The 72089-nt window shown below is 42.4% G+C and overlaps 1 protein-coding gene across 1 annotated transcript; it reads left to right on the forward strand.

Moving 5' to 3' along the window:
* Nucleotides 1-10803: 10803 nt before the first annotated feature.
* Nucleotides 10804-48077, forward strand: LOC126455494 (glutathione S-transferase 1-1-like). Its single transcript, XM_050091245.1, has 6 exons — nt 10804-10869; nt 37975-38123; nt 38491-38549; nt 43736-43874; nt 47099-47260; nt 47850-48077. Exons 2-6 carry the CDS (start codon nt 37983-37985, stop codon nt 47997-47999), a joined length of 651 nt encoding a protein of 216 aa, XP_049947202.1. The 5' UTR covers nt 10804-10869; nt 37975-37982; the 3' UTR covers nt 48000-48077.
* The last annotated feature ends 24012 nt before the right edge of the window (nt 48078-72089 follow it).

The following is a 72089-nucleotide window of genomic DNA, read 5'->3' on the forward strand; positions in this document are numbered from 1 at the left end:
CTCGACGAGAAAAAACGGCTAATTCTACGATTCAGTTAACATAATCAGTGAAAAACAGGTAGAATGAAGCTTTCTTCCCCACTTATACGATTCAGTTCTACAATTCCTTCAGTTTCATGGGATAGTATCTTTTACATGAAAGAAGATAGAAACTGTAGGAAACTACGAAACATATATCTGTAGGAATTCATTGCCTTGTTTTCAAAAGGACAGTCCGATTTTATAAGACTTTACTGTGTATTTCAAAAACAGAGGGAGTAACTTTAGGTCTCTTTTACCAATATGCAGACAATAAAAACAGTTCGTTACAATATTTCTCCAAACGCACGGCACACAAATCTGTAGCAGTACATAGTTTTTGTTTTTCGAAAGACAATCCGATTTTACAAGATTGTGCAGTGTATTTCAAAGATTGGGGACATAATTTCAGGTATGCATTCCCCATGTGTAGCCAATGACCATAGTTCATTACAACACGCGTCGAAGTTACAGTTTTCAGAATGGTGATATTCCCCAAACGCATTCCTTCGCACATGTAGATGCCGTGACAGAAGATATTGAACCGACAGTTCCTTTCGAGGCTACGTGTTTGAGATTCGACATGAACTCAAGATGGCAGAAGTGTGCTTTCTGTAAGGCAAGGAAGACGAAATTTCTCCGCTGGCTCGTAGTCTATACCTGGAGAGGACTCGCACCAAAGATGTCCAGACATCGTCGTCTGCGCGCTCGTGAGAAGTTTATATCTCCTGATTTCCAGAGGGGTCGACAAAGGTCTATAGTCCCAACAGTAGGTGAATAGATCGTGGATTTTGTGCATGCGACGCCTTCTGTTGGCACTCGAAATATGGTATTGCAAGTGAATACTATTCCAACGACGGTATGGAGATAGTTGCAGTAGCAACAATGGTATTAAGTATGTAGAGGGACTCTGGTTCTTGCAGCGGTATGCTACAAATTCCAACTTTCGTGCCTTAGTATTATTCACAGATAAAGCACAATTCAAACGAGATGACATTATAAATTTCGACAATCAACATATATATATATATATATATATATATATATATATATATATATATATATATATGAATATGAAAACCCACAAGCAACTGTTTCATCTCATCACTAAGTGCGGTGCTCCCTCAAAATGTGGGCCGACATCTACATCTATACAGATACTTCGCAAGGCACTGTACGGTGCGTGTCGGAGGGTACCCTGTACTACTACTAACCACTTCCTGTTACAGTCACAAAAAGACTGAGGGGAAAACGATTGTCTATATGCCTCCACATGATCCCTAAATTCTCGTATCTTATCATGGTGGTCTTTACGAGCAATTTATGTTGCTGGTGGTAGAATCCTTCGGTATTCGACTTTAAATTCCGGTTCTCTATATTTTCTCGATAGAATTTCTCGAAAAGAACGTCACCTTCCCTCCACATATTCCCATTTGAATTCTCGAACCACCTCAGTAACACTTACGTGTTGTTCGAACCTACAGGTAACAAATTAACAGCCCGCCTCTGAATTGCTTCAGTTAGTGACTGGTTAGTGGGACCTCATACACCTGTAAACATACTTAAGGGCAGTCTGTATAGGATGGGCTAAGGATGGATTTTTTGTGGACTCTAGGATAGTTAAGTTCTAAAGTGAGTACCGCAGAGATCTACAAAAGTGTTTCGAGGTTTATTCCATTCCAAAGGGGTACGGACAGCGTACCTAAGGTAGCCGCCATCCATCTGGAGGTGGGCGAAGTCCCGAATAGAACACGGGAGACTAGGAGAGGGAGTTGTTAGCGGATCGGACGGCACCAGCCAAGAGAGCGAGGAGTCTATTTTGTAGCTATCCCAAGCAACACCCGAGCTAGAGGAGCCGAAATGGAGCTGGGTACCATTAGGCTTGAGTAAATATATATCTTTTACAGTGTCAGTCATTAATACGCGCAGTAGCGCGATCCATACTGATCTGTCAGTTTCCATGAGCAATGAGTTCGCCAGCTGACCGTAGCAAACCCTTGTCGATAAGGTATAGTAGCACTGACCAATTGTCTTGAGAGTGTACCTCCAAAGGTATCTCTCTTAAATATAAAAGAAAAGTCTAAGTTTATACTGAAATGATATTTCAGGCGCTCTGACGACTTAGAAGTAGGTGTGATGTTATCACAGTGGGAACTATTAAACAGTAAACTGCTACCGATTAAAGTAACGCCGCAGGTTTCAGGAACAAGCGCTTCAACATAACAAATTAGAGTAACAGTCGACGGTACAGACACAGAATACAATCGGCTGCTGTCAACAGGGATAAGAGTAGCACTTGCAGCCTATGTCCTTTCTCATTTGTTGGGTGTATTCCAACCTCTGTCTTCCTTTACAGATTTTACTCTCTACAGCTCCCTCTAGTACCATGGAAGTTACTCCCTGATGTCTTAACACAGGAAAATTTGGAAATTTGTGGTAAGGTCTTATAGGAACAAATTGCTGATGTCATCGGTCCCTACACTACTTAATCTAACTTCAACTAACTTACGCTATGGACAACACGCACGCCCATGCCAGAGGGAGGACTCGAACCTCCTACGGAGAAACGCGCACAGAACGATACAAGGCGCCTCAGACCACGCGGACCCCTCGCGACTCTTAAGACAGGTCCTATCATCCTGTCCCTTCTTCTTGTCAGTGTTTTCAATGTATTCCTTTCGTTTCCGATTCTGAACAGAACTTCCTCACTCCTTTCATTACTTTCATATTTCTTCAGATTACTCCAATACATATTCTGAACTCATTAGAATGTTCATTCCATTCAACAGACCGTATAATTCTTCTTCACTTTTACTGAGGATAGCAACGTCATCAGCGAATCTTAACATTGGCGTCTAACCGCCTTGAATTTTAATCCTACTCTTGAACCTTTGTTTTATTTCCGTCATTGCTTGTTCGACGTATGGATTGAATAGCAGAGGTTACAGACTACTTCCCTGTCTTACACGCTTCATTTCTTCATGCACTTCTTTCTTAGTTTTCCACTTTTGTTGTTCCCTCTTGGTTCTTGTACACTGAAGCGCCAAAGAAACTTGTTCACCTGATTAATGTCGTGTAGGGCCCCAGTGAACACGCAGAATTGCCGCAACACGACGTGGCATGGACTCGACTAATGTCTGAAATAGTGCTGGAGGCAACTGACTATCCTTAAATCCGTAAGAGTACCAGGGGTGGAGATCTCGCTGAACAGCACGTTGCAAGGCATCCCAGATATGCTCAACAATGTTCATGTCTGGGTAGTTTGGTGGCCAGCGGAAGTGTTTCAGCTCAGAAGAGTGTTCCTGAAGCCAATCTGTAGCAATTTTGGACGTGTGGAGTGTCGCATTGTCCTGCTGGAATTGCTCATGTCCGTCGGAATGCACAATGGACATGAGTGGACGCAGGTCATCAGACAGGATGTTTACGTACGCGTCACCTGTCACAGTCGTATCTAGACATATCGGGGGTCCCATATCACTCCAACTGCACACGCCCTACATCATCACAGAGCATTAACCAGCTTGAACAGTCCCCAGCTGATACGCAGGGCCCATGGATTCATAAGGTTGTCTTCATACCCATACACATTCACCTACTCGATACAATTTGAAACGATACTCGTCCGGCCAGGCAACATGTTTCCAGCCATCAACAATCCAGTGTCGGTGTCGATGGGCCCAGGAGAAGCCTAAAGTCGTATAGTCATCATGGGTATACGAATGGACCTCCGGCTCCGAAAGCCCATATCGATGATGTTTCCTTGAATGGTCACACGTTGGCACTTGTTGATGGCCCAGCATCGAAAACTGCAGCAATTTACGGAAGAATTGTACTTCTGTCACGCTCAACGATTTGGTTCAGTCATAGTTGGTCTCGTTCTTGCAGGATCTTTTTCCGGCCGCAGCCATCTCGGAGATCTGATGATTCGCCGAATTCCTGATATTCACGGTTCAAAATGGTTCAAATAGCTCTAAGCACTATGGGACTTAACATCTGAGGTCATCAGTCCCCAAGAACTGAGAACTGCTTAAACCTAACTAACCTAAGGACATCACACACATCCATGCTCGAGGCAGGATTCGAACCTGCGACCGTAGCGGTCGCGCGGTTCCAGACTGAAGCGCCTAGAACCGCTCGGCCGCATTGGCCGGCGACTTTTCAAGGTTAACTCGTGAAATGGCAGTACGAGAAAATCACACTTCATCGCTACCTCGGAGATTCTGTGTCCCATCGTTCGTGCGCCGACTGTAACACCACGATGAAACTCACTTAACTCTTGATAACCTGCAATTGTAGCAGCAGTAACCAATCTAACAACTGCGCCAGATACTAGCCGTCTTATACGTATAGGCATTGCCGACTGCAGCGCCGTATTCTGCCTGTTTACATATGTCTGTATTTGGATACGCATGCCAGTACCAGTTTCTTTTGCGCTTCAGTGTACATATTGTATATTACGCGCCCTTCACTATAGTTTTTCTCGGGATATCGAACATCTTTTAACATTCTCGAACGATTTTTCCAGGTCGACAAACCCTACGAGCGTGTTTTAATTTTCCTTCAATCCTGCTTCCATCATCAAACGCAACGTCAGAACTGCGTTTCTGGTGCGTTTACACTTCCTAAAGCCAAACTGATCGTGATTTAACACAACAATTTTCTATTCCATTCTTCTGTATATTAGTCTTGTCAGGAACTTTGATGAAAGAGTTGTTAAGATGATTGTGCAATAATTCTCGCACTTGTTGGCTGTTGCAGTCCTGAGAAATGTATGTATGATGTTGTTCCGAAAGTTTGATGATGTTTCGTCAGTCTCGTACATTCTACCGAACAACGTGAATAATCGCTTTATTGCCACTTCCCCCAAAGATTTAAGAAATTCCTTTCCATCCCTTCTGCCTTATTTGATTTTAAATCGTTCAAAGCTCTTCTGATTCTAATACGGGATCTCCTATTTCTTCCCTGTCGATTCCTGTTTCTTCTTCTATCACGTCATAAAATGGTTCAAATGGCTCTTAGCACAATGGGACTTAACATCTGAGGTCATCAGTCCCCTAGACTTAGAACTACTTAAACATAACCAACCTAACGACGTCACACACATCCATGCCCGAGGCAGGATTCGAACCTGCGACCGTAGCAGCAGCGCGATTCCGGACTGAAGCGCCTAGAACCACTCGGCCACAGCGGCCGGCTTATCACGTCATAAGACAATTCCTCCCCCTCATAGAGGCCCTCAGTGCACTCCTATCTATACCCTCTATCCTCTGTATTTAACAGTGGAAATACTATTGCACTCTAAATGTTACCGCACTTGCTTTTAATTTCACCGGAGGTTGTTATAACTTTTCTGTATGCTGAGTCAGTCCTTTCGACAGTCATTTCTTTTACGATTTTTTCAAATTTTCATGTAGCCGTTTCGCCTTAGCTTCCCTATACTTCCAGTTAATTTCATTCCTAAGTGACCTGTATGTCTGTATTCTTGAATCTCCCTGAACGTTTTTGTACTTCCTTCTTTCGTCGATCAACTAAATCATTTTTTCTGTTTCCCATGGTTTCTTCTTCGTTACCTTCTTTGTACCTATGTTTCTTTCTCCAACTTTCGTGATTGCTCTTTTTAGAGATGTCCATTTCTCTTCAAAAGAACTGCCTACTGAACTATTCCTTATTGCAATGTCTATATTCTTAGAGAACTTCATTCCTTAGTACTTCCATATCCCACATCTTTGCGGACTGATTCTTCTTCACTAGTCTCACAAAGTTTAGCCAACCTTTCGTCTCTACTAAATTGTGATCTGCGTCCGTATGTGCTCCTGGGAACGTCTACAATCCAGTATCTAACATGGGAATCTTGCTCTGACCGTGATGTAATCTAACTGAAATCTTCCCGTGTCTCCCGGCCTTTTTCAAGTATACCATTTCCTCTTGTGCTTGTTGGACAGACTATTCGCTATCAGTACCTCAAAATTTTTGCAGACTTGAAATGGCTCTGAGCACTATGGGACTTAACTTCTAAGGTCATCAGTCCCCTAGAACTTAGAACTACTTAAACCTAACTAACCTAAGGACATCACACACATCCATGCCCGATGCAGGATCCGAACCTGCGACCGTAGCGGTCACGCGGTTCCAGACTGTAGCGCCTAGAAACGCACGGCCACCCCGGCCGGCTTTTGCAGAATTCAGTTAGTCTTTATCTTCTTTTATTCCAATTACCAATCCCGTATTCTTCCGTAACCCTTTATTCTGTTCCTTCCTCTACAACAGCATTCGAGTCCCCCATGTCTATTAGATTTTCATCTTACACGTTCAGTATCTTCTACTCCCTCTATCTCTTCATTTTATGCTCGCAACGTCCGCATGTGTACCTGAACCATGATTGTCGATGTTGGTTTGCTGTCGATGAGAACAACTCGATCACTGAATTGTTCACAGTAACTCACTCTGTCCTACCTTCCTATTCATAACGAATCCTACCCCCGCTACATCTTTTTCTGCTGCTGCGGATATTACCCTACACTCATCTGACCAAAAATCCTTGTCTTCTTTCTACTTCTCTTCACTGACCTCCACTACATCTAGACTGAGCTTTCGCATTTCCCTTTTCAGATTTTTTAGTTGCCCTAGCACGCAGAAACTTCTGACATTCCACGCCCCGACTCGTAGAACGTTATCCTTTCGTTGGTTACTCAATCTTTTTCTCATGGTCATCTCCCCACTGGCAGTCCCCTCCCGGAGATCCGAATGGGGGATTAGTCCGGATTTTTTTGCCAAAGAAGAGGTCATCATGACACTTTTTCAATTACAGGCCACATGTGTCTTTAATGCAGTGGTTTCCATTGCCCTTTGCATCCTTCTGCTTACTGCCCCATGGGGAAGAGAGTGCCCTGAACCTCCGTCCACTCCTGCGCCGCCTTTGACAAGGCCGTAGGCCTCATGCTGGCAGTTTCGGTCGCCAATGCTGATAACTTTTATTCAAAATTTAAGTATCGGCCATGTTCGAACCCGGGACCGAGGACATTTTGATCACTAACCAAGCACGCTACCCCTTGTCTTTGGTTGGGAACTCCACATTCCCTATTAAACCATCAGTTTCGAGGCTCCATCCACCTACGACGAAGTTCACCAATGACAGCTCATATCTGGCGTCTCCACTCACATAGAAATCGAACAGGACGTCATAGGGGTACTACTGTTTTCATCCAGCTTTTCAAGTCACCCATTCTGAAGACCGAATCCGACAACCTAAATCACCCTTGGTAAGATATTGTAACTTTAGGGTTTTGTAATGGTACGATTAATGTGTGACGAAAACTCCCGTTACGGGCGGTATGGTTGATCAAAGTTCCCTGTGAGACGCGGCGAGTTCTGCGCTTTGGACTCTCAATGAAATATCCCATAACAGTGGTTGCTCTTCATTCTTAGACGTTTCCGATCGTCCAGCTTTCAGTTTTACGGAACTTCGCGAGAAGTATTATCACCCAATCACCCCTTTCCAATTGTACATTCCGATTTGCATCCAAGATGGTGGCTTCCAAATCCAAAATGGCCTCCGTGTTGATAACGTAGCCTCAATGATTTTTTCCATCACCTTTCTCTTACGACTTGGCTTTAAATTTGCGTTTATACATTTATTTTTGTGTTAGAAGCGTGGTTCCACACCTCTGAACCAACCTGTGTAATGTGCTACGACCGTTTTTGCAGCGGCCTACTATTTACCGACTTCCAGTGGTCTTATTCTAATAATTCCTAACAGTAGCTAACACCTAAGAGAAGTGATTTATTTGGGCGTTCAGTTTAGTTCTTTTTAATCTAGTAGCTTCTCACGTTCTTCTAGCCCGCCGTTAAATATAGAATCGAATTCATGGGAAGACCTAAGGATAGTCTTCGTTCTTCATCGACATTTGTTACCTGCGACCCGTCTGAAAACCACTGTCCATCATTGTCTTGACACTAGAGATTATCCAGAGTTGTAAACAGTTTATAAATATAGATCAAGGATTGCAAAACAGTTTCTGCTTCGACATAAAAGTTTTCTGGGTTTGGTACCTCGTCATAATGTAAAAACTGCTGCTGCTATAGAAAAACCAACGTTTCGGCCACGATTGCAGCGGCCTTCTTCTGGGTCTAATGGTCCGTTCTAGCTATGCAGTGTCCTTTATATTTTGTTGTTAGTGTTCACTGCGCATGTCATACGTCATAATTTTAAGAAGGCAGTTAGTTTCATTGGTCACTTAAGGAAGAAGGAGAGGGAACTTTATTTCAATAGGTTATTGCGGTGGAGAGAGAACGTGACCTCTGTTGTCCATTGGCTCTTGTGTTATGTACCATGATTGGTGGCCACCGTCGAGTGAGAAGTTTGCTGCTGTTTAACAACTGCTGGACGTCGGCCGCAGGGCGGCAGTTACTCGCCGGTAGTGCTCGTGCCTCGTGTTGACAGTGCGGTCTGTTGGGCTCTCATTGCTGGCAGCCAAGATGCGGCAAGCCTGAGTCCATCCTCCCTGTTCACGTTGTTAGGGCGTTTAAGTATTTCGATGGCCCCTATGATTTTTCGTTTCGTCATAATCGGCTGCCTGGCCAACACACAGGCTTCGGTGAATTTTATTTCTTTTCCGCAGTCATGGTGATGTTCTGCCACTGCGGATTTGTTGTGTTGCCCTAGACGAATATAACGCTCGTGCTCCCGAATTTGCGTTGCTATTGGCCTACCAGTCTCGCCGATGAATGCCTCTCTACATTCGCATTCCACCTTGTAAACGTCTACAGTGTGTAATGCATCCACCTTGTCCTTAGTGGAGCCTAGCACGTCCTGGATCCTACGACCACTATAGAAGACAGGTTGCGCTCCAACGCGGCGAAGGTGTTTGCCTATTCCGTCAGTAACGTTTTTCACATAGGGTAAGCGCACTGTTGGCTGCAGTTTGTCTGTTTCCTGCTTATCTTTCTTGCTTGTGTTCGTCGACAGGGCTGTGTTTATCGACTTATGGCTGTAGCCACTGGCTAGACACGTTGTGCGTAACCAGTCTCTCCTAGAATTTGTGGTGTTCCAAAGCCTGTGGCTTTCCCAAGTTACTAAGTACTCATAAGTATGTAATCTCGAGTATGTAATTTACTGCGTAATCACTCAAATTATTTAAATGAGTTTGTTTCTTTGAAATTACGTTCAAATTTTCAGTATCGAACTGCTTCTACGTTTCATATCGAAGAAATGGGCACGTATATTGATATTATATAACACAAAAAATTTATGGCAGTAGACAAACACTTCCAGATAAGACACACATTTACGTTTATATTAGTTCCTGCCCTTGTACCAATCTGTATTTTACTCATATTTCCTCTTCGCTTCTGCCTACATCAATTATTTTGCTACCGGAACTGCAAAACTCATCTACTACTTTCACTGTCACAGTTGCAAATCTATGTCCCTCAGCGTCACCTGATTTAATTCGACTTGTTTACATCATCCAAGTGCAGCTCTTTTCGAGGTTCTAATACAAGAAGCAAATATGATAATTTGATACATGGTTTCACGGAACCGTGTTAACAATGTATACAGAGCAAGTAAGAAAAAATAGGCATGGAAAGAGGTCAACGGAAAACCTCAGCTATAAGAATGGGCAGTTTAATAAGATACATGATTTGACATTCAGGTATAATTATTTTGTCAATGGAAGCAGCGACAGAAGCGAAAAATTGTAGGGTAACCAAGGATAAGAACTATATGAAACAGATTGTAAGAAACATTTAATATCCTTTGTGTACACCAACTACATGATTAACTCAAGACAATGAGTGCTGCTGACTGGCATTAAACCAACAGAGTTACATCTTTACTGTATCTCATGAATGGAATACAGATTATTCCGAACAATAAAATCCTGCTCTTGGTAAGTTTTTATTTCTATTGATATTTCTTACTCTTTGGGCCTCTTCTTATATCTTTTTTTTCCTATTAAAATTGGATTTGAGTCTATGAAACTTTTGTTCTTAGGTTACATCATCTTCACGGTTTGGCTCTGGCTAATTAGATGTTATTCTAAGATATTAATTAGACACCAAACGAAAATGTACGTATTCGCCGTACCTTTGATGTACAACTTATGTACACGAGCTTCAAAAACTTATTTCCACTAGCTCTGAAGTCCATAAGAAAATACATATGGCATCCAAGTTTATACATTAATTTTAAAGCAGTGCGCGCGTCGGACGGAAAGTACTGGATCATCCTCTCTATAGGTCATACTTGGCACTCAGTTATATCTTTAATGATGGATAGAGCTTAGATGCTTTTTTCAAGTCCTGCAGGGCTATCAGTGGCCTTGCTACTAGCGTTATGTTTCAGTATCCAGCAACTGCAGCAATTTCCTTGCCTTTTAATAAGCGCACATTATGGATGCTACGACAAGTATAAGAGCCACAGAGCCAGTCTCGTGGCTGTGAATCCGTGAGTGAAAATGTGGGTAAACGTGTAAAAGTAAAGTCCTCACTCAATGAATTTCTGTGTTTCGCAGGTGTAATCTTAAACCTAAAAAAAGAGCCACGAAAGTTTCAAGCAAGAGAGTACAGGAAGTGAGTAGTAACATTTTGAAGAGCAGGTTGGAATATACAAGTCATGGGCTATTCGGCCACAGAGGAAATGTTGCGGGTTGTAAGATGAGTTACGGGCTTTCCACAGAGCAGAACAAGCCGGCATGATAAGCAAGTTTGGAGCGCGCCTTATCACCGCCGCTGTGGGCGCGCGCTGAGTGACCTTGACGCTGCTTCCACATAAAACCAGTAGCAGCCGACAAGTCCGCTACAGACGCAACTTGCCTCCACAGGCAGTTAGTGCTACGCTGACCTCGTCTGGTAAGTAACGTATCAAATGTCATTCTGTACGCACCAAAGCTGTATGGCAGTGAAATGGCTGGTCTCTTCGCCTACAGCGTGTTGTAAAATCTGTCTCGAGGAAGAGAAATAATTCTGCACGTGTCGTAAGAGAAGTCACTGCAATATTTGCGTATCAGTAAAACTGCTGGAATACTCAGAATTTTTTTTTTCGATATTACCGTTTCACTCAGTATTACTAGGCATTTGTCTTTCTAAAGTAACCAAAGATGAAAACGACATCAATGATAGTTGTTTACATTTGATACCAGCTACCTGGAGTAGTGAGTACATTGCAACTCTGCTCCACATACCATCTTTCGGTATTTGGCGGAACGTACTTCTTGTACCACAATAATTTCTGCTTGGTTCCGGTTGTTCGAGAAGGTTGCCCGGGAAAACGACCGTGAAAAAGAACGGCCTAGTGCATTAAGCCACATCAAACATTCAGTTTTGGTCTGTCCCCTATCTGCTGCATCGCAATATCTGTACGTTCTCCGGACCCCGTATATGCACATTGTGCCTGTTTACATTCCCGGAGATGTGAAAAGTCGCTTCATTGTCTGCATAGATTCCTTCCAGCATTTTCCTAGCAAGCTCAGAACTTCTAGACCTATCATCTGGCTGCAAGTTTTCAGGAGTTGGCACCTTGTATCCACGTAAATGCAACCGTTTGTGTAAAATCTTCATCACTGCGCTCTGAGGTATGGCTGTTTCTCGGGAAACACGAGGCCTCGATTTTCGTGGATTGCGTTAAAAAGCTGTACGCACGGTATCAACAGTGTCGTCACTCACCCCAAGTCTGCCGCCACTTGCTTTGTCACTCAGTCTGCCGGTCTCTCTAATCTTCTCGTGCCATCCTTTCATGCCCTTCACATCTGACAGATCTTGACCACAGGCACTTCAGAACCGTCGCTGACCGTGTTTCATGAAACCAGAAAACACGTTGGGTTCTCTCCTAAAAAAATGGTTCAAATGGCTCTGAGCACTATGGGACTTAACAATTGAGGTCATCAGTCCCCTAGAACTTAGAACTACTTAAACCTAACTAACCTAAGGACATCACACACATCCATGCCCGAGGCAAGATTCGAACCTGCGACCGTAGCGGTAGCGGTCGCACGGCTCCAGACTGTAGCGCCTAGAACCACTCGGCCACTCCGGCTCCCTCCTACATAGAGGCCACAGTATAACTCCTGAATTATGTTACCTACAACAAATAGAAAAAATGAATCAGATGCTGCCAGAGCACATGCAGAATAGCATCCATGAACTAAGCTACCATTTGCAGAAAAACCGGAAACATGTGTGGAAGTGTATTCGTAAAATAGCTTTATGCATTGCGCTACCATTTGCAACGAGCCACATAGCTGTATGTAGCATATTTCTTTAGAAACAAATATTTTTAACCAAAGAAAGACTTAACGCTCATTCTGTATATATTATGACTTATGCTAGGACGTATGTTCAAGGATATTTATCAGTATACTACTCTTCGCACCTGGTAAGGAGATGCGATACTCAAGAATCGGCAGGAAGAGGGCTAATATACTGATCAGCAAGAACATTATGACCATCTACTTGATAGCCGGTATTTCCACATTTGACACGGATAAAAGCGGCGACGCGTCGTGGCATGGAACCAGTGAGGCTTGCTAGGTCGGTCGAGGGAGCTGGCAACATTTCTGCACGCACAAGTCACCTACTTCCCGTAAATTCAGCGGAGGGGTCAGTAAGCTCTGTCGCCACGTTCAACCACATCCCAGACGTCTTTGACCGCGTTCGGATCTGGCGCGTTGAGTGGCCAGCGCATCAATTGGAATTCACCGCTATGTTCCTCGAACCACTCCATCACGCTCCTGGCCTTGTCATATGGGGCATTTTGTTACTGAAGAATGTCACTATCGACAGGAAACGTGATCGTCATAAAGGGGTACACGTGGTCTGCAACCACTGTACGACACTTCTTGGTGGTCATGGTGCCTTGTAAGAGCTCCGCCAGTCGAGGTGGTCGAGCGGTTCTAGGCGCTTCAGTCTGGAACCGCGCGACCGCTACGGTCGCAGGTTCGAATCCTGCCTCGGGCATGGATGTGTGTGCTGTCCTTAGGTTGGTTAGGTTTAAGTAGTTCTAAGTTCTAGGGGACTGATGACCTTAGAAGTTAAGTCCCATAGTGCTCAGAGCCATTTTTGTAAGAGCTCCTCCGGACCCATGGATGGCCAAGCGAATGTTTCCCAAAACATAATGGAGCCGCCGCCAGTTTGTCTCCGTCTGTCAGTATAGGCGTCAAGGGGCTGTTCCCTTGGAAGACGGCAGATTCGCGCTTTTCCACCGACATGAAGAAGAAGGTATCGTTATTCATCAGACCGTGCAATGGTCTGCCACTGTGCGAGCGTTCAGTGCCGATGATCATATGCCCATTTCAGTAGTAGTTGAATATGTCGTGCTGTCAACATTGACAAATGCATGGGTCGTCGTCTGAGGAAGCCCATTGTTAGGAGTGTTAAGTGCGTTGCGTGTTCTGACACACTTATAACCTGGCCAGCATTAAAGTCTGATGTTAGTTCCACGACACTTCGCCGCCTGTCCTGTTTTACAAGTCTGCGCAGCCCACGACCTGTGACGTTTGTAATGAGGGTTGCCGCAGAATCCCACGAAGTAAGGATGTAGTTTCACCTTGGTTTCGTCACGTGTTGAAGACTCCTACCACAGTACTCCTCGAACACCCCAAAAGTCGTGCAGTTTCCGAAATGTTCGTATCGAGGCTCCGGCCATCACAATCTGCCCTCGGTCAAACTCAGACAGATCGCGTCCTTTGCCCAGTTTTCACAAGGACAGCACCCTCCCTGATGCTACGTGCGCCGTGCGCGTGTCTGAGGCAGTCATTCCTCGCCAGGTGACGCTGCTGTCTCCTGGGTGGACATATATCGATAGTAGATGTTATGGTTGATCACTGTATGCTAAGGCTTTCGTGGGTAAATTTGTGATAGTCTTAACACATACTTTTCCTAGAACTGGTTTTATGTGACCGTTCCACTTTGATCTGCACGCTTACTCCTAGATACTGTATGTAGTTACCATCGAACAATAATTGGTTTTTCGGCCTATAAATGCTCTTGGTGTACGCACTACACTACTAGAACATCTTTTTCTATTGTACTGCGTGCGTGGCGGGCCCCAGCTTTGGTGCATTGTCTTGAGTGACGTTCTGATGATTGCCTGTGCGCTTTGCCAAATACTATGAAGAGCCAAAATATTATAACTTCCTCCTTAATAGCGTGTTGGTTCACCAATAACGCAGCGATGCTGTGGGACATTAATTCAACAAGTTCTTGACAGATTTCTTGAAACTTTTGTTGTTGTGGTCTTCAGTCCAGAGACTAGTTTGATGCAGCTCTCCACGCTACTCTATCCTGTGCAACTTTCTTCATTTTCAAGTAACTAGTGGACCCTACATCCTTCTGAATCTGCTTAGTGTATTCATCTCTTGGTCTCCCTCTACGATATTTACCCTCCACGCTGCCCTCCAATACTAAATTGGTGATCCCTCGATGTCTCAGAACATGTTCAACCGACCGATCCCTTCTTCTAGTCAAGTTGTGCCACAAGCTCCTCTTCTCCCCTGTTCTATTCAACACCTCCTCATTAGTTATGTGATCTACCCACCTATTCTTCTGTAGCACCACATTTCGAAAGCTTCTATTCTCTTCTTGTCCAAACTAGTTATCGTCCATGTTTCTCTTCCATACATGGCTACACTCCATACAAATACTTTCAGAAATGACTACCTGACACTTAAATCTACACTCGATGTTAACAAATTTCTCTTCTTCAGAAACGCTTTCCTAGCCATTACCAATCTGCAATTTATATCCTCCCTACCTTGACCATCATCAGTTCTTTTGCTCCCCAGATAGCAAAACTCCTTTTCTACTTTAAGTGTCTCATTTCCTAATCTAATTCCCTCAGCATCACCCGACTTAATTCGACAACATTCCATTATCCTCGTTTTGCTTTTGTTGATGTTCATCGTACATCCTCCTTTTAAGACACTGTCCATTCCGTTCAACTGCTCTTCCAAGTATTTTGCTGTCTCTGACAGAATTACAATGTCATCGGCAAACCTCAGTTTTTATTTCTTCTCCATGGATTTTAATTCCTAATTTTCTTTTGTTTCCTTCACTGCTTGCTCAATATACAGATTGAATAGCATCTGGGATTGGCTAAAACCCTCTCTCACTCCCTTCCCAACCACTGCTTCCCTTTCATGTCCCTCGACTCTTATAACTGCCATCTGGTTGCTGTACAAATTGTAAATAACTTTTCGCTCCTTGTATTTTACATTTTCCACCTTAAGAATTTGAAAGATAGTATCCCAATCAAGACTGTCAATAGTTTCTCTAAGTCTACAAATGCTAGAAACGTAGGTTTGCCTTTCTTTAACTTATCCTCTAAGATAACTAGTAGGGTCAGTATCGCCTCACGTGTTCCAACATTTCTACGGAATCCAAACTGATCTTCCCCCAGGTCGGATTCTACCAGTTTCTTCCATTCGTCTGTAAAGAATTCGTGTCAGCATTTTGCAGCTGTGACTTATTAAACTGATAGTTTGGTAATTTTCACACATGTTTTGATTTAGATCTTTCAGTGCTCTGTCAAATTCTTCACGCAGTATCGTATCTCCCATTTCATCTTCACCTACGTCCTCTCCATTTCCATAATATCGTCCTCAGGTACATCTCTCTTATATAGACCCTCTATATACTCCTTCCACCTTTCTTCTTTCCCTTCTTTGTTTAGAAATGGTTTTCCATCTGAGCTCTTGATATTCATACAAGTGGTTCTCTTTTCTCCAAAGGTCTCTCTAATTTTTCTGTAGGCAGTATCTGTCTTATCGCTAGTGATATATGCCTCTACATCGTTACATTTATCCTCTAGCCATCCCCGCTTAGCCATTTTGCGCTTCCTGTCGATCTCATTTTTGAGACGTTTGTATTCCTTTTTGTCTGCTTCAGTGACTGTAATTTTATATTTTCTCCTTTCATCAATTAAATTCAATATCTCTTCCGTTACCAAGGTTTTCTGCTTGCCCTCGTCTTTTTACCTACTTGATCCACCGCTCCCTTCACTATTTCATCTCTCAAATCTACCAATTCTTTTCTGATGTATATCTTTTCCCTATTTTGTCAATCGTTTCCTAATACTCTCTCTGAAACTCTCTACAGCCTCTGGTTCTTTCAGTTTATCCAGTTCCCATCTCCTTAAATTCCCACCTTCTTGTAGTGTCTTCAGTTTTAATCTACAGTTCATAACCAACAGATTGTGGTCAGGTCCACATCTGCCCCTGGAAATGTCTTACAATTTAAAGCCTGGTTCCTAAATCTCTATCTTAACATTATTTAATGTATCCGAGACGTTTCAGTGTCTGTAGGCCTCTTCCACGTATACAACGTTCTTTCATGATTCTTAATCCAAGTGTTACCTATGATTAAGTTATGCCCTGAGCAAAATTCTACCAGGAGGCTTCCTCTGTCATTTCTTATCCCCATTGCATATTCACCTACTACTTTTCCTTCTCTTCCTTTTCCTACTATCGAATTCCAGTCCCCCATGACTATTAAATTTTCGCCTCCCTTCGCTATCTGAATAATTTATTTTATCTCATCATATATTTCTTCAATATCTTCGTCGTCTGCGGAGCTAGTTCGGATATAAACTTGCACTACTGTGGTAGGCGTCGGCTTTGGGTCTATCTTGGCTACAATAACGCGTTTCTTGAAATATGTGGCTCTAAATATCTGCGCACACCATTGGCGACCCCTAACGCATTCCATTGGCGGTGCCAAAAAAAAAAAGAAAAAAACTTAGTTGGGGAGCATCGAACGTAATATGTCATTTCGTCAATAGTTCATATATATTTCATAAGATATTATTTCAAACAAAACGTACAGGGAAACAGAAATAAATACTTATTACAACAGAACCATTCTTATGCACAGTGAGAGTTTGATATATTCCTGGAGAACATGATAGCAAGCGTTTGTATAAGAGAGAGAGAGAGAGAGAGAGAGAGAGAGAGAGGTTGCTTTAGCTATCTTTTTCCCATGGCTGCGTGAGATACAATACGTAACACTGACTCCGCAAATCTCTCTTGTACACATATATGCACACGGGTGCACACGTATCAACAGCACAGTTTTTCACTGCTCACAGGGTATATGCGATCACTTTTACGTGGCAGACGTAAGCAGGGGTTTTTTTTATGTATGGTTGCTTAAGATACCGGTGGAGATCGGACCTGAACTACCACGTTAACGACACTGCCAGTCTCAGCCAACAGCTGCGCTCTACCCGTTACCGAATAATTTGTGTGCTCAGCTTTGCTTTGAGTTGTGCTTGTTGGTTGTTTTCTTTTCTTATTGTGAATTGAGTGCAGAGAGCAATCTTGTTCTGTCACAGCGTTCGAATACGACTCTCACAAAACCAGAATACATATGTCCATTATTACATCGGTTCTGCCTTCCCGGGAGCACAGAACACGGACGTAGGCTGCCAGCCCTGTGAGAGGGAGGCGTGCCGTGTCCTCCCATGTGCTCTTTTCCCATTGACTGCTAGAGCATGTATAAATGATTCGAACTCGTAATCTGGATTTTGCGAAACAAATTTAATCAAATTATGACATTTAAAACTAAAGGCACTGTACTCACCAAAAACAGCAACTCCATGACTCTGGGATGACAGCTTCAAAATACACTCCTGGAAATGGAAAAAAGAACACATTGACACCGGTGTGTCAGACCCACCATACTTGCTCCGGACACTGCGAGAGGGCTGTACAAGCAATGATCACACGCACGGCACAGCGGACACACCAGGAACCGCGGTGTTGGCCGTCGAATGGCGCTAGCTGCGCAGCATTTGTGCACCGCCACCGTCAGTGTCAGCCAGTTTGCCGTGGCATACGGAGCTCCATCGCAGTCTTTAACACAGGTAGCATGCCGCGACAGCGTGGACGTGAACCGTATGTGCAGTTGACGGACTTTGAGCGAGGGCGTATAGTGGGCATGCGGGAGGCCGGGTGGACGTACCGCCGAATTGCTCAACACGTGGGGCGTGAGGTCTCCACAGTACATCGAAGTTGTCGCCAGTGGTCGGCGGAAGGTGCACGTGCCCGTCGACCTGGGACCGGACCGCAGCGACGCACGGATGCACGCCAAGACCGTAGGATCCTACGCAGTGCCGTAGGGGACCGCACCGCCACTTCCCAGCAAATTAGGGACACTGTTGCTCCTGGGGTATCGGCGAGGACCATTCGCAACCGTCTCCATGAAGCTGGGCTACGGTCCCGCACACCATTAGGCCGTCTTCCGCTCACGCCCCAACATCGTGCAGCCCGCCTCCAGTGGTGTCGCCTGTGTCTATGTGCCTGTGGTTCTGTCAGTGTGATCATGTGATGTATCTGACCCCAGGAATGTGTCAATAAAGTTTCCCCTTCCTGGGACAACGAATTCACGGTGTTCTTATTTCAATTTCCAGGAGTGTATTTAGTAGGAACGGTATTGGAAATCCATTCCTTGCCAAATAAATCTGTCACTCTCAAATTTAAATCTTTAACTTTACACTCAAAGGACTTTTCACAGGATAGCATCCCTAAGGCACTCAGTCGTTCTTCTTTCACGGTGTTTCGTAGGAACGTTTTAATTGTCTTGAGCATCGAAAAGCATCGCTCAGTTTCTAATGTCGAGATAGGCGTCATCGTTAGCAGTTTCAAAACTTTTAGCAGTCTCGTCGAATGTGTCACAAAGTTCATCCTCTAGAATCAGCGAAAGAAACGGAACTCTGCCAGAAACTGCTCTCAACTCAATCTAACGCAGAAGACGGGAAGGTCACCCTTCTAATTTCTTTTTTCCAGAAATTTATATGTGTCTGTAATTTCAACGTATTTGTGTGGAAAATTTGTGATGTATTTGTCAAACTGATTTACATCAAATAAGTTGGCTGCAATGAGGTATCCATTGAACTGAAAACGTAATTTTGTTTCAGAAAGGATGGCAACGAGCATTTCCAAAGCATCTCTTTTTTTATGCCCATCATAATTCCTTGGCTTCTTGGCAGGCATCTTTCCGTCATTTTCCAAACTAATGTCGTTAAGGATTGAGTCAATGTCATCTCTGATGTTTTGCGTTACCACTTCAAAGTTCTGGATGTCTTCTGCTGAAGCTGATTACAAAGTACGTCTGTATGAGGAATTAACTTATAGAAAATGAATTCGTTATCTTGCAGTCTTTTTTGTATGAACCAGCTTTTTCAATGATAGAAGATAGTTTTATGCTCTCACTTGTTTCAGTGACTTCCTTGACAGCAACAGGATCTTTCCTGAATGAGATTTTCACTCTGCAGCGGAGTGTGCGCTGATATGAAACTTCCTGGCAGATTGAAATTGTGTGCCGGACCGAGACTCGAACTCGGGACCTTTGCCTTTCGGGAGCAAGTGCTCTACCACCCTTTTTTTTTAGTCGTTTTCGTTCGTTGTATCTGGTCGGTGCGGACGTCGCAAGACATCCGTTTCAATTCGTCGTTGATCCATTAACTCAGTTTTTTATTACAGAAGGCAACTAACCCTCTGACCGAACACGTTGAGTTACTGTGCCGGCAATGAGCTAATCAATCACGACTCACGCCCCGTCCTTACAGCTTTACTTCTGCCAGTACCTCGTCTCCTACCTTCCAAACTTTACAGAAGCTCTCCTTCGCAGGGGGTACTGGCAGAAGTAAAGCTGTGAGCAGGGGACATCAGTCGTGCTTGGGTAGCTCAGTTGGCAGAGCACTTGCCCACGAAAGGCAAAGGTCCCGAGTTCGAGTCGGTCCGGCACACCGTTTGGATCTGCCAGGAAGTTTCAGGATCTTTCCTGTTTTCAAAAAATATCTTTTACCACTCCAGAATGGTAATTCCATCTCGTGACACACACACGGAGTAGGCTTATTTTAATAATGCTGTGCAACAGTTTTGATCTTTGTGGAGAGTAAAAAAAAAAAAGAAGAAATACTTGTCAGATGTGCAAAATAGATGAGGGCTTTGCGATTAACAGAGGCTGCCATAGATATAACAAGGTTGAACTGATGCACATAGCAATGGATGTACTTTTCAATTAGGTATTTGTCTTTCATCAGTTTCTGAACCCGATTCGACTTGCCTCTCGTAACGTTTGCACCGTCGTAACTCTGAGCTATTATTTTGTCTCGGTCATCGCCAATTAATGGTTCAGTTTCTTTCAAAATACTCTCCGCTATAATATCAAGATTCTGACTTCCTGGATTAACGAAGTTCCAAAATCGTTCAACAGGTTTCCCTCAACAATGTAACGCAATAGAAATTCGTAAGTCACATCTGCGGTTTCATCCACGATTATTGCAACATAATTGACACGTTTTATCTCTTTACGAACTTCATCATGGTACACTTCCAACATGCATTGCAGTAGTTCGTTCTGAACAGTCTTAGAAATGCCTTTGAACACAGATGCTTGACTAAGATGAACGTGAAGATCTTTATCCTGTTCCACACTGAAGTGAATTATCTCACGGGAAACCCCCTTATTTTGAGAGACATCATGTTCATCGTGGCACCTAAGAGCCAGTTCCAAAGCACCACAGAACTGAATACAGTTTAGAATTAAATTCAATATATATCTATTCTTTTCTACACGTCTGCTGTGGCTGTCAGTTGTTTGTCTACATTGGGAATCTAATTTCTGCTGAATGTTCATTTTGGCTATAAATAAAAGACTAAGCACATTATTCATGTGTCGATTTGACATTTCATGTACTTTTATTTTAGACTATACATGCCCAAAATCAGTTATTTTGGTCTTACCGCAATGAACGTCTCCCCCAAATAACACGCAAGGAAAACAAAAAACAGCGTTGCTTTCTTCACAGCCACAAATCCATTTGTTCTTTGGTAAATTTCTGGATTGAACTTACGGCGTCGATTTTTTGTTTGCTGTCCGCCTGCTTGTCTGGAAGGTAACGTGCTGGCCTCCTATGCAGGCGGGCCCGGGATCGTTTCCCGGCTGGGTTGGAGATTTTCTCCGCTCGGGGACTGAGTGTTGTGTTGTCCTCATCGTCATTTCGTCCTCACCACCGGCGTGCAAGTCGCCCAGTGTGGCGTCGACCGAAGCATGTAAACAGTAATCTGCCGCTGCAGTTTAGTGCATAAGTGCCTAGTGATGGGCTAACGAACAAGAGTGTCTGCAGACTATGTTGTTTTATGACATATGGATATGTGTGCTCGCAATATGTAACAGCGTCACGAATATATTTAATCGTAATGCCAACGACAGATGAATTTGTCAGCTCATTTTAAGTTGACATGGCTTAAAGCCACAAAAATGTAAGTAACATGCTTTCGCAATTGCCTTTTTTCATTCTGTGTAATCGGACGAATATCAAGATACACAACAATTTTGTTAAATAATTTATAAACCTGTCACACATCAATTTCAATAGTGGACTTGTTGCTGAAGCAACAGATTTTCGGTTTTTCGAACGCCAATTTAAGCTGACTTTTAAAGCCGCTCAAAATAAGCGGTTCTGAAATAACCGATTTTTGGCTTTTTGTCCATATTATATACTGTAATAAAAGTAGAAATCGAACGAAGTTAAAAAATTTTATACTCTCAGTTTTGAAATCCACAGAATCAAAAATTTAAATTAATTAGGCAAATAAAAGAAAATTTCGTCCGTCCACCGTTCGCTTTTCTCGAAAAGTGGTAAGTTGTTAAATATTATACAAAAAGCACCAGTATTCTCCTATTGATTCCAATCTTTGAAATGCTGCTCAAAAATCATGGTGTAATCGATAATCATAGCACTATTTTGGCATTACAAATAGTCAGTGGTAACGGGTTGAAAACTGAGGTTGAAGAACATGTTTTTCGTGTTAATTTGTCCTTTTTCAAGGGCTACAAGCAGATAAAGGCGTATTCTCTAGGCACTGGCAGCAGATCAGTTACTTCCTATGTTTGTTGTGTACTATAAATAAATTGCGATAAATATTTTAATTTATGAATGTTACCTTACTTTTCTTCCTCCTTTATTATTTTATAAACACGGTAGGTATATCTTTAATCTTTTAAAGCAAATGAAGCGTTGTACTTCATTGCTACATCACTTTCTAAAGATATTTCAAGGCTAGAGGTGGTGCCATTCTGCGATACAATGGACTTCCGGCGGCGGCAGCGAGGTTCCTTCACAAAATAAACCTTAACATGAGCAGACAATGAAGCATCTGTCAATTTTGAAACTTTCTTGATCATCAATATTAACATACTTCGTTCCCTTTTCGTTAGGTTCTGTGTTCGACCTAGTCTTTCGCTATTAATTAAAGCGCCTCTTTCTCTAAATCGCGATATTGCGGACTACACAGCTGTCCGATTTCTTCCAACAGCATCAGATATTTATGAAAATGATTTTCATATTGGTAATAACTATTTGCTTTTCTCTATAATCCTTTCTGGTAAGCTATAGGATTGGTAAGTAGGGCACATGGACTACAGGAATAGACTGTTGACCCCATTTAGTTTCACCACATTAATTAAAACAGAGCATTGATAACAATAAAATGATTAATTAGCATTTGCTAATTGCGCTGACCTTCACCAATTACTCAATTGCATAAAAGGAATGAGAATAACCCAAAAATTTTTGAAAGAAAAACAGCTTTATGGCTCCAATTTAAAAAAAAAGAAGATTACTTTACACAAATATAACTTTAACATAACTGCAGATCTGAGCTCACTAGTTGTGAAATTAAGTCAATTATCAGGCCTTGTGAATATGAAAATTAACAATTTGTAAAAGCTATTATGTCTCAAAAGTACTCAAACAGCAAAATCTCATAAATATGTGAATTGCCCACTATGGAAAGCCTTCGGCAATATGATGTTATGATAGCCTGAAAGACCTACACAGCAAACAGCACATTCTCGACGTTTGGCGTTCACGACGGCCGCGCGTCTGAATTCCGTGTTGGAGAGCTCAGGTGACAACAACAGGCAGGAGGGCCTACGCACACCAATAGCGGCTTCTAGAACACACGAAGCCAGTATTAATACACAGTACACTGAAATGTTAAAACCAACCGCCAAGCACTGGGTAGCGCGAAATGCAGGAAGAGATGCTAAACGTTACAGTGTGACAACCGCAATTACAATTAAAGCAACAGTTCATTAAACACTCTCCAATGACGTGAAATTTCACTAGATAAATTTATAAACCACAACTAGCTCAAAGTGATAATGACTACACAACCCGCTTACAAGCTTAAATACCAAAGCAACGTTTGACATCGCAAAATTGTTATTATAATTGCAAACAAGGAAGAAGTTTACAATTCCAATTTAAATTAGCGGCTTAAGTTTTATACAGAGAATAAACTTCGATTCATAAATCTGACCACTTAATATATTAATAATAACAATAAAAATAACGAATAGCCGAATATAGGTCACACTTGTAATTCAAGATAAATGCAACGGAACCAAGGGACAGTGCAGTCACATGGACTTGCAATACCTACTATCCTGGACCCACGCCCAAGCGGTTTAAGGACTAACTAGCGAAAATCAAAGTGGCTACAAGGAGCAACCACATTCAAAAGTTCCACCACAAAATGGCTCACCCTCTAAAGTTAGTCCAGGAGCTCGCACTTAACATGCACGCCAGGGTGAACTCCCGCGCTCTCCCCAGGATTCGAGATAGACACAGCTCTTACACAGACTGTACGTTGACAGGTGACTGCTTCCACACTCCAGTTCCGCTCGCCGCCAGACGCAGGCGCCGGAATGTCAACACGGTGCGTCCTCGCAGTACACCAAGTGCCGACTGACTACTTGCGATGCTCCGTGCGCTGTCTTCCCTCTGTCACTGCCGCCAACCGAGTCTCCGTCACTGTCCCCTACCGAGTCTCACCTCGCGAGCCGTGGCCATCCTAAACACAGGGCGCTAGCCAACCAGGACGCCGCGAAGCGCGTAACTTCGACAGAAAAACTATCGTGTCATGAGCATCGCAGGAAGTCACGGCTCACTTTGCGCCCCTTTGAGGCCCATTTTGCTGTTGCACGACATTCACCGCGTATCAGAACCAACATTCGCGACGTGCTGCTTGGCGCTGAAGGCATTTCGTGCTGCAAGCGGTTCGTTATTCGTTTCTGTGTTTGCATTTCTGGCATTTGTAAATCTGCAATCTTTGTGATAACTTCACATGTGGCAAATTCTTTTTGGTGTGTGTGTGTGTGTGTGTGTGTGTGTGTGTGTGTGTGTGTGTGTGTGTGGTGCTTTGCACAATATGGTGATGTACAAATTACCTAAGTGCTGGATATATTTTGGAATATTCGAAAGATACAATCCTGCAACTTCGCAACAAAATCGAGCGGAATTTTCGACGGTAACAACACGCCAAAAATACTTCGCCACAGTGGAAGAATAAAAATCGAAAACGGACGATAATGTAAAGTGTATCTTGAAAATCATGTGAACAGCCGTCTGATGATGAACTTTCCAGTTCGAAACCAGTAACGGTGCTATTTACCTAAATCAATAGCAGTATTAATAATGACTGGTTGCTGGTCTTCTTCATTGTAAGAATTAACCTACATTAATTGTACACAGCCACGGACTCACCATGTCAGTTTTAGACAAAATAGCATTTCTAGTAGTGTATGAGTACTTCTTTTCCAGTCTGCGAAGCCAACTGGTACAGAAACTTTGTCGGCCGGTGTGGCCGAGCGGTTCTAGGCGCTAACAGTCTGGAGCCGCGTGCCCGCTACGGTCGCAGGTTCATATCCTACCTTGGGCATGGATGTGTGTGATCTCCTTAGGTTAGTTAGATTTAAGTAGTTCTAAGTTCTAGGGGACTGATGACCTCAGAAGTTAAGTCCCATAGTGCTCAGAGCCATTTGAACCATTTTTGAACAGAATCTTTATTTACGTTTTGCAGAAGGCTAATTTGGTTACCCCTTTCATATACAGATGAAGTAGGAAAATGCATAACGGTAATTTACGAAATAACATCTCTGGTTGTGATCTTTAGTTCTACTCACTAAGTTATTCTACATGAACAACAGTGTATGAATACGTTTTGCAATGACTGTATATTGCAGGACACCAACGATAAACACGATGAAGGGAACGGCGCGGCAGCATCTCGGCGACTAACTGATATCGCATTTGTGTGGTTATTTACGTGGCAACGCTTTACTTCGATTACGTAACTCAAAGTCACTCGAGTCAGAGATGCTTATCTCGGACGGTAGAAGTTTTCGAGTGCGCGTATCGAGCGACAGCGTGGTGCAACTGCTCACACAATCTGCTGAGCGACCAGAGGGGGCCTAGGAGACAGGTACTGTGTTCAGGACCCAGAGGATTAAATCGCTTCTCGGCTCTTATTTCTTAAAAATTTCTAGAAAAGAAAAAAGAAAATAAAATAAAAATACGTAAAAGTAAAATAAAACAAAAAATCAGGCTTCAGAAAATTGTTGCTCAAGCAAAAAAATAAAAAAAAAAAGAGAGAAGAGAATCCCCTTACTTTGCAGACGGTAAACATATTTTATACAGGGTATTTCTGACCTTGTAGGTGCTCTTTTGTAAATAAGTTCTTAATAAAACGGTTACTTCACACTTCAAGAGGTAGCCATCCCATCGCAGGCATAAAAACGCAGTAGTAAGCAACTGTATTCACGTCTGGTGTTCAATGCATGTCAGCCATCATATACAATAAACCATGATGGCCTTGTCCACCTAACATTCTAAAAAAATTACTGTTTTTTCAGTTTTCAGAAGTGAAAAATATACATATAGGAAATAGGAAGAAGAAAAAATGTTTTCCTTATTAAAACGTGATAAATGTGTTTGAGTGTCATCAATTATCCTCCAGAATTACTGTTTCCTTCATTAACCGTTCCTTAACTCGCCAGAGTTACTTACGCTGAGGTGAAAACCGTCAGCCGGCCGAAGTGGCCGTGCGGTTAAAGGCGCTGCAGTCTGGAACCGCAAGACCGCTACGGTCGCAGGTTCGAATCCTGCCTCGGGCATGGATGTTTGTGATGTCCTTAGGTTAGTTAGGTTTAATTAGTTCTAAGTTCTAGGGGACTAATGACCTCAGCAGTTGAGTCCCATAGTGCTCAGAGCCATTTGAACCATTTTGAAAAACGTCATGAGATACCTTCTAACATCGTATCCGACCCCCTTTTGCCCGGTGTAGAGAAGCAACTCGACTTCGCATGAATTCACCAAGTCTTTGGAAGCCCCAGCAGAAACAATTAGTTATGCCACCTCTATAGCCGTCCATAACTGCGAAAGTGTTGCCATGGCAGGATTTTGTGCACGAAATGGCCTCTCGAATGTCCCATGTCGGGCGATGTGGTGGCCAAATCAATCTCTCGAACTGTCCAGAATGCTCTTCAAACAAGACGCGAACAATTGTGGCGCAGTGACATGGCGCATCCATGAAGTTCCATCGTTGTTTGGGAATATGAAGTCTATGAATGGTTACAAATGGTCTCAAAGTAATCAGTGAAAAACCCTTCCATGTCAACTTTTGCAAATATAGCTGATTCTGTACTTCCACCACTTCGGAAAGCAAACTGTGACACGATAAGAAATTTGCATTTATAGAAGCAAATCATTTCACAAATCGTTTACTATCAAAAACAGTCTTGATCACAATTTATTTATTGCGGTAACCGGTTTCGACCACTACTGTGGTCATCTTCAGACCAATGAGTAAGAACCCGCATCTGCTAGAGAATCATTGAGTAGTGATTCTCTAGCAGAAGGAGATTCGTACTCATTGGTCCGAAGATGAAAACGGTAGTGGTCAAAACCGGTCACCGTAATAAATAAACTGTGATAAAGACTGTTTTTGATAGTAAATATTGATCACTGTTCACTCCCATAATGTATTCAAAAGTAATTTCACAAATCGGTTTTTGGATGGCGAAATCAGGAAATAGGCTTGTGGTTTTCCACGTATGCCGGCCACTGCGACCGAGCGGTTCTAGGCGCTTCAGTCCGGAACCATGCTGCTGCTGCGGTCGCAGGTTCGAATCCTGCCTCGGGCATGTATGTGTGTGATGTCCTTAGGTTAGTCAGGTTTAAGTAGTTCTAAGTCTAGGGGACTGATGACTTCAGATGTTAAGTCCCATAGTGCTCAGAGCCATTTGAACTATTTTTCCACGTATTTTGTGCTACCAATTATTAGCAGAGGTATAATTCTTGCCCGTTTTAAATACTGTGTTAAGTGTCCGAACGCGAAATCTTGTACACACTGTATACGTTGTTTTCGCGAAATCTTGTACACACTGTATATGTTGTTTCAGCACACAGACTGCTAAATAATTTACGCTTTATGACATTTTACCTTCTAGTTTTTGCACTCCTCAGAGATCTCATAATCAAGGCAAATAGAATACACTAAAAGACCGACTATCATAAGACTCACTTTATATGGACACATCAGTGCTTTCGATAACTAAGGAAAGAAGAAAGGTGTGCAACAGACGGATGAGCCGAATATCGTGAATAGCATCAGAAATTTCTGAATATGGTTTATAGGTTCGACTTTGCCAGCTCAAATATTGTCCATTGCAGGCTCACGGAACTTAAAGCAGCTGTGTTAGACGTTACACACTTATACTGCAGCACTGCTGTGGAACCTCCGACAGCAATAGTGATATTTACACTGGCTGTCTGCGATAAATCTGCGCCCGTGAGAAGAAAAATGTCACTTCACAACAAAATCTTACACAATTATATTGATTAACAACCCATCCCTCTATGAAATCTCTCTGATAAACAAAATGATAGAACAAATGGACTTAAAAGGCTAACAAAGTATGTTCAGAATGAATATAGTAGGGTTATGTGGAAGAAATGCTATGTTTGCTACTGACAGCCTGCATTTTATATCTTCTCCACTCCGGCCATAATTAGCTATTCTGCTGCAGAAATAACAAAACTCACATGTTACTTTTAGTATCATCTCCTAATCTAATGCCCTCGGCGTCGTCGATTTAATTCGGCTATATTCTATTAACCTTGTTTTACTTTCATCGATTTTCATTTTATAATATCTTTTCAAGATACTACGCACTGCGTACATATGCTCTTCGTAGTTCTTAGCCAGTCTCTGACAGAATTATAAAGTCATCGTCAAGCTGCAAGTTTCTTATTTCTTCTCCCCAGGTACTAGTTCCCTTTCCAAATTTCTCCTTGGTTTCCTTTCCTGCTTCCTCAATTTACAGTTTGAATAATATCGGGGATAGGCTACAATCGTGTGTGACTCCTTCCTTAACATTGGCGTACCTTTAATATCCTTGGATACTGATGACTGTACTCTGGTTTCTGTACAAGTCGTAAATAACTTCTCGGTTCCTGTGCTTTATCCTTGTTACCTTCACAGTTTCAAAGAATACACTCCAACCCACACTGTGAGAAGCTTTCGCTAAATCTACAAATACAGCAGAAGTAAGTTTGTCTTACCTTAACCTATCTTCTCAGATAAGTCGTATGGTCAATATTGCCTCGTGTGTTCCTGCATCTCTCCAGAACCCAAACTAATTTACTCCAAGGTCGCCCTCTACCAGTTTTTCCATTCTTCTGTAAATAACTCGTGTCAATACTTTACAATCATGAGTTCTTTAGAACTAGAGTTATTACATTTTTCCTGAAGTCTGAGAGTATTCTACCTGTCTCATATATCATGTACACCAGGTGGAATAATTTTATCGTGGTTGGCTCTCATAATGATCTCAGGTATTCTGAGGGAATGTCGATTACTCCAAGGAACTGCTTTCCACGTAGATCTTTCTTAGCTCTGTCAGATTCTTCTCCCGCTATCATATCTCCCACCTCGCGTTCACCTACTTTCTCTTCTATTTCTTCAACACTGTTCTCAAGACTGTTTCCCTTACGTAGTCCCTCTACAGATCCCTTCCGTCTCCACAGTTTCCTACCTTTTTGTATTTTCTTCAGTTTGGATCTGCAGCTGTGCCGTTGATAACGAAAAACAATAACGGTCACTAAGAGCACCAAGAGAGAGACAGGACCAACAACAAGAAAAGTATTTCTAGAGCATCAGTCCAACATAAAATCAGGATTGAAGATGTTTAAAGTTCAGTTAGGATGTTTACAATGTCAAGTAAATGATTAGCAAAAGTCCATGTGGGACAATGGATCTGTGAATCCTGCTGCAGTCTCATCATATGTTTCGGACACGATATTATTCACGACTTGTGCATCTCGTATGCTGGACAAAACCAGAACCACACATTGGTAAGGTTTTTTGTGCTGCTTATAATTGTTAAGCGATTTAATGACATGCTAGAGATAATAGTTTTTTTTTTTTTTTTTACATTTTGACCGGATCTTGGAGTAATAAAGAAAGTGATTTATGGCCCTGATCAATATGACAGCCTGATTAACACTATTAAAACAAAGCAACCTCCATTCGTCGTTAAAACAGCAGTAAATGAATACATTTTGAACTTTAAAGACTGGTAGCCACAATTTTTCAAAAAGACTGTCATCAGAGCTACTAATAAACAGTCTTTCAGATAAGTCTTATAAGAGCTGACTTTCACATCAGCAAAGAGAGGATATGTTACTGCTTACACGTATATAGCTGGCATGCACAGAGAAGTCTTCAAGTTGTACAAAGGAATATATCTGTGATAAAAGTGTGTAATGGAAACGTTCCTGTCAAAAAGAAGAAACTTGAAGATGCTGCCAAGATAACACATTATGTGCCTGACATATACAGATAGTTTTATAACAGTATTTCACCATGGCATACAGCTACCACTAGTCAGACTACAGATTACGACAATGATTAAGGCCGCGCGGGGTAGCCGCGAGGTGTAGGGCGCCTTGTCACGGTCCGTGCGGCTCCCCCCGTCGGAGGGTTAAGTCCTCCCTAGGGCGCGGGTGTGTGTGTTGTTCATAGCGTAAGTTAGTTTAAGTTAGATTAAGTAGTGTATAGGCTTAGGGACCGATGACCCGAGTAGTTTGGTCCTATAAGACCTTACCACAAATTTCCAATTCTTTTTTCCCCAATGATTAAGGACTCAGAAACTCTGCAAGGACTCAAAGATCAAGAATTTGTCTTTTTGAAATTTAAATACGTCTCTATCACTTATCCGTTTTTTGCATTTTAAGGCAATAAAAGTCCTGTAATAAACAGTGGGAACATCGCTTGCGTATTATTCTCACTATTTTACTCAGTGGAGACAAAGAAGGGAATGATTCCACCTGTTTTGAAAATATATCAGAGTTAAAACAAAGATCGAAAAACTTCACTAGTGGAATATTGCTACTGTGGTTAAGTTTGTAAGTTAATTTAAGTTTCTTCATTCTACTTTTAGTTTGGTTGCTTTGAAGTTTTTTTCCGAATACAGGTTCAAGTGGAATCTTTCCCTTCTTGGTCTCACCGTTCTTTTTACCCTTCGCAGAAGATGTCGAAGCACCAAGAGTGCCGTCCACATTGACAAGTGATTTGTAAACCAACATTCGCCGGCGACGACGAAAACAACGTTTACGCATCATTGTAAGAAGCAGTGCCTCAGTGGCTGTTCACTCAAATCGAGTGAATGCGCTAGACAGAACAGTGTGCTATTTATAGCATCAGTCCTGGCGCACGCAGCGGATGTGGACTCTTATCAGCTCCCGCAATCGCACTGGAAGTGAGTTTTCAAGCAACACGCTCCTAGTAATACTAGGTAGCGTGTTGCTCAAGATATACAACATTTTTGGAGAACGAAAATCTCCTCTAGAAAAATCAACACGGTTTCTGCAAACAGAGATCTTGCCAAATTCAATTCGCTCTGTTCCTCCATAAGATCTATAGCTCTGTAACTCAGGTTGATGCGGCGTCTTTGACTTCAGGAATCCTTTTGGTACCGTCTCGCTCTGCCGCAATTTCCGGAGTACCCCAAGGAAGTGTGATACGGCCATTATTGTTTACAACATATATAAATAATCTAGCAGAAAGCGTCGGATGCTCTGTAAGGCTGTTCGCCACTGAAGCGGTTGTCTATAACAAAGCAGCAACTCCAGAAGACAGTATCGATTTGCAGAATGACCTGCAGAGGGCTGATGAATGGTGCAAGCTCTGGCAGCTGAGCCTAAACGTAAATAAATGTAACAACATCTACATCTACATCTACGTGATTACTCTGCTAATCACAATAAAGTGCCTGGCAGAGGGTTCAATGAACCACCTTCGGCCGGCCGGAGTGCCCGTGCGGTTCTAGGTGCTGCAGTCTGGAACCGAGCGACCGCTACGGTCGCAGCTTCGAATCCTGCCTCGGGCATGGATGTGTGTGATGTCCTTAGGTTAGTTAGGTTTAATTAGTTCTAAGTTCTAGGGGACTGATGACCTCAGAAGTTAAGTCGCATGGTGCTCAGAGCCATTTGAACCATTTGAACCACCTTCAAGCTGTCTCTCTACCGTTCCATTCTCTAACAGCATGAGGGAAAAACGAGTACTTAAATTTTTCTGTGCGAGCCCTGATTTCTCTTATTTTATCGTGATACGAATAAACAGGAAAAGAAAACCCTACTGTTCAATTGCACTATCGATGAGAAAATACCGGAAGCATAATTTACTGTAAAATATCTAGGAGTACTTATCCTGAGCCCTCTTAAGTGGAATGACCACGTAAAACCAAATAGTAGGAAAAGCAGATGCCAGATGTTAATCATAGTATGAAACTGAACGAAATGTAACTCATCCACGAAGAAGTGGCTTATAAGGCGCTTGTTCGACACATTCTTGAGTATTATTCAACAACATGGGATCCTGGTCAGGTAGGACCAATGAGAAGAGATGGAGAAGATCCGACGAAGATCGGTGCGTTTCGTCACGGGATCGTTTAGTCGGTGCGAGAGCATTACCACGATCCTCAACAGACTCCATTAAACGTCGTTACGAGAGAGACGTCTGCATCACGGAGAAGTCTGCTATTGAAATTTGGAGAGGGAACTTTTCAGGAAGAGTCGAATAACATATTCAACGTACTACCCTAATCGTGTGGACTCAGCTAGTCACAAGTTGCTCAATTGTACGAATGTGAGCTCTTGCGGCTATATCCATTAATATAATATTCTCGGGTTTCAAGCCGCATCAAGTGGTTAACTGCCCACGAGCTTTCAGGAGAGATCTCTGCCATTGTCAATTAGTTAGCCACTTGACAATGGCCGAGGAGGTCTCTGCCGAAAGCTCGTGGGCAATTAACCACTTGACGCAGCTTGAAACCCGGAAAAATTTTATTACGTTTCTCCATTGTTTGACTCATTTTTTCGTGCTGCTTTACGTGATACTGTATGCTTTGGCGTTTTGCTATGTATTCGAATCCAACTGTCTTCTGCTTGCAGTTTCCTTTTCAGCACTTACTCGGCTACTGCTTGAGATGGTTCTGCATACACTAACAGTGGCATTTGCTCTGGGGTTTGTAACCAACTGTCACTGACAAGCCGTAGCACTCATCTCCACTCTGCGTCTTTTTACGACCACTCTTTTGCGCCGTGTTATGCGATTGTGAGTGGTACACCATTCCTTGTATAGGCGTTGTATAGGCAGCACTGATACACAATCCAGTCGCATAACTTTACTGAAATGTGGCGGTGGACATACCCAAACACTATAGCCTCTTTCTGCCGTGCTGTCACGTCTTCACGTGATCCATGTTACATCTTAACCTGTATACAATCGGCTGGCACCCCTCCCCCCTTACGCACACACGCACACACACACACACACACACAAAACCACTTTATTACGATAATTTACGCCAGCATTTAGGGTCACGTGACCGTCTGGTAGCAGTTCTACACCATATAAAACACTCCAAAGCTGTGAGACTCTTTTAATGGGGCGACTAGTATTTTGTCTGGAGAGATTAACATCGAGTGCTCCCCAAGGAAGCGTAAGAGGACCATAATATTCTCAAGACAAAGCGAAGTCAGTGATACTGAAACGTCCCCTTTCAACAATTATACAAGACTGTGCTTAACCTGACACACAATATTTTTAGCGCAACGCAATCTGACTTTCAAAATTTCCTACTAAAGAATGGCCCTGACAAACATTAAACTATACCTTTCACAAATCACTTACCTCACAAAAATCTTCGCTGCTCAAGCTACTGCAATACAGCGAGCGCCACTACTGCCAGCTAAATAAAAGATTCAAACTACTGAAGGCACTAACTACTGATAGGGATAGTTAGCAAATGAAAGATATTAATAGAGAACAAACAATGTATTTACCTTGATATCATCATATGTAAATATATCAGTTCATGAAAAATTACAAAACTCCGCCATCTCTCTCCCCACATCCACCACTGCTGGCGGCTCACCTCCAACTGCGCAACGCTACGCGCTGTTCACAGCCAGCTGCCTAACACTACAATGGCGAGTATTACAACAATGCAAAGCAGACACAGACTGCCCACAGCACAGCCAGTGATTTTCATATTGAGCGCTACGTAACATTGCCAATAAGAAAACATAAACAGCCTACTTACATAGAGAAAACATAAACAGCCTACTTACAATACTTTAAAACTTTTGGTTGCTGATGCTTTTGGCTACGGAAGAGTGTCATTGCTGGATGGTTATGAGATTACGCTCAAGTAGTATTCATATGCTAGCATCCTTAAAAATTGCCGTGGCAAGTTATGAAAAGGAACCAACTCGTGAAATGACCAGCGAGGAAGGCGAATGGACAATACAGTAAATCTGTCAAGAAAAACGCATGAATTACATTAGTGAAACCCTGTTCTAACGCAAAAATTTTTGGAGATTTCACAAAGTTTGCCTTCCAAGTAGACAATGAAGATAATAAACGGTCTGTCATTACGATTCTTAAAAGACGGTATAGTCCACGCTAAATTGTTACAGACACTCTAGGCAAACCTTTTTCGTCCTTCTGAGTGGACTGCTGCAGCATTCCACTACTTACTCTCCCGTATCTGCCTCTTCATCTCTGAGTGTTATCTCTGTACAATAATTCATATTTCTTTACATATGGAAATAATTTTGTAGCTCTTCACCAACAAGATTGGCTACGGAAGTGGGTCATGTTAGCGTTTGCCTCTGGGATTTGGTAATTACTTAACCCTGTGGAGCATAGCGTCCAGTACAGTGGACAGCTGTTAATGATCGCTTTTTTGGCATTTTCAGTCAGTCCTGAGGCTGCAAATGCACACAGTTCACTGCAGTGGGCACTCCCTACTGGTGCTGTGTCCTGCATGCATTTGTAGCCTCATGACTGATTGAAAACGCCAGAGAATCGACCATTAAAAGTTGTCCACTGCAGTGAAATACATACACCATAGGGTTAAAGCTGCCACACACAAGCGGACTGGTCCACCGACCCGCTAGCTGAGTGGGTCAGCTCCCACCTGTTCGCCTCTGAGTGGACGAAGGATTCAGCTCGGGTCCAATGTCCATGTCCGTCGGTTCGAACGGCAGATCTCCACCTGCTTCTCCAGGGAGTTACCTACCAGCCCACACTGCGTCAGTGCAAGCAGGTAGGGTCCGGCACACAGTCACCGGTGTTCACTCAAGTTGGACGGGTCAGCAGACCAGTCGGGCTGTGAATGGATGCCTTTAGCCGTCGATCTCCAATCCTGAAAGTGCCTCCCAACTCCAGGGGTCATTGTGCCAAACTTGATGAATCCCATCTGTACCGATCCGTGAAAGCTTATTAGGACTCTGTTATCACTGACGCTTAACTGTAACGTCGTATCCAGCACATCTATATTTACTCATAAGCACTTTCAACTTGTCATCTTTGTATTGCTCCCTGTGTACAGTGCACAATAACTTCCTTATGAATTCCTCATACCACACGCCTTTCATTAGATCAACCCAAATTTCCTCACCATCTGCGCTGCTTAGTGCTTTTCCACGTGAATAAATCCCCAATCCTGCATTAGGTATTATGTTGGTCTAACCGGGTCCGTAAGTTCTTTCAAAATCATAAGGTAATAGTACTAGCACATATTAGACAACTTCGAAACTAAAATGATGCTTCTGTTTCAGGATATCTCTTTTACTTATTTTAACACTTGTTCTAATGTTTCAAGTAATCCTGTAGTCACATATGGTGAATAACGATTAAGAGAGTTGTCAATAACCATCCCAAAAGCCCTATGTTGAATCAAGATAATTACATCTTTCACTGCAGGATTAACACGAAGTTCCATCGACAGCCATGTAGACATCTCTTGTTACTAACCACCAACATCAGAATCCATCTTATCAAATTGACTTTTTGCAAGAATGATTTTCCTCGCTAACAACGGTGTTGATCTTTGACTCACTAAACACTATTAAATCACGTCATTCACACAGAAGCTAATGAGGTCGTTTTCTACAGTTTCTCTCTCTCTCTCTCTCTCTCTCTCTCTCTCTCTCTCTCGCTCGCTCGTTCATTCTCCATCCGTCTGTCTCTCTCATTTTAGAAATACACCCATGCACCCACACCAACCCCCCCCCCCCTCCCACACACACACACATATCACGTCACGTCACATCACATCACGCAAGTTCTCCCGCCAGCAGAGGCACCCCAATAGCTCTCACGAAACATTCAGAATTAGCGTCACTCTAAACGTAAGGCACACTACGCAAAAGCAACGAGCGACAATAATACAGCATCTTTCAATGAGCATGGAGACAGAAGTATCTGCTCATATCACGTTTTGTGGAAAATAAATATGAAGTAAAGGTGAGAGTGAATCTACGAAAAACAGCGTGAAAGCAGTGCACATAATAGAAGCAGAAAGAGATATCCACCAGAGATAAACAGCACGAAAAATGAGGATACAGTAACGCACATAGCCACTACCCACGAAAAAGCACATAAAATGTACTTATTTTCTTTCTGACTACATTGCAGATGACATGCTGTCAATACGACAAAAAAGGAAAAAACAACGATCTATAAAAACGCATTTTCACTAGGAATGTAATTTTCGGTTCAGCAGCCGAAACAAAAAAAATCAAAATGCACAATTCATAATCTTTAGCCCTACGATCGATAAACGATCATAAACTTTGTATTGTACTTGACAGGAATAAATTTGAACCAGAGAAGATGACACATAAGTATCGAAACAAAGCGAGGAGAAATAACTTTCCATCTGGCGGATTTAAAAAGAAAAAAAAAACGAAATTGTAAATAGCAAACACAGAAAAAGCTCGAGAGGAGCTTTCAACCTGTGGAAGATGATATTCCCACTGACATTAAAATAAAATGTTATGTTGTCCATTTAGGACCTCATGACCTCCTTGGCCCTAAAAGACTGTTGGCGAATAACGCAACCAGCCACAAATACTTTTAAAATGCTTTATTTCAGTGTCATAACCGCTCTCAGGCTATCATGTTGAAAAAGGGGCATGACAGCCCGAAACCGGGTATGACACTGAAATAAAGCTTTTTAAAAACATTTGTGGCTTGTTGCGTTATTCACCAACAATTCATACAATACAGGAGAAGATGAATAATGTGAGTGGAAAAACGAAATGTCACATGACGTTGAAAGCTCTGCTTGCGGATTTTCCTTAGTTTTCCACAAGAGAAGACCAAATCGTGGGGCAGTATGAAAAATTATTATTCCCGGGTGAATGAATTTTCGACTCTCATGCCTATATAGAAGAAAATAAATGTTATTTGTGATTAATATGATTATGAACTGTCTGATACCACGTAAAGTAAAAGTATCCTTAATATGGCCAAACTTGTGCGATGTTCAAAGAAATTGCTGCAGAGCTATTACAAATGACACAGCAACTAATCACCCTAACTCGCTAAAATTTGTTTCCGATATGGAGATTGCACAACTCAGAACATGTCTCTAGCGATAAGAACGCGCCTTTGTCACGAGATGATACGTTTGCCTGGCGTGAATCCCAACAATCGCACCCAGGTGCTAGTACGAGTGTACGTCTCACAATCTGACAGTGAAGACTAGCATTACTTACGGATTGGACTATGTGATCTTTTTTCTGAGTTGTCACTTTCCTGCTTTTGTTGGATGTTTCCAAATTTATGTCATTCCCTACAGTTTCTACTCTCTACAGCTCCCTCTAATACCATGGAAGTTATTCCCCATCTTTTAACACGCGCCTTATCATCCTGCCCCAGAGCTGCAAGATGTTATATTGCTTATTTTCATTAATTTTGTATCATGATCAGATAACCCATTAACAGTGGGTTACACATTATGGTTTCAGCCTGAACACTGTCTATCAAAATTTTGCCTGGATCCCAATACCCTGCTGCACACGAGTTGTAAAATTAACTACTAAAATTAAACTGAAATACCCAAATAATGGTTGCAGTTAATTTTACAGTTTAATTCTTTAATATCTCCACAGATTACTGTTTCTTCTTGTCTGACAAAAGCTCAATAATTCTTTTAGATTTCTCATAAATGGCTGAAAGCTTCCTAGAGAGGATTTGCAGACTGTTACAATTACAAGAGTAGTCTTCCGCGGTGATAATTCACAAGCACATGTATCTAGGTTCTGATGTACACAAAAACTATTTGTTTGAATATGTTTTACTTTGTTTCCAACTGTTGCATATGTTTCAACTCCTTGTTTTGCCATGTTTATACGAAAATGATGCTAGTCTACAAACGAGTACATTTAAATTCTCCATCCCCGTAGTTACATAGAGGCACAAAATATCTATCCCAACAGATGTCTCCACACTTTCTAGACATACAAGAAGCCCATCTTGTGTTCTGATGAAAGAAATTAATTGTATTTTTCTGGCAACTGTCACATATATTATGGTCCGGATCTGTTCTAATTTCTTTTAAGTTCGAATGTCTATAGCCTGACAAAGCTAAAAAATATGCCCCTCAGATTCCAGTAACCACAGGTATTTTGCTTTGTGTGCTTGTCCCCCTCCCTTTTACACTTCCTACAAGATGCTCAGCTAATCTGTTCTTTCCTCCTCCTATTCAGGTCAACCACACTATGATCGACTTAAAATGCGTTTCATTTTTCAGAAACAACCATGCCACCGTTGACTCTCTACAATAGCAACCTGAGCGTCCCATGCCGCTTAGTACGTATAGTGGCTGGTGTTGTTGGAGTCGACCTGAAAATTGTCAACGTCGTCCCTAGGGTTGATCTGAGAACGCCTGAGTGGTTGAAGGTAAGCTAGAACGCAGTTTTGAAAAAAAAATTCATCTACAAAGACAAATGTCAAATGGTATTCGTTTTAAAATAACTTACGTTTTATGCAATAATTCTGAATGTAACCATGAAAATAATGAAATAAAGCATGAAAAATGACATAACGGAAAAACATGTTCGTTGTCTCAAAAATAAAATTATGTAATAATAATAATTCTTTCTACTCAGTTAAATGTTTGTAAAAGAGTTGTTGGTAGAAATGCAGTGTTAGTTAATGGGATCCTAATTTTATTTTCCATCTCTTAAATCGGATATGTTTTAGGGTATTGCTCATTAATAACCAGAGTTTTGCACGACATTGTCAGCTGAATTTGCACTTGTTTCAGAAAAACCCACAACACACAGTTCCAGTAGTGGATGACAATGGGTTGTGGCTTAATGAAAGGTAGGTGTTAATGTCACTGATTATCTTTTCACTGTCGACTGCTTTAGAGATGGATACGATACGATAGATATTTTTTTCAAAAAAAATGGTTCAAATGGCTCTGAGCACTATGGGACTCAACTGCTGAGGTCATCAGTCCCCTAGAACGTAGAACTACTTAAACCTGACTAACCTAAGGACATCACACACATCCATGCCCGAGGCAGAATTCGAACCTGCGACCGTAGTGGTCGCGCGGTTCCAGACTGTAGCGGCTAGAACCGCACGGCCACCCCGGGCGGCTATTTATTTATTTTTTTTTTCACTTAGAAAAGAATAAAACAGATGCCTCAGCTAAAATCGGTCTTTCAAGTTTAGACGCGCACAAGTTTACATTCGACGAAATATGTTCGTACTGGTAATCTCTACCTATACAAGTATTGAGGGATGAGTGTTACGAACATGTTTGTTTTAAGCACCTATGTGTGCGTTGCTGAAAAAGTACAAAAGGTTTTTGCTTCATAAAAGAACAATCTTTCAGCTACAGTCGGATACTTTTCTATTGCTCTTGAAATCTACTCCAATATCAACGAACTAGTAAAGTTATTAAAAATATTTAGAGGCCGTAAGATGATCCTGATTCGTGAACGATGTCATTAATAACAGTTTTTCTGTTCCTCACTTGTTCCAGTGACATAACGAGTGTGCCTCATACAAAGCGAGAGATAAGACATTTCTTATCGGAGCTAATTTAAAGAGAAGACACACTCATGTAAACAATGGCCATCGAACAACAAAATAATCGCCCGAGTGGCATTAATTTCTTTCGTATTTTTAATGCTGGTAAACGGCCCCTCCCGCCGGAGGTTCGAGTCATCCCTCGGGCATGGGTGTGTGTGTTGTTCTTCGCATATGTTAGTTTAAGTAGTGTGTAAGTCTAGGGAACGATGACCTAAGCAGTTTGGATCCTCAGGAATTCACACACATGTGACCATTTGAATGCTGGTAAAATGGTTTCTTCTGCTTATTTTTGCAGGTCCTCCGAAATTCCATGTCACAAAACGACACTGAGATTAATAACGCCACTTAGTCTTTTTCGTGCCATCCTGTCGCAGCTTTGGAGTGACTTAACAAGTTTATGTGGGAAGATTATACATTTTGTGAAAGCATTGCGAACAGCTATTAAGTATCTTATTATATTCATGAAGTGTAGCTGTCTGTATGTTCTTCACAAATTATTATTGGTTTTAGTGAAAAACCATCATCACATTAGAAAAGTCAATATAGACCCTGTTATTTATGTATCGTATCATTCCATATTTGATGTCACATCTGATGTGACACGAAATGATACGTAAATAATATATCAACTTTTGTGTCGTGGGGATGGTTATTAAGGGAAACCGATAGCGGTAATAGGGGACACACAGAAAAAAAGGGTCACATATTCGTGCACGAGGTAGTATTGGTCAAAACTAGAAGAAACGTTCATATAATGACATGTCCGGGAACCAATACCTGTTGAAATAGGACTCGTTGGGGTCCACTGGACATACTCTGCATTTTATTTACAGACGAGGCTGGATTCACGAGAGTAGAGCAATCATGGAACTGAGGCATCAGCATCACTTCAGTGTATGGGCAGGAATTTTCGGTGACAGATTCAGAGGAGCATGGTACGCCTTAGCAGTCAGATCAGCAGATGCTGTGTGCCACCGATTTATGCGCGGTAAATTACCAGCTTTATTTGAGAACATAATTTTATTGGGAAGACCAAACCTGTGGTTTATGCACGACGGGGCACCATCTCATTTTTTTACAATACAAGTTTATCACTTAGCGCTAGAAAACGCAATTTCTTCAAAAAAAGGTAAAATATAAAAAAGCAAAACAAAAATGTACAAAGCATCAAAGCATCGCTTCACTACTTTGTCAAGCTTGTATAAAATATGTTTCTATTATTCACAAACAACTTTCACACTTATCAACAATAACGGAAAACTCCTGTCTTTGATCATGGCGCTGAGCGTTCCATTGAGGACAAAAAAGCAACAATAATTATATTGTTTCCTGTTTGTGCAAGTAAACAGTACTTCCAACACACATAATTGCTTTGGTTGCATAAAAGCGCAGAAGTTACACGATCGACAAATTTTTGCATATAAATGCAGTTTACATTTTTTAAAGGTATACGATACACAGTTGACTAACACTGAAAAATGTGATCTAATTATGTATAAAACTAACAAACAAGAAACAAAGAGAAGTGTCAGCACGCAGTTTCTCTTTCAAACATTTATCTAAGTTTCTTTCCCTGCTAATGCTACCAATATTACCGGTAATCCCATTATTTACTGCATCATTTATGTACAGTTTCAAAGCTATCGAACCATTGTTTTGGTTCACCGCTTCTCTAGCTCTACTTATGCTATTAGAGTTATTGCAAATTTTGGTGATAAACATATCAGTAAATTCGCCTACTATGCTTATTTTCTTTCACTGCTTTCATGTGGCATCGTATTTTGGAGCAATTCGTCATTAAGAGAGAAAGTATTCATTGCACAAAAGCGTGTGATCAGAATAATAGCTGGAGTCCACCTAAGATCACCTTGCAGACATTTATTTAAGGAACTCGCGATATTCACATTACGTTTGCAATACATGTATTCACTTATGAAATTTGTCATTAATAACGCATCTTAATTCAAAAATAACAGCGAAGTGCATGGCTACAACACTAGAAGAAAGGATGATCTTCACTATTCTGGATTAAATCTCACTTTGGCACAGAAAGGGGTGAATTATGCTGCCACAAATGTCTTTGGTCATTTGCCAAATAGTATTACAAGTCTGACAGGCAGCCAACTGACATTTAAAGCAAATTAAAAGAATTTCTGAATTACAACCCCTTCTACTCAATAGATGAATTCCTAGATATGAAGTAGTAACTGTAAAAATAAAAAAATAAAAAATAAATAAAAAATTAATTATTTTGTGCGAAGAAAGTGACACGTTCCACATCATTACGAAATGTCGTATTAATGATCTATGTGACAAGGATTAATGTATGTGCGTGTGTGTGTGTGTGTGTGTGTGTGTGTGTGTGTGTGTGTATGTATGTATGTATGATAACCCGTTTACCACCGGGTGGTTATAACTAACTGATTGTGTCGGAGTTTTGCATTCAGGCCTGTATACATCAAAGTATTTTCATTAATCGGTGCACTGGCGGATTGTGCTGTAAACAATAATAGTTCCACTTTCTGCCAGCATGTGAAAATAGGGCGCTGTAAGCAGTCCGAATGTGAAACGTGTCTTGTTCTGACAACAGTATTCTATTTGCCGCTTGGAGACTGCTCGTCCTTTTGTGTGTGTGAAGTGACTGTAAGGTTCAAGTTTGCCGTATGAAACGCATTGGCTATTGAGAAGAAAGGCTCTGCATTCTTGGTAAAGCTGTTTTATCAGAACAGTAACAAAGGCGGCGCTGCAATCTGGGAATATCGCCGACAGATACAGATGCGAAGAGGTGTCATGCCATGAGTTGAGGAATATGACCAATAAATTCTAGGAAACAGGTGAATTTTGTGGTGCAGTAGGGAGAAGGAGGTGGTCAATTCCCGCGGCAGTTGGGGATTAAGTTGTTGCAGCTATAACCGACTGTGAAAAACATGCCTCAAATTCTGCAGCCAGTGCTCAAGCTGTGTCACGGGAATTGTTTAATCCCTGGTCAACAGTTGAAAAGTTTTTGCGGCGTTTTTACATTGATATCCCTACAGCATTCAGAATGTGCAATAAACGAAGCTCCAGCATAGGCTACAACATCATGACCTTGTCCTTCGTGTTTTGGCACGCATGGAAATTGATGGCGGATGAATATTCTTTGGAGGACGAAGCACAATTTACTCTACACGGTGTCATGAATGCACAGAACCGTCGCATATGGGGTTCTACCCCGCCACATGTTGTGCAGAAACATCCATTGCATTCACCTTACGTGACTGTCTAGTGTGGTTTCACAAGCTCCTCCATTCTCGGTCCGTTTTCCTTCGAGCAGATGACACCTCGCGGTCCTGATAAGTATACAGTTACACCTGCACGTTATAAAGTCGTCGTTGTGCAACAGGTGATTCCAGCTTTACAAGAACGTAGCTGTGTCCACACCATTATTTTCATGCAAGTTGAGGCGACACAACATGTATCTTGACATGTGAAACATTTAATTCGAGAAACCTTCGGTAACAACCGTATCATCTCTAGGCAATTTCAACACCTATGACCTTCCAGATGCCACTACCTGAAACCATGTGACTTCTGTTTGTGGGGATATCTGAAAGATGGTATCTATCAGGGACGTATTTGGATTCTTCCTGGTCTGAAGGATGGCACACAATGACACATGGCTCTAATTACATTGGATACCCAGCGAGCAACCGTCGACCAGCCCGATGTTCGGATGCAGCATGTTGCTGAGTCGCGAGACCATACTGAACACATAACTTGTTACCATATCATAATAACCGTGCCAGAATCAAAGTTATCTTGTGTTTAATCGTTCCTTCCCATTTTCTGCACCTACACCACATACTGCTTACGGCGTCATATTTTCACTTGGTGACAGAAGGTGGAACTATTTTCTACAGCATACTCCGCGATCGCACCGAGCACGGTGGCGCTGGCAGCAGTCCACATACGCAGAGTTGTGTTGGTGCATGTCAGAGTGCGGCGCAGCGAGTAAGTGTGCAGACGTTTTCAGACGTGCTAATGGTGACTGTGTGTTGAAAATGGCTCAAAGAACACATATTGATGTTAGGGTGACTGGAGGCTGGTCAAACACAGCAAGTCGTAGCACAGGCCCTTCGTGTGCCACAAAGTGTGGTCTCACGATTATGGCAAAGATTCCAGCAGACAGGAAACGTGTCCAGGCGCTACACCGAGTAATGAACATGCTACGATTGTCATCGTCCTGCGATATATACAGGTCACACTGCAGCACTCGGAATGTCTTCAGTTTAATTATGGCCACCTGGCATAATAACCGATGTAGTAAAGTACAGCAGTAGTTTGTGGAATGATATAATAACTCGAATTGAAGGAAACGAAACATTCACAAACACACATGACTATACAAAAGAAGTAACAAGTTAGTTTCTAAGATGTAATTAATTTGATACGATACGTTGATAACGCGTCATCTCTTTCCGTAACAGCCGCGCCATATCAATGTACCTCATCTCAAAGTACGCAAAAGACGACTCTCTGTACCCGAAAGATGTGAACAAGCGGGTTCTCGTCGACCAAAGACTCTTCTTTGATCAAGACCTGTTCGGCAGGTTGGCGAAAATTTTCGTAAGTACGATATTACTTGGTTCCATGTACGTTTATTTGTCCTGTCAATTTTTACAGCGTCATTTAAGACCCATCTGTTTGTTTAGATTCACTGATTGTTTCATTTCGCAAGTTATTTTCATTAATATCTGCACTCACTTTCTTTGATTTACTCGATTACTGCAAAACTCTCAAATCCGCACTAGACACATTTATCTCATTATCTACACCCATGGTCATAAATTAAGGATAACGCTGATATATGGTGAAACAACGCTCTGGTGGGCGGTTTGCGGGTTTAAATCACCTCGGGATATGACCATGCGGTGCATTTGACCTGCGGTCGTCGCACGGTGGCGCTGGCAGCAGTCCACATACGCAGAGTTGTGTTGGTGCATGTCAGAGTGCGGCGCAGCGAGTAAGTGTGCAGACGTTTTCAGACGTGCTAATGGTGACTGTGTGTTGAAAATGGCTCAAAGAACACATATTGATGTTAGGGTGACTGGAGGCTGGTCAAACACAGCAAGTCGTAGCACAGGCCCTTCGTGTGCCACAAAGTGTGGTCTCACGATTATGGCAAAGATTCCAGCAGACAGGAAACGTGTCCAGGCGCTACAGTACTGGACGTCCACAGTGTATAACATCACAAGAAGACCGATATCTCCCCATCAGTGCCCGCAGACGGCCACGGAGTACCGCAGGTAGCCTTGCTCAGGACCTTACCGCAGCCATTGGAATAGTTGTCTCCAGACACACAGTCTACAGACTACTGAACAGACATGGTTTATTCGCCCGGAGACCTGCAAGGTGCATTCCACTGACCCCTGGCCACAGGAGAGCCGGTAGAGCCTGGTGTCAAGAACACAGTGTCATTGGAACAGTGGTCCGAGTCCAGGTATAGTCTGAACAGTGATTCTCGCCGGGTTTTCATCTGTCGTGAACCAGGAACCAGATACGAACCCCTTAATCTCCTTGAAAGGGACATGTATGGAGGTCGTGGCTTGATGGTGTGTGTTGGGATCATGATTGGTGCATGTACACCCGTGCATGTCTTTGACAGAGGAACTGTAACAGGTGAGGTGTATCGGGAAGCCATTTTGCACCAGTATGTCTGCCTTTTCAGGGGTGCAGTGGGTCGCACCTTCCTCCTGATGGATGATACCGCACGGCCCCACCGAGCTGCCATCGTGGAGGAGTACCTTGAAACAGAAGATATCAAGCGAATGGAGTTGCCTGCCTGTTCTCCAGACCTAAACCCCATCGAGAACGTCTCGGTAAACGTATCGCTGCACGACTTCAAACCCCTAAGACACTTCAGGAGCTCCGTCAGGCACTGGTGCAACAATGGGATGCTATACCCCCGCAGCTGCTCGACCACCTGATCCAGAGTATGCCAACCCATTGTGCGGCCTGTGTACGAGTGCATGGTGGTCATATCCCATATTGATGTCGGGGTACATGCGCAGGAAACAGTGGCGTTTTGTAGCACATGTGTTTCGTGACGGTTTTCTCAACTTATTACCAATACCGTGGACTTACGGATCTGTGTCGTGTATGTTCACTATATGCCTGTGCTATTAGCGCCAGTTTTGTGTAGTGCCACGTTGTGTGGCACCACATTCTCAAATTATCCTTAATTTATGAGTGTGAGTGTATAATACGTCCCGATTTAGTTTAACGGCACCATCTGGCAGGATATAAATAAAATCAAGGAAAACAACTGACGCCCGTAAAGACTGCAACACCACCAAAGCGCCATGCAGCGAGCATCAAATGGGCTTAAAGTGTACAAAATGTGTAAAATAATAGCATTCCAGCACAACTGCACGAAGTTGCTAGTGGTATCGCCATATACAGTATCTGGTCACAAATATCCGAAGATCCTATGTAATGCGGAATTGTCCACTAGATGTCACAAGAGGCGGATATGTCAGTAAAGACGGAGACTGGGATTGTTGTGTTGTCAGTAGCAGTAACAAGAAGAATAGATCGGTTGAGAGGACTCGGGAAATTCTAAAGTGGGCTCCACCTGAGTAACAAATTCATCAGAGGTATTCGAGACGTTATAAAGCAGTCCAAGTCGACTGTTGCTGATGTGACTGTGGAGGGGAAGGACGCAGTAACAACCACGGTTGAACCAAGGCCAGGCAACCTCGTGTATACTGACGGACAGGGATCGCCGAGTATTGCGGAGTCCGGGTGTAAGAAATCGGCGGAAGGAATGACTAGTGAGTTACAAAGTGCTACTAGCATTGCAATTAGCATAATGACTGTGCACAGGGAGTTAAAAATAATAGCGTTCAATGGTCTTTTAGTAACAGCATGGAAAGGATATGATCCATATACACAATAGTTTTCTAGTTAAAAGATTAAGCTTATCCAGTATGGATGTTTAAGAACCCGTGACTTCATTCAATATAAAAACAGAACACTGCAGCCAGTCACTTTTTTAAAATAGAAGCAGTGTCATATGAGAAAATGAGAGACTAATTGGAAACAGAGAGCGGTGGAGTAGAATAATTTCTGTCAACGAGTCTTCGGATAGAGGTTTAAGAAATCTTCTGGATGTTAAGTCTGTGATGTTCCTCTTCCCGTTGGGAAACAAATTCGCTCTGAAACTTCCTGGCAGATTAAAACTGTGTGCCCGACCGAGACTCGAACTCGTGACCTTTGCCTTTCGCGGGCAAGTGCTCTACCATCTGAGCTACCGAAGCACGACTCACGCCCGGTACTCACAGCTTTACTTCTGCCAGTATCTCGTCTCCTACCTTCCAAACTTTACAGAAGCTCTCCTGCGAACCTAGCAGGAGAGCTTCTGTAAAGTTTGGAAGGTAGGAGACGAGATACTGGCAGAAGTAAAGCTGTGAGTACCGGGCCTGAGTCGTGCTTCGGTAGCTCAGATGGTAGAGCACTTGCCCGCGAAAGGCAAAGGTCCCGAGTTCGAGTCTCGGTCGGGCACACAGTTTTAATCTGCCAGGAAGTTTCATATCAGCGCACACTCCGCTGCAGAGTGAAAATCTCATTCTGGAAATTCGCTCTGATTTCCAGCTTTCCTTGTGACTTTTTACCTGTTCTTCATGTTTACTTATAAGTCCGTTTAGCTGGGTTGTAGTGATTACTAAGTTTTCTGCTATCTTTATGGTTTTTACCTGTTCTTCACGTTTACGTACAAGTGCGTTTATTTGGGTTATAGTGAATGCTAATAACCGGTGATCTCTGTGCTGATCTTATGCTTTTTTCAACAGCACCCACAACTTTTTGGCAAATCGTTCGACCCCAGTGATGTCGAAAAAGTGAACGACAGTTTCGAGAGTCTGTCACGAATGCTGGAGGATAAACAGTGGTTGGCTGGGGAGAATATCACCCTTGCCGACTACGCTGTAGCTACTTCTCTAGTCGCTGTTGAGGTAAAACTACACACATTTCCTCTTGGAAACTCATACGTAAATGGCTACACATTACGACTCAAGGACATGTGTTCATATTTTTTATACACCAAAGTAACCCTTTTTTTTAATAGCGACGTGCTCCCATTATTAGTTACTGATATTTTTACAAGACGATGATTTCCATACGGCCTTTCGTGGGGAGCCAATATTTTTCTTAATTTATGGCCAATTTTGAGCTTAATGTCCTGCAACATATGTTAATGACATAAACACAATCATGTGGAAATAGCATAAAAGGTCAAAACCTGGGTCGTAATTTAACGAACAACAATACAGTCAAATGGTGATGTTTTCTTTTAAAAATTATTGTATGACTTTTGCTCGGCAACATCAAAAACTATTTATAACACTCTTTGGTTTACACATACAACATAGCATACGAATATTGTTCATTGTTCATAAAATATTGAGATTTAACAAAATATTGAGTGAAATTAGTTTACTTCACCGAAAATTACTTCATCCTAATTCGTTGTACTGGCTGTTAATTTCAAATGTTAATTAATTATTTAATTGGCGCTTAACTTTTATGCTTGATTCTTTCCAGAAAACTCCAAAGGCCGCTGGAGTTGACCATCTGAAACACGCTAACATCAAGCAGTGGCTGTCACGTTTTGAAGATCGCTACCCACAGATTTTGGAACACCGCAAAGGAGTACGTGAAGCTCTCGAGCAAAGACTACAGTCAATGAAGTAAATTATGGAACAAAGATTTGTAAATATACTGTTTATTTATGATGTCGATTATGTACTGCTCAAATAAATCTTCTGGATTTTTCGTTAAGCGAAAATACTGTTATGATGTATTTTCCAAATCTTCTGTGGCATTTACAGACGTGGAAAGAGAATCTGAAAAACTAAAAGTGTAATGAACTATTTTTTCTGTAGCAGTAAATTCGACGTTTCCGTAGGCATTCCCTTTAGGTAATATTGGAATGGCAACCGTCTAGATGCATTTGACACGTAGGTACCTGGTTCGAATCCCGAAGGTGGAATTAATTTTCGCCATTCAAGATAAGCGTAATTATTACGACTAGGATTTTTATGATAGAGCACGTATTTTTCGACTGACATGTTCTTTATATAAATGCTTTTTATGATATAATTAAGTCGTTTACTGTGATTTGCTAGGTCATATATATATGCATATGTGACCATTTCTCTCTGATAGAGCATATTTTAGTAAGTAAATGGTCAGATTCGTAATATTTTCGCGGTTTCAAGAAGTAACTGCGAAAGCTATTTTATTTCATGGAAATTGGCAAATAAGTACGTTCCTCCCCTATTTCGTCTGAATTCACGACATTGGCTTCAGCCTTACACAACATAGAGTTTTTGTAGCTTATTGCTACTCTATGAGCTGGCAGCTGGTTAAGCTACTTGCGGCGGTCCGATTACTTTCGTCCATTACCTGCACCTACCTGTGAACTCGTTGCAGCAGATCGCCGGTAGGAAAGCCGAGCAGAAACCTAACGTACTGCAGATCGCACCAGGCTGCATACAACGTAACTTTTCTCGCACAACTCCTTCTTGGTGGTGTGATCTTTTCCGTCAATGTGTTAAGTGTACTGGTGGCCATTAAAAATGCATACATACACGCCGAGCGATCATAGACCCTTCAGATCACGCGCTGCTTCCACAAACTGCCTCCTTTCCGTTTTGTCTCGGTTGCTCCAAGTATCTTCTATTGCCAGGGCAGCTATATCCTAAAAGGCCGTCCACCCGGTGCTGCCTTTGTCCTTGCATGGGTTTCCCAACAAGTGCCTCCTTCGCCTGTCTTCCTTCTGGGACACACGGCCCGTCTACCGTAATTAAGAGTGCAATATCAGTAAATAACGACAATTTCGCGTGGATGTAATGTAGTAGGAAGCTTAAGCCATTAAATTACTAGATCACGTTAGGGTATACAGTGAGCGAAATTTAGTACTCAGAGCTGCCAATTCGGGCAGAAACAGTGGCACTAAAACAGCTGGGCATCGAGTCAAACTGAGCTTAGATGTCAGATACGGTGCTACGTCATTCCACGCTGCGTTAGCTCTATGCCAAGGCGGACGTGGCAGTATCTCGGCAAATTGCTTTGGGTAAGAGCTGTGAAGAAATTGCTGGCTAGGACAACAGTCGAACACTTTCTGTATCGAGCTACGTCAGGATAGCACATGTAACATGGAGCATTTTGATATGTTGTTGTAATATGACGTCTTAGAGCCTTTGAATTTTGGGCAAAGCCTCCGATCTTAATACGCCATTTTTTTTAGGCTTCCGTATCTGACTGGTCTGACGCTGCCCGCCACCTATTCCTCTTCTGTGCCAACCACTTCATCTCAGAATAACACTCCCAACCAACATCCTCAATCATTTGCTTGGTGTATTCTAATCTCTGACTTCACCGATGTCTTAACACATGTCTTATCATGTCCCTTACTCTTGTCAGATACAGCTCTTGTCAGTCTTGCATATATTCCTTTTGTCGCCCATTCCGCACAGAATCTCCTCATCCATCATCTTATCTGTCCACCTTATCTTCAACATTCTTCTGTACCATCACATTTCACATGCTTCTATTCTCTTGTCTTCCAGCTTTCCCACAGTCAATGTTCTACTACCGTTCAATACTGTGCTCCAAACGTACAGTGAACAGCTAGAACATTATGACCACAGAGCTGCTATCGATGCAAACCCGACCAGGCGATAGCAGCGTCATCTGGCGCGGAATGACTGCTAGTCAGAAGCACGCACGATGCGTGTGGTAACAGTGAGTGTACTGTCCGTGTGTAGAATGGGGAAGGCGCGTGATCTATTTGACCGAGGACAGATTGTGGTGGCCTGGAGGCTCGGCACAAGCATTTCGGAAACTGAACGACTTGTCGGGTTTTCGAGGAGTGCCGTAATGAATGTCTTCAACACATGGTGAAACCACGTCCAGATGTTGTGGGCTTGGGTGCACACCCCTCATTAGAGATGTCGGACGTCGTAGGTTGGGCAGACTGATGAAAGAGGACAGGCGGCGAACTCTGGAGGAACTAACAGCACACTTTAATGTTGGGTAGAGTGCAAGTGTGCCTGAACACACAGTGCACCTGACACTCATAATGGTTGGCCTCCGCAGCGGACGACCTATGCATGTGACAATGTTAATACCACATCAGCAACTGCGACTGAAATGGGCGCGTGACCATTGGCACTGGACACTGGCGCAGTGGCAGAGCATTGCATGGTCTTATGAATCCTGATGCCTTCTTCATCATGCCGGTGGGAGGGCGCGAATCCGTCGTCTTCCACGGGAACAGCTCTTTGACATCTGTACTGCGGGACGGTGAGAAGCTGTAGGGGGCTCCATTATTCTGTGGCGAGCATTCGTGTGAGCATTCATGGGTCCAGTGGAGGTTATGTAAGGCACATGACGGCCAAGGGGTATCGTACGCTGGTTGCAGAGTACTTACAACCCTTCATGACGATCAAGCTTCCCGACGGCAGTGGCATTTTTCAACGAAGATTATGCGCCATGTCACAAGTCAGGAACGTGGTGGAATGGTTCGAGGAACACAGTGGCGAGTTCCAATTGATGTGCTGCCCCCCCCCCCTCCCCCCCTCCACATTTCGCCAGATCTGAACCCAATCGAACACATTTGGGATGTGATTCAACATGTGATCATCGCTCCCCTCCCTGGAATTTACGGGAATTAGGTGACTTGTGTGTGTAGATGTGGAGTTCACTCCCTCCAGCGACCTACCACGGCCTCATTTCTTCCATGTCACGACGCATCCCCATAATCATCATGTTCTGGCTGATTAGTGTATATTCTCGGAAATTTCTCCCTGAAATTGAGGCCTATTTTGAAACTAGTAGACTTCTCTTGGCCAGGAATGTCCTTTTTGCCAGAGCTAGTCTGGCTTTTATATCCTCCTTGCTCCATCCATCGAGGGATATTATTCTGCCCAGACAGCAGAATTCCTTAACTTCGTCTACTTTGTGACCCCAATTCTAATGTTAAGTTTCTCACTGTTTTTATTCCTATTACTTCTCATTGCTTTCGTCTTTCTTCAACTTACTCTCTATCCATACAATGTTCCTATTAGACTGTTCACTCCATTTGTAGCGGCACTAACATATTTTGGAGCACAGAAGTTGCAGTGATGTCCTGTTGACAGTAAGTTACAGCGGTTCCGAAATTGAATGGAGGCCACAGGGCCGTAGACCCGCTGAAGAGAGTAAATGCAGCGGTTTGCATGGCGCAAGTTACAGGAAGAAGGGACCCACTGGCCGGCCTAAGTGTTATGAGTACATGACTTGGAGCTGCGCGTTAGCAAAACAGAGGCACACAGCTGCGTGTAAATAAGTGCCAGTTTTCTAACAAGGCATTCAAGTGTGGCAGCTCTCCAGGACGGCAGGGCGTGTCACACCACCGGCTACACACAGCACCAAACGGGGCGCCAGCATTCCGGTCTCCGGCGGGTCGCTGGTTTGACACTCTGAGGCCGAAATTGGGTCCATAGCCAGCCAGCGACGAGCCACTCCACGGCTCGCTACTGTGGGCAGTCGTTTAGGCGCCCTCCACGCACCGGAGACATCCAGGTTGAGGGCCGCAGATTCGGACTCCGGATCGTGGGTACTCGTTGTCGCCGCGTTCTTAGCCACACTGGCGAGGGAGTGCGCCACGGGTCACTTTGCAGCGGGCGCGCTGAGGCAGCAGAGGCAAAGGACGCTGAGTCGGCTCCTGGTGCATCATGACGACGCAGCAACTCCACTGCCGTACAAGGCCGACACGCAGCAGTGCGTGGATGGGTCGCTGAGGCAGCCATTCTGCAGCAACCCGTTTTGCAGACAGCAAAGTGGTGTCCTCAGCATTGCAGGACCTGACGACACAGACCGAGAGGAATGGGGGCACTGTAGTTGGAAGCAATAAATCACTTGGGTAGCTGGCGCGAGTCTTCATACGGTGCCTTCTACCACTTCCTGCTACATTTGGTGTTGTTGTTACATTCCGGGTCAAAAGTTGCCACTACACATTCAACAGATCCTGTGATGCTTATTCACTTTCACTGAGGATGGCAATGTCATCAGCGACAGTGATGTTCTTTCATCACGAATTTCAATTCCATACTCAAATCTTTCTTTTATTTACGTGATTATTCCTTCGATATATCGACTGAACAGCAGGGAGGAAGATTACAGCTCTGTCTTACACCCTTCTTAATCTGATCACTTCATTCTTTGGTCTCCCACTCTTATTATTCCCTCTTGGTTACTGTACACATTGTACTTTAATCATTTCCCTGTAGCTTATTCTACTTTTCTCAAAATTTAAAATATCTTGCATCATTTTACATTGTTAAACGCTTTGCGAAAGTCGAAAAATCCTATGAACGTGGCTTGATTTTTCTTTAGCCCTGCTTCCATTATCAACCGCAACATCAGAACTGCCTCTTTGTTGCGTTTACCTTTCCTAAAGTCACACCGATCTTATACAGCCTCAATTTTCTTTTCCATTCTTCTGTATATTATTGTTGTCAGCAGCTTGGATGCATGAACTGTTAAGATGATTGTGCGATAAATCTTGTCGGCTCTTGTAATCTTCGGAAATGTGTGGATGATATTTTTCCGAAAGTCTGATAGTACATCGCCAGTCTCACACATTCTACACACTAACGTGAATAGTCGTTTTGTTGCCACTTTCCCTGATGATTTTAGAAATTCCGATGGAATGTTGTCTACCCGTTCTGCCTTATTCGATCTTAAATCGTCCAAAGCTCTTTTAAATTCTGATTCTAATACTAAATCGCCTTTCCCTTGTACACAGGCTCCTGTTCCTTCTTCTATCATGTAGAAATGTGTGTGAATTCCTAAGGGACCAAACTGCTGAGATCATCGGTCCCTAGAATTACGCCGACACACACAAATACACACACACACACACACACACACACACACACACACACACACACACACACATGGCTGAGGGAGGATTCGAACCTCCGGTGGGAGGGCCACTCAATCCGTGACATGGCGCCTCAAACCGCGCGGCCAGTCCGCTTGCTCCATGTAATCAGACAAGTTTTCCCGCTCATATGAGCCTTCACTGTACCTATCCGCTCTCTCCTATGCATTTAACAGTGAAACTATCATTGCACGTTTAACATTATCACCCTTACTTTTAATTTCACCGAAGGCTTTTTTGAGTTTTCTGTGTGCTAACCAATCGTTTTAGCACATGTTTCATATATTGTCAGGAACTATCGTAACTTGGATAAAAAGACATGGACTTGTTGATCGATTACCAGTTGGCTGTCAGTTGATATTTCATGAAGCTTTAAAGAACATAAATTTGTATATAGGCGAATAAAATTTATATACTGCTAATAACACAAAGCGTCTCATTCTAACCTTCCATATTTCAAAGCTCCAGGATCAAACCTGTAGTAGTTATAATAATGAAATTGCATCATACGCTAGATCGTCTCAATGAATTTATATTCCTGCATCGGACTGGTAACTATTGTCGGCAGAGCGCAGCAAGAGTGCATGAAGCGAAAATGGCGACATCACAGCAGCACGCTCAACCAGTATTGTTGTTTGAGAAGAATTTATAGTGAGTTGAATAGTGTGTTTCACCTGATGTGAAAACAATTAAGGAATGATTTCGTCGGTTTCTGCCAGCTAGAAGAGCTCTGAAACATTCTGGCGGCGCACGCGATGTGTTTCCTTATGGACAGTGGAGGACATCTGCCAAGCGTCTCTCAGAATCCCACGTAAGTCAATTCGGCAGGCATCTAGGCACCTTAATGTACTTCGAAACACATTCATCGTGTAACAGACCAGCGTTTTCGTCTGTATACCTACAGTGCAAATTCTCCAACATCAGAAGGCGAAGGACAAACCATGCCGACAACAATGTGCTACTGTTATGCTGCAGCGTAGTGACACGAATGACAGCTTCCAAGGAGGCAACCTTTCATTTATCAGGAAAGGGTAATCAGCATAATGTTCGGTTTTGGATCTTGGGACGTCAGTACGCTATCAATGAACACGTTTGCAATAGTCCTAGAACGTCGGGTGTGGGCTGATACATGACACCACTGTTGGACCGTTCTTCTTTGCAGAAAACACAGTGAGTGGTGCACTTTACCTGGACATCATAGAACAGTTTGTGTAACCTCAGGCAAAAACCTTCCGACTCAGCTTCTTTCTACAACATGGAGCTCCATCGTATTGGTCAATGACTGTTCGTAAGTTCCGGGATACGAAATTTCGCACTCGCTGGATCGGATGCGGGAGAGCTATTACCTGGCCACCACCTCGCCTCCGACGTTATCCCGATGGGTTTCTTCTTGCAGAAATTCGTGAAGGACCGCGTGTATGAGATCACAGTGGACGATGTTCCTGTGGTAAGACGTCGCATCAATGATGCAATTATAACAGTGACAGAGGCAAAGCTACGAAGAACAGGGTAAGAAATTGAATACAGACTCGTTATTCTTCATGCTACAGATGGTTCGCATGTAAGGGTGTATTAATGATGTAGTGACGGTACTCACGACTGCCCAAGGGTACCGCAGCACAATCGATAAGCCGCGCTCAAAACACTCGTAGCGCAACAGCTGTGTGGGTTGGTAGTACGAACTACACGTTTACCGAGGTCCGCCAGGGGAAGCAGCTGCCGCTGACACATTGACAAGATGTGTTTAGATAGTGATTGGTCGACGCCTCGTTAAATACCGGTGCACTGAGCTACGGCGGACAATTCTCCTCAGTGCGCCGAGTCGTGTACAGTTTCCTGTTACAGCCTAGTCTACAAGCTACTCAGTTCGTCCGTCGTCTCCGAGAATTAGGCTCCGTAGATATTGCAGGCCGGCTCTGGACTGTACATAAGCATCACTCAGAGGCATAGTGACAGTGCTTTAATAATTTAGAGGACTTGCAATAATTTCAAACGTCTAATTGTGCTGGATGTTTCAAAAGAAGAAGCATCATTTATTTCTTCATATTTAATAAATATCACGCTATTACTAATAGTTGGGAATGTTTCTGACTGAAGATAACCTACGCCGTTCTCCTGTATTCCCATCAAATGATTATTAAATAAATTCTTTGGGACGCTCTAATGTCTGGTGCAATTTCATTATCAAATTTGCCGCAGATTTTTTCCCTTGGGTGTTTTAAATGTGGGAGGTTTCAAAGCGACACCCAGCATAATTCATGGTCACCTTATTCAGTCAGTTGAATTCAGATACAAAAAAAATTCCATATTACTGACTCCAAAGTTCTCAAAAAGCGTGCTTGGTTTCAACAACTTCCCGTTTAATAACAGGATTAATTTTAGCATTGTTGTTGTTGTTGTTGTTGTTGTGCTCTTCAGTGCGACGACTGGTTTGATGCAGCTCTCCATGCTACTCTCTCCTGTGCGAGCCTTTTCATCTCCGAATAACTACTTCAATATACATCCTTCTGAAACTGCTAACTGTATTCATCTCTACGCATTGCTCTACGATTTTTACCCCCACACTTCCCTCCATTGTTGCATTCGTGATCCCCTGGTGTCTCAGAATGTGTCCTATCAACCAATCCCTCAGGGTCAAGTTCTACCACAAATTTCTTATCTTTCCAGTTCTACTCAGAACCTCCTCATTGGTACCAGGGGATCACGAATGCAACAATGGAGGGAAGTGTGGGGGTAAAAATCGTAGAGCAATGCGTAGAGATGAATAAATCTCGCGTCCGTCGGCCGTCGTAAGTTAATGTATATATTATTATTGTTATTATTATTATCTGATTGTTGCCGACTTACGTGGTGGGCCTTCATAAAAATGATATTTAAGTTGAACAATGTAATAAACTTTTCATATAAATTTCCTCGGCTAGTCAGTTGACGTTAAAGCAAAAGATCTTTAGTTATTAATTACAATTGCGGCCCACACACGCGCGAGAGTATTTTTCTTACCTCCGTTAACCATTGTATTGTAGTCAGAGTCCTGGCTCTGGGTCTCGGCTATGCTACTGAAAATAAGAATCTTAAACCTAAGTATTTCTGCAACTTTGTGCGGCTGTGGAGAAAAATTAATATTATGCTAATAGCGGGCGAGTTTTCCGCTTCCGCTAATTTTTCATAAGTTAATATCGCCACGTAATGGCGTCGTTGGCTGCATCGGCCGCTGCGATTGTTGAGCTGTAAATTACTTGAATGCAGGTTAATTCAAGGAAGGCGGACATGAAATCGGGATCACCTCTTACAAATTAAAAGTGCACAATAATATTGAATAGTTATATTATATGTTTAACTCATACAAATATGCTTACATTTGTCAGCACACACAAGATGTCCCTCTAGACACATTCAAGACAAGCGAAGAAGTAAGGTCGACTAAAAAATTAACAAAAGAGTGTAACTGGGCGTCTCTTTAGATCATTCTGTCATAAATTATTTCTTTGCAATCTAAACCTACACAGAGAAATTATTATTTTAAGGCTACATGAAAAAAAAAATCTCTTACAAATTATGAATGTCTTCTTTATAAATATTGTCTTTTCGTAATATGGCACTGGGGACGCTATATTGCCCCCCGAAATGTTTATGTCATAAAAAATGTTCGTGTTTTTTGACATAAATATTTCCACTTTCATGTCCACAGTGTCCACACGCAGATTTTTCTTTCACAGTTTACATATGTCACATCGTATGTTGTAATTACTGAGGTGCGTTGCACACAAAGTGTAATACAGATGAGGTTCAAGGTATACAACCACGAGTTAGTCCGGAATATTTGAAGTCCCAGGGGTGTCAACTGTTCGCTCCCCATTTGGCGCGGCCGTAGGGAAACCTGGGGAAAACCTCGGCGGAGCGACAGACTAACTGCTTTGGTCACTTTCACTTAATTGTTTCTGGAATGTCATTGGAGTACAGGATGTGCATACAAATATTTTTGTTGCACTATGCAAAAAATGAGGTCATTAAAACAATTGATTGCGGTGTCGTTGATGATCTACGCCGCGACGTTTGGCTCGCGACGGCGTCGGTTGGTGTGTTCGGTGCTCGGCGTTCGCGGCGGCTGCGGAGAGGGCAACGCCCGCTCGACGCCAGCGTGTGTCACGCCGTCGCGGAACGTCAGAATCAGCTGATCGGCTGCACCGTTGGCGATGCGCTTCTGTCTCGGCCGGGCGTGGCGGAGTGGGATGATATCCGCCCCCCGCTCTTGTTGGCAGGAGTCAGCTCTGCTACGCATCTCCGACGTAGTACATGAAACACACACACAACCAACGTAATATTTGTTTCCCGCTTCAGATGGTTACGCTAGTGGGAAAGGAGCATTTATTAGTGCGGCAGTTGTTGTTAAGTTTTCGCCAGTTTCCGAGTGTCAAGCTAGCACTGTTTTGCAGAAAACATGACATGGACCCTCTCCCGTGAATGCAGTTTTGATGCAATACTGTTTCCATTACACGTCAGTTTTTGTCTTGATAAAATTATTTATGTTTTCGCCGCACTCGCAGGCACTGGTGAGTGTCCCAATACGAGCTTAGCACAAACATTCGCCGTTTCTGCGGTCGCTGTTTTGCAACAGTCCACGCATCGCATTCCAATCTCGCATTATTGTGCTCACTGAAACTACAGTCTGTCCCAAAAATATTGACTGTGGGTTCACTTCACGTTAACAGTTCACATTTATAAGCAAATTCACAGTTTTTCGTGCGTAATATTGGCGTTTGGCGTCCTTACCGCTGTTGAACGTTCAATACTAGCACTTCACTGTCCGTATCACAGTTTCACCTTCACAGTTTTTCACACTGCTTAAAGTAACTGTTTCGATTAGTTCACAAACACTAATGTATTTCATTCAGTCTGAACTGGATTTTGGCTAGTGCTGGATTTTACCAGTCTCTCGCACTAATTATCTCTTTTTATTTTCCACTTAGAGTCGTACTTGCCTTCAGATTTTTTGACTATACAATTGTATTTCCGTCTCATCTGAGGTAAGTCCCCATGTCATGTCTGCCCACTCATTGCGTACTTGCCCTCCAGAGCCAGGCTCGACTTTACAAAACTTTGCCTCTCGCATTATTGTACACATTTTATAATCTAGGCCTAGCGTGCAAGTTCCTAGATTAGTGTTAGATTTGTCACTTTTGTTTACACTACAAATTCGTGCAAATCTCTGCCTTAGCAGATGGCAATATATTTTAACAGTGCTTAGCGGTAGTCGCGTTTACTGATTTGCTTTGTACCTTGTCCACAACACATGAGGTACCTTGGGTGATGTACACCCTGCACTCATGTTGTTTAGTAAATTATGATTGAGCATATTTCAAGATCGGTATAGACATAAATACATGGAACAACATGTACATTATAATATTAAATTTTCATAAGTTGCGTTACTACTACAGTTCAAAAATATTCATGACACACTAATGAAAAATTCTTTCATCGTTACATGCTATTGAATTTTCTCTTTTTTAAATATTTTTTTTTTTTTTAGCATTTTTCAACATGAAATTTTTAACATAGTCTTAAACCTACGTTCATTTTTTTTTCAAAATGCAATTGTTTAAAAATACTATTATTCCTTAACATCTACAAAATTGAATCGCACTAATCTTGTGTGCCTCATTGTCTTTAAAAGTTACACTAAAATCTTAACATTTACACACAAAAAAAAATACACTCTAAACTTAACCTACTACACATATGCAAACGTTGCTCTACTGAGCAAACTTCTTTAAGTCTTTGTAAGTATTTTTCTTGTTTCCTTCGTAACTGCCTCCTTATTTCGACCACGGGATGGTGTAGTTTGCGTGACAGAAAGTATCGTGAGGTACCACTTCGATGTTATAGGTGTAGCCCTCGATAACACCGGGTTTTTCCGAAAACACATTCTCATAATCTGTAAGTAGCTGAGTCAATTCGTTTTGTTGTGCTCCAGTCAAATGTTCTGACTCCCTAACTTTCATGGCTATCAGTTTCCTTTTTTCCTCTTTGTCTTCAGTAATAAAATCTTTAAAATATACTTGTCTTGTACTTAAGTCTGAATATAAATTCATTACCTGTATTCCTTCGAATCTCGTTTGAAAGCTCCGGCAATATTTACCGTGCACTTCCCGTGTCCTCAACAATGGCAAAATTACACGTCTATCCTCATTCATAAGGCTTACTTCCCCGCACAAGAGGTCGATTTTTGCGTCCCTCTGGCGTAAAAATTCCATGCCCAGGATGCAAGCAACACCTAATCCCTTAACTACTAGGAACGAGCTTTTCATTGCTTCATTTCCTACCGTAAACTCGACTTGCACCTGGTGCTTTATGATATGAGATTGTGCACCTATTGCACTTGTTACACGACAATTCTTCACTGGCAATACTGGTATTCTATTATTTTGACTCAAGTACTTGTAAAAATTTGCACTCATGACATTGGTTGACGCACCGGTATCGACTATTATGTGTATTGGTGCTCCATACATATCTGCTTGCAATATAGCATGCACAACACTTTTGTCGGTTCGGTTACACTTCTGCGGTATGTCTACAAGTTCCTTTTCTATTTTTGTTCCTTCATTGTATCTCAGCATACAAAGTTTATGGCTGTCATCCGTGAATGTGCCCTCACTACACCATCCTGCAGCCAACAACGGAGAGCGTATTGTGGCTGTCTTTAGTTTAACGGATGAGCATTAGTGGGTTGACAGTTGTCTGTCACTTCCACTAACCTCACATTGTGGTTCTGGTTGTTGTTGTTGCTACTGCTGGGTTGGCCACCCTGCCTCCCCGATGGTGTATTTTGATATTGTGTATGGCTCTGGTTTTGTGGTGGTCGGTTGTAACTCCCTGACATGTTCTGTGACGGACCTGGGTTGGCGTTCCATTGTGGCGCTGTGTTTTGTTGCCACTGTGGTGTCGGTTCGTTACGACCACGCCACTGGTTTCGGTTGTTCCGCCATTGCGGATTGCCGTTACCATTGTATCCTTTACTCATGCGTCCATCATGATGTCTCTTTCGATTTTGACGATTATAACCGTTGCCGTTATAACCATTGCCATTGTTTGTGCCTCGATTCTGTTGCCGGTGCTCTTGCCTATTCCCGTTACCATTTGGTACTAAGTTACTACCATTACTGTAGCTGCTATTGTAATCGGCTTTTTGTTGATTACAGCCTGCATGGTTCCACTTGTTTTCGGTTTTCATATCTTCGATCAATAAGTCAACAGAATCCACTATTTCCATGAATTGTTCTATATCGTATTCCGGCACATTGATGAAATATCTTTTAATTTCACTGGGCAACTTCATTTTTATTAATCTGATTATGTCACGATCGGACATTGGCTCGTCCCAGTACCTGGTTTTGTTTATATACTTTTCGAAATATTTGCGTAACGTTCCCATCTTAGGATTGTACATTTCTGAACTGTACAACTCCTTTCGTAGTCTTTCTTGGACGCTATCGGACCAGAATTTTTGCAAGAATGCACCTTCAAACTGTTGCATCGTTAGACATTTTTCGGACACGTCGGTGGCCCACAGTGCCGCGTCACCTTGAATAAAGGAGACCACGAACTGTATTCTTTGTCTTTCCGTCCATGTCCTGGGAAACACATTCCTGAAGCTCTTAATAAATACAACAGGGTGGACATTTCGTTTTTCGCTATTGAAGGGTTGGAATGTCCTGTGTTTTATTACATTGTCCTCTTTTTTGCACATCTGATTGCTACATTCTGGGACATTCATCACTTCGTGATGTGCGCTGCACGGTATCGCGTGTTGCTCGTGCTCATAATTCGCATTAGGTTGCGGTTGCGCACTCGCACCCTGGCTACCGTCAGCGTTATTATAGTAATCAGTACGCGGAGTCTGATTCATGATCTGTCCGCCACTGTTTACATTGCTTTCCAACGCAGACAGTCTCCGCGCGACCTCCTGTTGCCAATTTGGCAACTCCGCAGTCACACGGGACTTAATCTGTGTTAATTCGGCATGTAGTGCGGCAGCGCTGGCGTCAATATTTACACTCGCGGCCGCAGTCGCTTGTTCTACAGCTGTTTTTACGTCGCTTTCAATCTTTGCAGATATCTCGCGATCCTTTACTTCTAGCCATTCATTTAATTCTTTTTCTACTTTTTGAGCTTGCACTTCCAAATATGCGTCAATACTTTTCCGTGCATCTATCTCCACATTATCCACGCGGTTGGATAAAGTCTGGACATTGTCTTCAAGCCTAGCCTGCGATATCTGTAATTTTTGCATCTCTCCGGCTAAGCTTTGCACAAGATCGGGGATCTCTTTGTAAGCGTCCCGCATCTCGGCAAGTTCGCTTTGGATCCGATCTAGTTTCGCTTCATTGCGCTGCTCTTGCTCACGTAGCATCTGAGCCAGTTTTTCGTCTCTTTCTTTTTCCCTCTGTTCTAACATTCTTTCTTTTTCCCTTTCTTTCTGCTCTCTTTGTTGCTCTTGCTCATAGAGCATCTGAGCCAGTTTCTGATCTCTCTCCCTATCTCTTTCTTCTAACCTGCGCAGAAATTCTGCAAATGGGTCTGCAATCGGTGAGCATACTGGTGCCCCGCTTAATCTAGCACTCGATTGGCCCCCCTGCCCAGGCACTGGAGTTGTTACTCTATTCCCATTCTGCTGTGGAGCGTCATTCACCGTCCACAGATCCTCGCCCCCCGCTCCGGAAATTATGTTATCCGAGGCGGTGGCTTGGGATTCGTTTACGTATTGCAAATGATCCTCACTTTCCATATTAACAGAATTTTGTTCTTCTGGTACGGATGCTTTAGGTTGTCCTATCTTACCCATACTAAATTCACTTTAAGCCACTGACAAATCTTTAACACTGATACACACACGATTAATTATCCCCTCCAAAAATAAACATATAAATACACAAAACGAATAATTATCCCCTCCAAAAATAAACACATAAATACACAAAACACCGAAGGTATCTCATGTGCACATGGGTTCGATATTCCGCACAGAGCTACACAGGATGCTTGCACAATAGGCCTTACCTTACTTATTTTTCTTTCTCGCAATCCTTTTTCTTTTCTACACTTTTTCCTCTCCAGATCTCCTCAGGGTGTGGTTTTGTTGTTGTACATGTAAAAGAATTCATACAAGCATTAATATTTTACAACAATTAGACACATACATAATTACATTCATTACAATAGAATCATATTAATCGGGCCCCAAAGTTGCGGCGCCAATCTCGCGTCCGTCGGCCGTCGTAAGTTAATGTATATATTATTATTGTTATTATTATTATCTGATTGTTGCCGACTTACGTGGTGGGCCTTCATAAAAATGATATTTAAGTTGAACAATGTAATAAACTTTTCATATAAATTTCCTCGGCTAGTCAGTTGACGTTAAAGCAAAAGATCTTTAGTTATTAATTACAATTGCGGCCCACACACGCGCGAGAGTATTTTTCTTACCTCCGTTAACCATTGTATTGTAGTCAGAGTCCTGGCTCTGGGTCTCGGCTATGCTACTGAAAATAAGAATCTTAAACCTAAGTATTTCTGCAACTTTGTGCGGCTGTGGAGAAAAATTAATATTATGCTAATAGCGGGCGAGTTTTCCGCTTCCGCTAATTTTTCATAAGTTAATATCGCCACGTAATGGCGTCGTTGGCTGCATCGGCCGCTGCGATTGTTGAGCTGTAAATTACTTGAATGCAGGTTAATTCAAGGAAGGCGGACATGAAATCGGGATCACCTCTTACAAATTAAAAGTGCACAATAATATTGAATAGTTATATTATATGTTTAACTCATACAAATATGCTTACATTTGTCAGCACACACAAGATGTCCCTCTAGACACATTCAAGACAAGCGAAGAAGTAAGGTCGACTAAAAAATTAACAAAAGAGTGTAACTGGGCGTCTCTTTAGATCATTCTGTCATAAATTATTTCTTTGCAATCTAAACCTACACAGAGAAATTATTATTTTAAGGCTACATGAAAAAAAAAATCTCTTACAAATTATGAATGTCTTCTTTATAAATATTGTCTTTTCGTAATATGGCACTGGGGACGCTATATTGCCCCCCGAAATGTTTATGTCATAAAAAATGTTCGTGTTTTTTGACATAAATATTTCCACTTTCATGTCCACAGTGTCCACACGCAGATTTTTCTTTCACAGTTTACATATGTCACATCGTATGTTGTAATTACTGAGGTGCGTTGCACACAAAGTGTAATACAGATGAGGTTCAAGGTATACAACCACGAGTTAGTCCGGAATATTTGAAGTCCCAGGGGTGTCAACTGTTCGCTCCCCATTTGGCGCGGCCGTAGGGAAACCTGGGGAAAACCTCGGCGGAGCGACAGACTAACTGCTTTGGTCACTTTCACTTAATTGTTTCTGGAATGTCATTGGAGTACAGGATGTGCATACAAATATTTTTGTTGCACTATGCAAAAAATGAGGTCATTAAAACAATTGATTGCGGTGTCGTTGATGATCTACGCCGCGACGTTTGGCTCGCGACGGCGTCGGTTGGTGTGTTCGGTGCTCGGCGTTCGCGGCGGCTGCGGAGAGGGCAACGCCCGCTCGACGCCAGCGTGTGTCACGCCGTCGCGGAACGTCAGAATCAGCTGATCGGCTGCACCGTTGGCGATGCGCTTCTGTCTCGGCCGGGCGTGGCGGAGTGGGATGATATCCGCCCCCCGCTCTTGTTGGCAGGAGTCAGCTCTGCTACGCATCTCCGACGTAGTACATGAAACACACACACAACCAACGTAATATTTGTTTCCCGCTTCAGATGGTTACGCTAGTGGGAAAGGAGCATTTATTAGTGCGGCAGTTGTTGTTAAGTTTTCGCCAGTTTCCGAGTGTCAAGCTAGCACTGTTTTGCAGAAAACATGACATGGACCCTCTCCCGTGAATGCAGTTTTGATGCAATACTGTTTCCATTACACGTCAGTTTTTGTCTTGATAAAATTATTTATGTTTTCGCCGCACTCGCAGGCACTGGTGAGTGTCCCAATACGAGCTTAGCACAAACATTCGCCGTTTCTGCGGTCGCTGTTTTGCAACAGTCCACGCATCGCATTCCAATCTCGCATTATTGTGCTCACTGAAACTACAGTCTGTCCCAAAAATATTGACTGTGGGTTCACTTCACGTTAACAGTTCACATTTATAAGCAAATTCACAGTTTTTCGTGCGTAATATTGGCGTTTGGCGTCCTTACCGCTGTTGAACGTTCAATACTAGCACTTCACTGTCCGTATCACAGTTTCACCTTCACAGTTTTTCACACTGCTTAAAGTAACTGTTTCGATTAGTTCACAAACACTAATGTATTTCATTCAGTCTGAACTGGATTTTGGCTAGTGCTGGATTTTACCAGTCTCTCGCACTAATTATCTCTTTTTATTTTCCACTTAGAGTCGTACTTGCCTTCAGATTTTTTGACTATACAATTGTATTTCCGTCTCATCTGAGGTAAGTCCCCATGTCATGTCTGCCCACTCATTGCGTACTTGCCCTCCAGAGCCAGGCTCGACTTTACAAAACTTTGCCTCTCGCATTATTGTACACATTTTATAATCTAGGCCTAGCGTGCAAGTTCCTAGATTAGTGTTAGATTTGTCACTTTTGTTTACACTACAAATTCGTGCAAATCTCTGCCTTAGCAGATGGCAATATATTTTAACAGTGCTTAGCGGTAGTCGCGTTTACTGATTTGCTTTGTACCTTGTCCACAACACATGAGGTACCTTGGGTGATGTACACCCTGCACTCATGTTGTTTAGTAAATTATGATTGAGCATATTTCAAGATCGGTATAGACATAAATACATGGAACAACATGTACATTATAATATTAAATTTTCATAAGTTGCGTTACTACTACAGTTCAAAAATATTCATGACACACTAATGAAAAATTCTTTCATCGTTACATGCTATTGAATTTTCTCTTTTTTAAATATTTTTTTTTTTTTTTTAGCATTTTTCAACATGAAATTTTTAACATAGTCTTAAACCTACGTTCATTTTTTTTTCAAAATGCAATTGTTTAAAAATACTATTATTCCTTAACATCTACAAAATTGAATCGCACTAATCTTGTGTGCCTCATTGTCTTTAAAAGTTACACTAAAATCTTAACATTTACACACAAAAAAAAATACACTCTAAACTTAACCTACTACACATATGCAAACGTTGCTCTACTGAGCAAACTTCTTTAAGTCTTTGTAAGTATTTTTCTTGTTTCCTTCGTAACTGCCTCCTTATTTCGACCACGGGATGGTGTAGTTTGCGTGACAGAAAGTATCGTGAGGTACCACTTCGATGTTATAGGTGTAGCCCTCGATAACACCGGGTTTTTCCGAAAACACATTCTCATAATCTGTAAGTAGCTGAGTCAATTCGTTTTGTTGTGCTCCAGTCAAATGTTCTGACTCCCTAACTTTCATGGCTATCAGTTTCCTTTTTTCCTCTTTGTCTTCAGTAATAAAATCTTTAAAATATACTTGTCTTGTACTTAAGTCTGAATATAAATTCATTACCTGTATTCCTTCGAATCTCGTTTGAAAGCTCCGGCAATATTTACCGTGCACTTCCCGTGTCCTCAACAATGGCAAAATTACACGTCTATCCTCATTCATAAGGCTTACTTCCCCGCACAAGAGGTCGATTTTTGCGTCCCTCTGGCGTAAAAATTCCATGCCCAGGATGCAAGCAACACCTAATCCCTTAACTACTAGGAACGAGCTTTTCATTGCTTCATTTCCTACCGTAAACTCGACTTGCACCTGGTGCTTTATGATATGAGATTGTGCACCTATTGCACTTGTTACACGACAATTCTTCACTGGCAATACTGGTATTCTATTATTTTGACTCAAGTACTTGTAAAAATTTGCACTCATGACATTGGTTGACGCACCGGTATCGACTATTATGTGTATTGGTGCTCCATACATATCTGCTTGCAATATAGCATGCACAACACTTTTGTCGGTTCGGTTACACTTCTGCGGTATGTCTACAAGTTCCTTTTCTATTTTTGTTCCTTCATTGTATCTCAGCATACAAAGTTTATGGCTGTCATCCGTGAATGTGCCCTCACTACACCATCCTGCAGCCAACAACGGAGAGCGTATTGTGGCTGTCTTTAGTTTAACGGATGAGCATTAGTGGGTTGACAGTTGTCTGTCACTTCCACTAACCTCACATTGTGGTTCTGGTTGTTGTTGTTGCTACTGCTGGGTTGGCCACCCTGCCTCCCCGATGGTGTATTTTGATATTGTGTATGGCTCTGGTTTTGTGGTGGTCGGTTGTAACTCCCTGACATGTTCTGTGACGGACCTGGGTTGGCGTTCCATTGTGGCGCTGTGTTTTGTTGCCACTGTGGTGTCGGTTCGTTACGACCACGCCACTGGTTTCGGTTGTTCCGCCATTGCGGATTGCCGTTACCATTGTATCCTTTACTCATGCGTCCATCATGATGTCTCTTTCGATTTTGACGATTATAACCGTTGCCGTTATAACCATTGCCATTGTTTGTGCCTCGATTCTGTTGCCGGTGCTCTTGCCTATTCCCGTTACCATTTGGTACTAAGTTACTACCATTACTGTAGCTGCTATTGTAATCGGCTTTTTGTTGATTACAGCCTGCATGGTTCCACTTGTTTTCGGTTTTCATATCTTCGATCAATAAGTCAACAGAATCCACTATTTCCATGAATTGTTCTATATCGTATTCCGGCACATTGATGAAATATCTTTTAATTTCACTGGGCAACTTCATTTTTATTAATCTGATTATGTCACGATCGGACATTGGCTCGTCCCAGTACCTGGTTTTGTTTATATACTTTTCGAAATATTTGCGTAACGTTCCCATCTTAGGATTGTACATTTCTGAACTGTACAACTCCTTTCGTAGTCTTTCTTGGACGCTATCGGACCAGAATTTTTGCAAGAATGCACCTTCAAACTGTTGCATCGTTAGACATTTTTCGGACACGTCGGTGGCCCACAGTGCCGCGTCACCTTGAATAAAGGAGACCACGAACTGTATTCTTTGTCTTTCCGTCCATGTCCTGGGAAACACATTCCTGAAGCTCTTAATAAATACAACAGGGTGGACATTTCGTTTTTCGCTATTGAAGGGTTGGAATGTCCTGTGTTTTATTACATTGTCCTCTTTTTTGCACATCTGATTGCTACATTCTGGGACATTCATCACTTCGTGATGTGCGCTGCACGGTATCGCGTGTTGCTCGTGCTCATAATTCGCATTAGGTTGCGGTTGCGCACTCGCACCCTGGCTACCGTCAGCGTTATTATAGTAATCAGTACGCGGAGTCTGATTCATGATCTGTCCGCCACTGTTTACATTGCTTTCCAACGCAGACAGTCTCCGCGCGACCTCCTGTTGCCAATTTGGCAACTCCGCAGTCACACGGGACTTAATCTGTGTTAATTCGGCATGTAGTGCGGCAGCGCTGGCGTCAATATTTACACTCGCGGCCGCAGTCGCTTGTTCTACAGCTGTTTTTACGTCGCTTTCAATCTTTGCAGATATCTCGCGATCCTTTACTTCTAGCCATTCATTTAATTCTTTTTCTACTTTTTGAGCTTGCACTTCCAAATATGCGTCAATACTTTTCCGTGCATCTATCTCCACATTATCCACGCGGTTGGATAAAGTCTGGACATTGTCTTCAAGCCTAGCCTGCGATATCTGTAATTTTTGCATCTCTCCGGCTAAGCTTTGCACAAGATCGGGGATCTCTTTGTAAGCGTCCCGCATCTCGGCAAGTTCGCTTTGGATCCGATCTAGTTTCGCTTCATTGCGCTGCTCTTGCTCACGTAGCATCTGAGCCAGTTTTTCGTCTCTTTCTTTTTCCCTCTGTTCTAACATTCTTTCTTTTTCCCTTTCTTTCTGCTCTCTTTGTTGCTCTTGCTCATAGAGCATCTGAGCCAGTTTCTGATCTCTCTCCCTATCTCTTTCTTCTAACCTGCGCAGAAATTCTGCAAATGGGTCTGCAATCGGTGAGCATACTGGTGCCCCGCTTAATCTAGCACTCGATTGGCCCCCCTGCCCAGGCACTGGAGTTGTTACTCTATTCCCATTCTGCTGTGGAGCGTCATTCACCGTCCACAGATCCTCGCCCCCCGCTCCGGAAATTATGTTATCCGAGGCGGTGGCTTGGGATTCGTTTACGTATTGCAAATGATCCTCACTTTCCATATTAACAGAATTTTGTTCTTCTGGTACGGATGCTTTAGGTTGTCCTATCTTACCCATACTAAATTCACTTTAAGCCACTGACAAATCTTTAACACTGATACACACACGATTAATTATCCCCTCCAAAAATAAACATATAAATACACAAAACGAATAATTATCCCCTCCAAAAATAAACACATAAATACACAAAACACCGAAGGTATCTCATGTGCACATGGGTTCGATATTCCGCACAGAGCTACACAGGATGCTTGCACAATAGGCCTTACCTTACTTATTTTTCTTTCTCGCAATCCTTTTTCTTTTCTACACTTTTTCCTCTCCAGATCTCCTCAGGGTGTGGTTTTGTTGTTGTACATGTAAAAGAATTCATACAAGCATTAATATTTTACAACAATTAGACACATACATAATTACATTCATTACAATAGAATCATATTAATCGGGCCCCAAAGTTGCGGCGCCAATCTCGCGTCCGTCGGCCGTCGTAAGTTAATGTATATATTATTATTGTTATTATTATTATCTGATTGTTGCCGACTTACGTGGTGGGCCTTCATAAAAATGATATTTAAGTTGAACAATGTAATAAACTTTTCATATAAATTTCCTCGGCTAGTCAGTTGACGTTAAAGCAAAAGATCTTTAGTTATTAATTACAATTGCGGCCCACACACGCGCGAGAGTATTTTTCTTACCTCCGTTAACCATTGTATTGTAGTCAGAGTCCTGGCTCTGGGTCTCGGCTATGCTACTGAAAATAAGAATCTTAAACCTAAGTATTTCTGCAACTTTGTGCGGCTGTGGAGAAAAATTAATATTATGCTAATAGCGGGCGAGTTTTCCGCTTCCGCTAATTTTTCATAAGTTAATATCGCCACGTAATGGCGTCGTTGGCTGCATCGGCCGCTGCGATTGTTGAGCTGTAAATTACTTGAATGCAGGTTAATTCAAGGAAGGCGCACATGAAATCGGGATCACCTCTTACAAATTAAAAGTGCACAATAATATTGAATAGTTATATTATATGTTTAACTCATACAAATATGCTTACATTTGTCAGCACACACAAGATGTCCCTCTAGACACATTCAAGACAAGCGAAGAAGTAAGGTCGACTAAAAAATTAACAAAAGAGTGTAACTGGGCGTCTCTTTAGATCATTCTGTCATAAATTATTTCTTTGCAATCTAAACCTACACAGAGAAATTATTATTTTAAGGCTACATGAAAAAAAAAATCTCTTACAAATTATGAATGTCTTCTTTATAAATATTGTCTTTTCGTAATATGGCACTGGGGACGCTATAATCTCTACGCATTGCTCTACGATTTTTACCCCCACACTTCCCTCCATTGTTGCATTCGTGATCCCCTGGTGTCTCAGAATGTGTCCTATCAACCAATCCCTCAGGGTCAAGTTCTACCACAAATTTCTTATCTTTCCAGTTCTACTCAGAACCTCCTCATTGGTTATTCAGTAGCTTCTCATTAGTCACGTGATCGATCCATCTAATCTTCAACATTCTTCTGTAGCACCACATTTCGAAAACTATTCTATTTTTTCTGACCTGTTTATCGTCCATGTTTCACAGCCATACATGGCAATACTCCATACAAATACCATCAGAAAAGACTTCCTATCACCCAAATCTATATTTGATGTTAACAAATTTTTCTTCTACAGAAATGTTTTCTTGCCATTGCCAGTATACATTTTATATCCTCTCTGTTTCGTCCATTATCAGTTACTTTGCCACCCACATAGCAAAACTCATTTACAACTTGAAGTGTCCCGTTTCCTAATCTAATTCCCTTAGCATCCCTTCATTTAATTCTACTACATTCCATTATCCTTGTTTTGCTTTTGTTGATGTTCATCTTATATTCTTCTTTCAAGTCACTGAGCTGTATATTCAACTACTGTTCCAAGTCCTTTGCCGTCTCTGTCACAATTAGAATGTCATCGGCAAAACTTAAAGTTTTTATTTCTTTTTCCTGAACCTTAATTCCTACTCCCAATTTTTCTTTGGTTCTTTCACTGCTTGTTCAAAGTACAGACTGAATGACTTCGGAGATTGGCTACAGCCCTGTCTCACTCCCTTCTCAACTGCTGCTTTCCTTTCATCCCCCTCGAGTCTTATAACTAGCGTCTGATTTCTGTTCAATTTATAAATAGCCTTTCGCTCCCTGTATTTTACTCCTGCTATCTTTATAATTTCAGAGTATTCCAGTCAACATTGTCAAAACCCTTCTCTACGTCTCCAAATGCTGTAGACGGAGATTTGTATTTCCTTAACCTATCTTCTAAGATAAGTCTTAGCGTCACTAATGCCTCATGTGTTACTGCATTTCTCCAGAATCCAAAGTGATTCCCCGAGGTCAAATTCTGTAAAGAATTCGTGTTAGTATTTTGTAACCGTAACTTATTAAAATTATAGTTCGGTAAGTTTTATACCTGTCAGTGCCTGCTTTCTTTGGAAGTGGAATTATTATATTCTTCTTGAAGTATGAGAACATTTCGTCCGTCTCATACATCTTGCACGCAGGTGGAACAGTTTTGTCATGGCTGGCTCTCTCAAGGCTATCAATACTTCTCACGGAGTATCGTCTACCCTCATGGCCTTGTTTCGACTCACATCTTTCACAGCTCTGTCAGATTCTTCTCGCAGTATCACAACTCCCATTTCATCTACGTCCACTTCCCTTTCTATAGTGTTGGCTTCATCTCCATTGTATTGACCCTGTACATACTCGTTCCATCTTTTTGCTTTCCCTTACTTGCGCAGGACAGGTTTTCCATCTGAGCTGTTGGTATTCATACAGGTGATGCTTTTTTCCCGAAAGGCCTCTAATATTCCTGTAGGCAGGATCTATCTATCATTCTCCTACTGAAATAAGCTTCTAAATCCTTACATTTGTCTTCTAGCCATTCTTCATTAGCTATTTTGCACTTTCCGTCAAGTCCATTTTTAAACGTTCGGAAACAGTACATTTAAGGCCTCTGTGAGGGGGAAGATATGTCTAATGTGATAGAAGGAGAAACAGGAGTCGATTTAGAAGAGATAGGTTTGGGTTGGGTTGTTTGGAGGAAGAGACCAAACATCGAGGTCATCGGTCTCATCGGATTAGGGAAGGGCGGGGAAGGAAGTCGGCCGTGCCCTTTCAGAGGAACCATCCCGGCATTTGCCTGGAGCGATTTAGGGAAATCACGGAAAACCTAAATCAGGATGGCCGGACTCTGGATTGAACCGTCGTCCTCCCGAATGAGAGTCCAGTGTGCTAACCACTGCGCCACCTCGCTCGGTAAAAGAGATAGGGGATCCAGTATTAGAATCAGAATTTAAAAGGACTTTGGAGGACTTAAGATCAAATAAGGCAGAAGGGATGGACAACATTCCATCAGAATTTCTAACATCATTGGGGGAAGTGGCAACAAAACGACTACTCACGTTGGTGTGTAGAATGTATGAGTCTGGCGACATACCATCTGACTTTCGAAAAAGGATCATCCCCACAATTCCGAAGACAGCAAGGGCTGACAAGTGCGAGAATTATCGTACAATCAG

The sequence above is a fragment of the Schistocerca serialis genome, chromosome 2 (genome assembly GCF_023864345.2).
Source record: "Schistocerca serialis cubense isolate TAMUIC-IGC-003099 chromosome 2, iqSchSeri2.2, whole genome shotgun sequence".
Classification (NCBI taxonomy): Eukaryota; Metazoa; Arthropoda; class Insecta; order Orthoptera; family Acrididae; genus Schistocerca; species Schistocerca serialis.

Coding starts and splice junctions, on each gene's coding strand:
- LOC126455494 (XM_050091245.1), top strand. CDS start 37,983: ATGCCACCGTTGACTCTCTACAATAGCAACCTGAGCGTCCCATGCCGC. Junction 38,550..43,735: donor GGGTTGTGGCTTAATGAAAG/GTAGGTGTTAAT, acceptor TTTCCGTAACAG/CCGCGCCATATCAATGTACC. Junction 47,261..47,849: donor CTTCTCTAGTCGCTGTTGAG/GTAAAACTACAC, acceptor GATTCTTTCCAG/AAAACTCCAAAGGCCGCTGG.